We start from the raw sequence: 72089 nt of genomic DNA on the forward strand, positions 1-72089 counted from the left end.
AGACGCGGTTACACCTCTGGAAATGTGGAAAATCACATATGTGCATGGAGCCAACTGTTTTAGCTGCAAAACTCCACCACTTTCTGTGAAGGATCTTATCAACTCATCTAATGAGCTTTCCCTTTGACCTCTGTCAAACAAAGTTCATTGTCATTTTAGGTTAAACCTTTCTATCTAGTAAGTGTTGACCCGTCATATCGTGGACTCCAAGGTACCGTGAGAGAGTCTTCAATTTTAGGATAGGCCCCTCCCACATTGGTCTATGACACCCCTATCATCTTATGAAGCAATCCAACAAACTGGACCAGCAAATGGATAGCCCAATTTTATGGTGCATCTCCTCATTGCCAATTCAGCCCATGTTCGTGCTAATGACGGAAGGCCTTTAGAGAATTCATCATATATGAAATTCTCTATTACTTGCACTTATATTAACTAGAGGGAACTAATTACCCTATATCTGATTTAGGTCAAACCAAAATGGCTCCCAATGACTTTGATAAAGTTAGATTCAAATGGGCCTAAAACGGGCTAGGGTTCCAGACGGTTCCTCTTGGGAGGAAGCTGATCAGGGGCCCATTGAAAAGGGAGATCATCCAATGATCTGTGGACACCATGGCAATGATGTGCATTCAGCCATGGTGTGCGCAGAGAGCCACATACAAATAAACATGGGCCAAATACTTTTGGCCCATTTGCGAATCACATTCAACACATCACATACATTCACATCCATAAATTGATCCAATCAATTAAATAACTTGTAAAGATCCTAATTAATTTAAGTTAATACACAATCAGCCCATTAAGCCCATGCACTTTCCAATAATTACATCTAGGTAAGTGGGCTAAACTACAAAATGAAGTTCAGCCCATATAGCAGTTATGTTGTAAACTGGGTTGATCTTGCTTTAACTTAGCAAAAATTAGGTCTTACAAGGGAGGGTCGAATTGTATCATGTAATGGGCCATCAAACCCTTGGCCCATAACCGAATTTAGGCCACTTAAAACATGACCCATGGGGCTGATATCAGACCCCATCGAACCATGGGTTCGGTCCAACCAGTTTGGACCAAATTAGGTCAATTTGGCCTACAATTTGGTGTCCAAAATGTGTTACAATTTTCAAGATTTTGATTTGAATTAATTATCAGCCGAAATTGACATTTAATCACATCAATAAAACACACAACACAGGGCTGCAAGTTTGATGGTACAAATTTGATCCGGACGAACTAAAAACCTGCAAAAAAAGGGTTAATCGCAGATTGCAAATTTCTTTTCTGCAAAATTTCTTCTTCTCCTCCGTGCACTCCAACAAGTCTTCCAATGTAAAAAAAAATAGAAAAACCTAATTTTCTATTAATTACATCAAATCAAATCCTATACATTTTGTCTAAAATTAAAAATATATATATTTACAGACCAAATTGAATAGAAAAAAATGCAGAGTGCGCAAATCTTGGTGCCTTTAAAGAATTCAATCTCTCATCACACAAACAGCCCAAGAATTCAAGAAATAATGGTAGAACAATTATAAAATTATTGTAGAATAATAAAGATTTAAATTCAGATCAAAATGCCCAAATCTAATAACCAAATTCTCAAAAAACTCCTATTTGCACAAATCGGGTAGAACAATTCTACTGATTTGCTTCTTGTTCCAGATCTGGTTTATTTTGGTTCAAGATTGAACCGGGCTCTATTACCACTGAAGGGAAGGAAGGTCTATCATATGGATTGCTGAACCATGCAGGGTGGTTGGGCGAAATTTCAAAAAAATTTTTTCTCCCTTTTGGAAATTGTATTCCTAGTTTTAGAAAAACTGCATTTTTCAATGGTTGTTCTTGAACCAAACTTGAACAAATCTAAAACCAAAAGAAAGAGATAAATACTTGATACGGAATCCACACAAGTAGCTCCCAAAGTATGTGTTCACGCCCAAAGAGAGTACCAAAACCCGCTTCTACTGAAGATGGCGTAGCTTGAGATGAACCAGTTTCAACAATGCAGACCTTTAGCAAGAACTGCAACCCAATAGCTTGGATCAAGCAAGGGAGGTGAGCACGAAATTAGATCTAATTTTTTTTTGCAAAAATCAGAATCGGAACTGATCTCTATCAGTTCAAGAATGGAGATCGAATTAGGGTTAGGGTGACAAGAGCAGAAGGAGAGAGGGAGAACTGAGAGTAGTGTGTAAACTTGGAGCAGTTCGCCCTCCTCCTATTTTATAGATCTTAAAGAGGTGATCTCCTAATCTAATTAGGAGTTTTCTAATACAAATCTTTATTTGGATTTGGACTCTTTAAGTGGATAAGACTTATCCTCTTATCCTTATCTGCTGATCCAAACCCATATCAATACCCAAATCCGCCCATACTGATTAATCCAGTTAATCTTTGGGCTTTAGGCTCATTAAGCAGGTGGCTCACGTCCCTTTATTAATTGCTGGCTAACTTGGCGCTCCTTTTATGGCATGGGACCCTAACATTGACCTCACAAAAGCCATATGGGTCTAGCCTAGCTTCTATGACAAAGCCTGACCGAATTCACTACTAAGTGGTCCTTGAGTCCAAGCATCTTATGAAGGCCCAAGGACTATGGTCTTAAGTGAGATTAGCCCATCAAGTATAAAAGCCCTAAATGGTGTTACACTTAACCTCTCAGCCCTTAATGATCAAACACTACCCGACAAGAGAGGACCTCTTCCTTGGATGCAAGGTACAAATGTCGCACTCTCTGCTCAGATGGATCCCGAAAATTAAAACATTTTGCAAACATTTTTCATAAAACATAATGTATGTATTATCCTATAAATATATTTTACAAAAACAAACCTCGAACAAGTTTGAAATCGACTACCAGCAGTTTTGGTTTCCACCAAAGAGAATAAAGTCCCTTTCATTCACTTTGTCCGACAAAGGGGTTGATCCTGTCACTATGATCACCTACTCGAGTGAATTCTCAAACTGCCCCAACATACCTAGGTTTTGACCCCCTCTAAGTATCTCACTGATTGGCATATCAAATACAACCTAATCCGACACCTAGTGCAGTACCATAATCGAGTCTAGGGGTTAGGTGTAACTTTCTAGTTTTGCCCACCAGTCTCCAAGGTCCAGGGCATAACTGGAAAATGGTTTGGGTTCAGTGTTCAAATAAACACACAGTACATGTGCTTCGGGTCTAACCCTGGCAGCTGAGACAAGATACCCCAACCTACTTGGCATCACATTAGTTTTAGCCTTGGCAGGATAAACTTCCAAAGTATATCCAACGGCTGAGAACATTTTAAACTAGCATGAGTCTCACAAGTGTCCAGTTTAAGGATAATTACATAGAAACACACCTAATATAACATGAATCAATTATGTACTTTTATTCATTTACAATATGTTTATGTACATCAATCTGATTGAAGCTAAGGGCATACATTGTCTAACACCCACACCACATGTTCACACATCTCAACCGTGTCCGCCCACGTCCGAAGGTGAACAGGCACAGAGATAGGTTGATCCAAATATTGAGACCTGCGGCACGGACACTGTGATGAACCGTGAGTCAACCCATCTCAGTCTGTGTATACAATGATCCACCCAATGTGCACTAGTTTAGGACGCACGCAATGCTCCCACACCACATGTTCACCCCTGTCGAGTCGCGTCCGCACATGTCCGAGGCTGAACAAGCCCAGAGATGGGCCGATGTGGTCATTTAGACCTCCGGCACAGACAGTGTGACAAGCCATGAGTCAATCCATCTCGGCTGATGCAAGGAAAGGTCCAACCAATGTGCACTAGGATGCGATGAAAACAATACTCCCACACCACACATTCACACATATCAGCCACGTCCACCCACGTCCGAAGGTGAGCGGGCCCGGAGATAGGCTGATCTGGTCATTGAGGCCTCCGACCCATGCGATCGAGCCATGAGTAAATCCATCTCGATCTAATCATACAATGACCCACCCAATGTGCACTAGGATGGGGCGCACACAATTTTCCCACACCACACGTTCACCCCTTTCACCCCTATCAGCTTGCGTTTAAGGCTGAACAGGTCTGAAGATTGTATGATATGGTCATTGAGACCTCTAACATAGACACTGCGACAAGTGGTGAGTCAATCCATCTCAATTGGAGTAAGGAAAGGTCCACCCAAGATGCACTAGGATGCAACACAAACAGTGCCCCCACACCACACACCTTCACACATTTCAGCTACATTCGCCCACATCCGAAGGTGAGTGGGCCCAGAGATCTACTGATCTAGTTATTGAGACTTCTGGCACAGACATTGTGATGAAACATGAGTCAAACCATCTCGGTTTGTACATACAATGATCCACACAATGTGCACTAGGCTAGGACGCACATAGTGCTTCCACACCACACATTCACCCCTTGTAGCCGTGTCCGTCCGCGTTCGAAGGTGAACGGGCTTGGAGATTGGTTGATCTAGTCATTGAGATCTTCGACACGGACACTGCAACAAGTTGTGACTCAATACATCTCGATTGGTGCAAGGAAAGGTCCAACCAATGTGCACTAGGATGCGGTGCAAACAGTGCTCCGACACCCCACGTTCACACATCTTAGTCGTGTCCGCCCACGTCCGAAGGTGAACGGACCTAGATACAAGCTAATCTGGTCATTGGGACCTCTGGCGCAGACATTGCGATGAGCCGTGAGTCAATCCATCTCGATCTAGGCATACAATGATCCACCCAATGTGCACTAGGCTAGGATGCACATAGTTCCCCCACGCTACACGTTCACCCCTTTCATCCGCGTTCACCCACGTCCAATTCTGAATGGACCCGAAGATTGGTTGATATGGTCATTGAGACCTCCCACACAGACATTACAATAAGCCATAAGTCAATCCATCTTGGTTGGTGCAATGAAAGGTCCAACCAATGTGCAATAGGCTGCGAGGAAAATAGTGCTCCCACACCACACATTCAAAACTCTCAGTCACATCCGCCCACGCCCAAAGGTGAATGGGCCCGGAGATAGGCTGATTCGGTCATTGAGACCTCCAATACGAACATTGTGATAAGTCGTGAATCAATCCATCTTGGTCTATGCATTCAATGGTCCACCCAATGTGCACTAGGCTAGGACACACAGTGCTCCCATACCACACATTCACCCCTCTCAACCGTGTATGCCCGCGTCCGAGGCTTAACGAGCCCAGATATTGGTTGGTCCAGTCATTGAGACATCCGACATATACACTACGACGAGCCATGAGTCAATCCATCTCAGTTGATGCAAGGAATAAACCACCCAATGTAGACTAAACTAGGTTGGGATGCATAGAGTGCTCCCACAACACACATTCACATCTCTTAGTCATGTTCACCCATGTCCGAAGGTGAATGGGCCCGGAGATAGGATGATCCGGTCATTAAAGCCTCTGGCATGAACACTACGACAAGTCGTGAATCAATCCATCTCGGTCTGTGCATACAATGATCCACCCAATGTTCACTAGGTTGGGATGCACATAATGCTCCCACACCATACATTCACCACTTTCAGCCGTGTCCACCTACGTCCAATTTTGAATGCGTACTTCTTTTGCTTGAAATGGTAAATGGAATGACTCACGTCTGGCATGGAAAATCCGACCACCCATGGGTCATTCCATATCGGTTGGTGCAACCAATGATCCAACACCCAATGCAAACTAGGCTGGGCTGGGACGCACAAAGTGTTTGCACACCACTGGGTGAGACCATCGAGCCACGTTTGCCCGCGTCCAATGTTGACCGCGTACTCTGTTGGCTTGAGACGATACATAGGTCATCCAACACTAACAATGTGATGAGTCGTAAATCATTCCATATTGGTTGGTACAAGCAATGATGGTACAAGCTATGATACACCCAATGTAGACTACGCTAGGCCACACACAATGCTAACACAATACATGTTCACTCCTTTCATCTACATCCGCCCGAAATCGAGGCTGAACGGGCCTGGAGTTGGCCTCAGTCGTTCATTGGGACCTCCAACATGGAAATTGAGACGAGCAGTGGACAAGCAAGAAACTAGTAAAGGAAAATAACGGATGAGGCCGATGGTACCGTGGACAAAGCTATTTGTTTGGCACTTGAACCGTATTGAAAAGGGTACTAAGCGTATATGATTTATATTGGGCGATGGTTGGAAATCTTATAGAAAGTAACACTTTGTTTGCTTCTACAATGCAATGAAGTACACATACTCTATGTTCCTTTGATGACATATTAATCACCCATCTACACTATCTTATAGGTTAGTGTGTGGTGCGACCACACACTACTGAGATAAATTGGGATCAATCCCATTGTTTGAAATCAGGCAATTAATACGTGAACATAGTCTACAACATTCTTTACCCTAGTGTGCGTGGATACCAATTCAGCTAGATAGATCAACATCATCCTGCATGCATTGTTTGATAGGGTGACATTGTCGACCCTCGTTTGTTGAGGTCCGAGTTTTTCCAGACCCGGGGTCGGCACGAGTCAATCAGCAGGACATCTGGAAGTAACGCTTCAATGAAACTAAGACACATTAATTCTGTCAATTTCAATGGATTTGAAAAAATGTTGAACTCAATTTCAATAAACACGATTAATGCTTCTTCAGTTGATTGCCATTATGACAATACAAAATACATTGGATCCAAATATTAAAATTTGTTCGAACGTAAGGTTCACCAAGGATAGCCGTTACATGACCACTCACTTCTAGCTCTTAAGTATGTACGAAAATAGAAATACAACAACACATGAGATAATTATAAACTTAAATCAATAGTATTTCTTGAGATGCCACAATAGACCCCATCTGTCTACGATAATCAAACACCCCACTCTCCAGCTCAAGAAGGTGGTCGCCAATATTCCCTCCAAGTGTCATCGGCGAAGTAGCTTCCTCATCTAGTCCAATGGGAGTTGCCCAACAAAAATAGTTGCAACCACCTTCCATGTGTGCCTCTATCTGAGGATGGTTCGACTACCTAGGAAATGCGAGGTTGCCCTGTTCACATCGGGAGCATAAAAGATCAATAGACTCAATACGAGTGTTAAACCTTCAAGTATCCATCCAATGTATTTAGTACTACCTTAAGATTGCTAGGGCAAGTGTAGAATATCCCATTGGGATTACATGGAGTTTCAAAGACGCAGATAATACATTTCCTCTGGCACTTGCAATACTTAATCTCATACTTAAGATAGTTGTGTTGACTGAGAACTCATGACTCTTCAATAAAAAACGTATTAATATGCTAATAGACATATACAAATAAAAAATAAAAATAAAAAAAAAAACACCCTCCATCACCATGTAGGCTACAATACATTATCAAACAAAGGAATATTACGCAAGATTTCCGACAAAAGAAGAAAAAACAAAAAAAAATCCAACTTCGTTCATATAAAATAGCAGGCAACAACTATTCTTCATAATCCGAAAAAAAAAAAAACTATTCTAATTCTTTTTTTTTTTTTATAGATACAACTATTCTAACTCTTAAATTGACATGTAAAGATAACCAAAGGGCTAGAACGACCGATAACCTGTCGGAAACGCTACTAAAATTGCCGTTGATCGGAAAAACTTGAGAAGGACATTCATTCGATCGGAGGCTAGAACAAAAAGTAAAAAGAGAGGAGAGAGAAAAATTAAAGATTTACGTTTACCGCAAAATGTTAGTTGAGGGGTATTTTGGATATTTTCTAACAAAGGTGAAAATCATAGGGTAGAAGGGGCATTTTGGGTATTTCATAATAATGTAAAAGGATTAGGGTGACGTGGATGTGGGCCAATGGAGTAGACGGGGATTTGGAATTGAAAAGAATAAAAATGCATATTTTTTAAATAAGTACAGTGGTTTTGGAGGTAAATTTAAATGCCTAGGTCTGAGCGGTAAATTCCCCTTTATTTTAATTAATGAGTAAATGCAATTATATTAAATGGGTATAAAATTATAATTAAATACAAATAGATATAGATATGGATATAGATATAGATATAAATAGAGTTAATAACACCATGTTTGGTTTACTGCTATATCCACATTCTTTCAATTCTTAATCATTCTAGGCAAGAATGAATAATATAAAGAGCGTTTTGTTGCAAAATTCTTACCATCGGTCTCATTCATTTTAGAATGAAAAATGGGTCCATAACACAAATTGTGTAGCACAAAAAAATAGTTGTGCCCCATATTACTTATTTTCATTCTTCAGAAACTCTATGCTAATGATCATAAAGTGTTGGTCTAGGTCTCAAAAACCGCCAACATAATTTTTACTTGAAGATGGCGAATGATTTGTTGTAAAAACTTGTGTCAATGGAAATTGATCACCGGCTATTTGAGTTAATGAAGATTGGCTATTTGAGTTATTTACTTCAATTTTAAAGTAATAAAATTAAGAAAAAAATTTAAAAAAAAATGATAAAATTGTTCATTGATGACCGACTAAAGAAAAAATCAAAATCCAACTTGATAGTTGGTCAACCATAGATTCCATTTATGATCCACAAATATAAACAAATTCATATAGTTGCGTATATCAAAGAGATGTAATTTAATTAAAAGATGTTCCAATGAAATTTGTTGTTGTATGACAGTATGTATAGATATCATTTCAACATCAACAACACACAAACACGCGTTATTCCTAGTTCTAATGACTTCCGCTGGAGTGAGAACCACGATGTTCTAAAGCCTCACCTAGATTTTTGAGTGCTTTGTCATACGATACAAACCCCATGAACCAAAATTCATGGCCATCAACAGTCAAAATCTGGATGTATTTGTCAGATGGGTTCAATCTATTTGAAGAAGGATTCACTGCCATCAATTGAATAAGCGTCACTACCACCTAGATTTTCAAGAAAGAAAAGTCAGAAGGCCAAAGACATTTGCTTACCAAACGAGAACTTCAAGAAATTCCAAAAACAAGATCAATGAGAAACTTGGGTAAGAATATTATGATACAATTTGACAAAACGCCTGTCAAAGTATTGGCAGCAAACTAAAATGCTTATCCCAACACTTTATAGCCAATTGGAAGCTATAATACACCACATAATCTTGTAAACTCATTATCCAGTTAATTAAATCATTATTATGTTTATGCCCTTTATCCATTATCACGCAGAATTGCAGACAAAGTCCATGGTTTAGTTGTATGCTTCCAAAAATTGCGCACTAGTCTTTTGATCAAGGTACAAAATACAATGCACAAACCACTGAAACCTTTGGACTTGCCTTTGGGGTCGAAAAGCACAGATCAATAAACAGGGATGCATTAGGGGATACATGCACAATGGGCATCGCAAAATGTTTCAGTACGGCAACTTAGGATACGTATTTTGATACACAAATAAACAGGGATACATTAGAGGAACTCTTAGAAACCTACAGATCAATAACATTAAATTTAACACTATTATAAACAAGATACAAACCTATATCTATCATGTTGAAGGGCTTGAAGAGCAAGGCGTAGACACAAAAAAGGACATGGGTTTTATAATAAAAAAAAAGTAAGAAATAATTGAAACAGAACAGAATAATGACAAAACAGAATTCATATATCCAACCCCATATAGTTGGGATAAGGCTTGCATGATGATGATGATGAAGTGTGAATTATTGGGATACACTTAAGAAATGCTGGGAGATGGTAGAAGAGTTAACAAAAGTAAATTTAGTGTACACTTAAAAATACTAATTTTAATGATTTAAGTATATAAATAATTTTTAATAAATCACATTAATATTAGTGGTTAATTAATTATTTTCATTTTTCTAATTTTTTGGTTGATGTGGTGCTTGACAAGAAAAATACATTTGAAAGGTGATCGAAAAGTTAAAATTTAAAATCATCAATATTTTTATGTCTTATAATGTAGTCTACATGTAAAGATTCTTACTTGTCAAGCAAACTGCCCAGGTTCAAATAATATTAATATGCTTATCAGTAGGAACTAGATATTAATGGGTATCATCGTCAGCATCATTCTATTCTTATGTTATAGAGAATAGAATGTGTATCATCTATTGTTATGTTATAAACCACTTCTTGCTACTTAGACCGATGTCATTTTTGGTCTACCCCTGGCACTTTTAGCCCCTTCAACTTGGAACAAATCACTTCTTCTTATGGGTGCTGTAGGTGATCTCCTTTGAATGACTTCATTTTTTACCCTAAACTTTTTAGCTTTTGCACTTGAGTATCATATGCATTTTTTCCACAATCATTTTTTGAACACATTGTTTCTTGACTGCCCAACATTCTGCTTCACACAATAACTAACCTTACAACACTCTGCTTCATATAGTAACAAACCTTCTCAATCCCTCCCATGTTAGTAGGGATGAGTAAATGGGTAGGTTGTACCGGGAACTGAATGGCACTGAGATTGAACCAGCCTTGAACTAACCCTACCCAATCTGTTACTGGATAGGGTTTAGGTCCAAATTCTTGGAACCAATATCCACCTAGACTAATTCCAGGGTCTAGGAACTTTCCCTTTCTGAATTGGCCTCGATTAGCCTTGGTCAAACCAGTCTTGCAACTGAACTTGCCTTAGAATAAATTCCAAAGTACTTTAAGGATGTGAAGAATTGAACCCAAGCACTCATGTTTACAAAGACCATGGTCTCACTTGACCACTTAGCCACTTAAGTGAACTGAAAGTCTTTAATTGAATATTTGAATGTGTATAATAAGTAATGTAAAATATAATATCTACTAAATTTAAATTATAATGATAAATTTAGAACTATATATATTGAAAATCTAGTTTAAACATTTTATAACTATGATTTCTAATCAATAATAATAGTAATATTAACATTAATACAATTTGTGATTATGTAATTATGCCACATTTACAATTCCTAATTTAAAAAACACAGCTTAACATATAGTACTGTATTAAATTCAACAACATATATACCAATCTAATTTTATTCTTAATATTATGAAAAGTTATTTTTTTAAAGAATAGGTTCCTTTTTTTTCTGGGTAAAGGAAGAATAGGTTCAATGGGTAGACATTGGAACCAACCTTGGAACTACTAAGGCCAAAACCATCCAACCAATCTGAATGCGATTCAATTTTTTGGACTGTAATAAAAAAGTTGATATAATATAAATAACATATTATATTATAATTATATGTTATATAAATAATATATAGAATATACATATATAATATATAAATAATATATAATATAAGAGATTTCATAATTAATGGATCAGATCGAGTCATGGAAGATCAGATTGGGGTATATTCGAATTCAATCCATTAAATAAATGGATCAACTTTTCCGATTTGATCTGATTTGTTAGGATCAAGGGAGATATCCGAATCCGACTCTTACTGGATTGAATTCAGATTCAAATCGGATATGATCTGACTTATTTGCAGCCCTACATGGAACCAATCATCACAAGGTAGGTTAAGTAGGTTCTGGTTACAAAATCGTAAAACCCGTATAGGGTAGGTTTTAGGTTTTGCCTTGGAACCAAACCAACCTGCCTTGTTAATGATTAACAAACCAAGGTACCAAAAAAGGAACACATTAAGTTATCTCTTTGTCTCCAATCCTGAGTGTACATTTTATTTACATTCCTATTATTCATAAAGTTATATAGCATATATTCAGTTTTAATCCTACTTATTTTAAAATCTCTTGTTTCTAAAGATATTTGTTCGTAAGCTTAGTTTTGCATTTAATCCTTCATTAGGCTAGCAAAGGGCAGAAACAAACTAACAAACAACCTGGACTACATGAGAAATATCAGATCAAATTAAATAAATGAGAGATCACACTAATTATTGATATAGTGTTGCATATAGAAGTAAAGAACTCTCAAACTTACAATTTGACTTACAATTTATCATCAGTAATATTTGTCAATTTAACCAGATTTGAAGCATATTTCAATAAATGAGTATTAGTTCAATTTCTTATTATGAAACCTTAGTGTTGCCTCCTTTCTTACCATGGTGAATCCCAATGAGGACACCCCCCCCCCTATGCTGAGCTTTGTTTCACTATAAAATAAAAGAAATAAAAGGATTTATGAAAAATCAAGAGAAAGAGAGTTTTTTGGGAGTAGAAGAAGAGAAGAAGATGGAAGAAGAGGGAAGAGAAGGCCAATAATAGATCTGGCCACCCCTCCCACTATCTTTTATATTAAAAGAATAAATTGTGTACAATCCCCAATATGCTCTCAATAGGGCAGTTACTTAAACAACTTCGAAACGTAACTTAAAAAACACAAAGCCCATGGGCCGAATGCCTAATAACTTCTAATAAATATAAGAAACTAAAAATACAGCAATTTCTCAACACTGCCTCTCGAGTTGGGAATAGTGTTCAAGCTTATTTTTTGCAACTCCTATGGGGAAGACATCAGCTAGCTGTAAATCAGATAAAACACATGGCAAGCAAATTTTCCCTAATGTCACCCTTCCTCTTAAAGTGTATGTCTAACTCAATATGCTTCATCCTATCATGTTGAATTGGATTATGGGTAATGTTGATTGCAACTTGATTATCACAATACAACATCATAAGTTCATTTGCAACAATTCCAATCTCACCCAATAAGAACCGAATCCAAAGGAGTTTTGAGACACCATGAGCCATTGATCTATACTCGGTTTCTACAATTGACTGGGCCACAACTGACCATTTTTTTTTACTTTTCTAAGAAACAATGTTTCCTCCAACAAAGGTGTAGAATCCAGATGTAGACCTCCTATCATCTAAGCATCCTACCTAGTCTACATCTGTATAGGCTTCTAGCTTCATACGTCCATGATCAGTAAAGAGTATTCCTCTACCTAGATGTTTCTTCAAGTAGGCAAGAATTCTATTAATAGTTGTCCAATGCTGAACCCAAGGAGCATGCATGTACTAACTTACAACACTAACAACATAAGATATATTTGGACTAGACCTGTTCACGGGTCGGGCCGAGCCGGGCTCGGGCCAGGCTTTGCAAGCCCAAGCCCAAAGCCTGACCTGTACATAAAATGTCTTACTTTCAGTGTACTTTTATAAACTAATATTATATTAAATTAGTAATAATTTAATAAATTAATAAACTAATTTGTATTTCCTAATAATAAATTAATATTTATTAATAATTTAAGAAACAAATATTATATATATTTATTATATATAACATAAATACTTTTTATTATATGTAATAGTATCGGGCTGAGATCGGGCCTGAGTCGGGCTTATTTGAGAAAGCCCGAGCCCAGCCCAAAAAATGACCAGGCCTAGTATGTAAAGCCCGAGCCCAAACCCATGAGCCTAAAGTTTTGTCCAAGCCCAAAAAATAACGAGTCGGGCTGGGTCGGGCCATTGGACTACCCAGCCCATGAACAGGTCTAATTTGGACGTGTCATGCACAAGTATAACAAGTGGCCCACCAATCTCCAATACCTTCCTACATCCCTCATTAATGCACCATCTAAAGAATTAATGCTATGGTTCTAGTCAATAAGTGTATTAGTTGGTTTGACTCCCAATTTTCCAATATCCTATAACAAGTCAAACACATTTTCTAATGAAGATCCCATGTTTGGACTTTGCCACCTTAATACCTAGAAAATACTTAAATTCTTTTTTTTTTTTTTTGATCAGCAACACAAAATTAAATTCTCCAATGTACTTAATCTCAAACTCCTATTGTAGGTCTTTAATCTCAATCAAGTCACTCCCTGTAACTACAATATCATCAACATATACTATTAGCACTAACACAAGTGAACCCCTTAACTTCACAGAGTGTATGATCTGACTGAATCTTTGTGCATCCAAAGCAAGTCAATGCTTCCCTGAACTTATCAAACCATTCTCTAGGTGATTACTTCAATCCATATAAAGACTTCTTTAATCTCAAACTCCTATTGTAGGTCTTTAATCTCAATCAAGTCACTCCCTGTAACTACAATATCATCAACATATACTATTAGCACTAACACAAGTGAACCCCTTAACTTCACAGAATGTATGATCTGACTGAATCTTTGTGCATCCAAAGCAAGTCAATGCTTCCCTAAACTTATCAAACCATTCTCTAGGTGATTACTTCAATCCATATAAAGACTTCTTTAATCTACACACCTTTCCTCCACCTATATCATCATAAAACCCAACTGGAAGGTCCATGTACACCTCCTACAAATCTCCATTGAGGAATGCATTATTTACATCAAGCTTAAAGAATGTTCAGGAATAGGTGGCTGCTACGGACAAGAGAACCTGAACAAAGGTCTCCAAATACTCTATCCTACAAGCCTATGTATACTACCACCAGCCTTGTACTTCACATTAAACACCCACCTACATTCCATTGTCGTCTTGTGAGTAGGCAAATCAACTACCATGTCTAATTTTTAATTAGGGCCTCCATTTCTTCTTGCATAACTTTCCTCTACTCGGTAGTTTCCTATGATTTTCTCATTTATAATCATCAGTTTATGTTGTTTTTTTTAGTTGTTTTTATGTTATGAATAATAGCCATCCATTTAAGGGTATTTTAGTCTTTGTAATCAATCCTTTTTATGAGTATATAAGATAATGAGTGGGGTGGCCAGATCATTATTGGCTTCTTCCCATCTCTTCTTTGAGTTCGCATCTCTGCCCCACCGCCTGTCGCCCCACAAATGCACCACACAATGTGTGACTGCCAGATGCCCAGTTGCACGCGGTGGGGCGTCCCCACGTGCGGAGCTAATGGGACAGCCGTTAGCTCGTCCCATTAGCCCCAAAATGAGCTCAAACTTCCTTTCTCCCATACAACGTTTTAAAAAACAATCCGGAAAAGGAACCGTTTTGGCCACCAATTTCCAGGTCGACAGTTCGATCGTCCGATTTGAACGGACGGCCTGTTTTTGACAAATAAATTTAAAAAATAATTTAAAATAAAAAAAGTCAAAACCGTTGAACGGGTCAATGGTTCGACCGCCCGAGTCAACAGATTGTTGACTTTTTCAACGGTTTTAGGCCAAATACTGGGTTTGGGGTAAAACGGAACCGGTTGCCTGGACAGTTCCCAGGCCGAACGGTCCGACCATCCAAGTCAACGGTGGTTCGAAAACCTTGCTCCCATATTCTCGTCCCCTCAACCTCAAATCGTGTCTAACCCCGTTCTACTCTCCTCCGCCCAAGCTCGGATCCAACTCCATCTTCGGCACCGACGATTGCTCCAGCCAGTTCACTGTCACCAGGTACGCTCCAAACCTCGTATTTTGTTTTGATATTTGATTTTTTTCATTTCAAAACAGAGAAACCCTCGTTCAATATTTTGCTTTTCATTTCAAACCAAAGAAACTTTTTTCCCCTCTTCCAACTCCCTCTCCAGCACTGGCAATCGCTCTGGCCAGTTCACCGTCACCAGGTACACTCTAAATCAGAGAAACAAGGCTCTCCCCTGATTTGAAATGAAGAAACTAAATATCAAAACAAAATACGAGGGTTGGAGACTGGTGACGGTGAACTGGCCGGAGTGATTGCCGGTGCCAAAGAGGGAGTTGGAAGAGGGGAAAAAAGTTTCTCTGGTTTGAAATGAAAAACAAAATATCGAACGAGGGTTTCACTGATTTGAAATGAAAAAAATCAAATATCAAAACAAAATACGAGGGTTGAAGCATACTTGGTGACAGTGAACTAGCCGGAGAAATTGTTGGTGTCGAAGATGGAGTTGGATCCGAGCTCGGGCGGAGGAGAGTAAAACGGGGGTCAAACACGATTTGAGGCAAGGTTTTCAAACCGTCATTGACCCAGACGGTCAAACTGTTTGGCTCGGGAACCGTCCAGGCAGTCGGTTCTGTTTGACCCTAAACCCGGTATTTGGCAAAAAACCGTTGAAAAAGTCAACCCGTTGACTCGGGCGGTCGAATCGTCGACCCGTTCAACGGTTTTGATTTTTTTATTTTTAATTATTTTTTTATTTTTTTAATTTATTTGTCAGAACAGGCCGACTGTTCGAACTGGACAGTCGAACCATCAACCCAAAAACCGGTGGCCAAAATGGTTCCATTTCCGGGTCATTTTTTAAAACGTTGTATGAGAGAAAGGAAAATTGGGCTCGTTTTGGGGCTAACGGGACGAGCTAACAACCGTCCCATTAGCCCCGCACGTGGGAACGCCCCACTGCATGTGACTGGACATGTGGCAGTCGCACGTTGTGTGGGGTGTTTGTGGCGTGACAGGCGGTGGGGCGGAGATGCGAACTCCTCTTCTTTTCTTCTCACTAAGATCTCTCTCTTTCTGTCTTCATTCTCTCTATTATCAAATCAGATTATTGCCTTTTCTTTTCTACTTGGTACAAGAGTAGTTTTTTGGGATTTTTTTAGTCTTCCATCATGCAGCCCTAAATCAGACGACTGCATGGTAAATTAGAGGTTCAACCGGGATCAAACCGGTAGTCAAACCATGATAACGTGGCATATATGTATATATACTACGGGTTATATAAATACTATATATAATATATTTTACAACTTTTAATGTACTTAAATATGGTGGATGGATGGCAAATTCCTTAATTTTTAAAGCAAATGACGGGTCCAAGTCTCATAATTTGAATTTGCATTTTTCATTAAAATACGTGTAATAAAGTAATGGTAATTAAGTAATATATAAAAATAAGAGGTCATGGGTTCAAGTCTTCTTAAACTCATTTTAAAATTTCAAGTATTTAATGGCCCAAGAAGTTTCATGAAATCGGCACCAGTTCACCAGTTTCCAGTTATTGGGGTGTGACCGAACCAATCAGTGCCACGGGTCGTGGTTCAACCGGTCTGACCGACCACTCTGGTCCAATTTTCTAAACACTAATGGTAAGATTTTTTTTCTGAATTTCTGAAAATTTGTCAAAAACCTATAAAAAATATTTAAGCATAACAAAAATATAAGAAAAATGATTTTGCACCGACTTTCAACTTATAGACACAATAAGTAGGTAATATAAGTGATAATTACACTACTTTAGTACCATAGCAATAGTCATAATTCAATTGATCCTATGGTATAATTAAGGACCATTTTTCTTTGGTTATCCTTATCCACAAGATTTTTAAAGGAAAAACAACCACAATGTTCTCTAGTTTCTATTGCTTCAATTGTTAAAATCATACATGCATCATAAAAAATATTAAAATAAGAGACTACTAGGTTGCATAGAGACTACACATAGATACTACACATAAGATCCTAGCATGAAAAATAACAGGCTACACATTTCAGTACAATAGTGAGACATTACAAATAAACATTATATGCAATTAAAGAAATTAAGTTTTGAAGTCTAAACTAAGATATCATGATTCAAGTACACATTTTAATTTTAAAATCTAAAGAAATTATATTTTCAAGTCTAAAATTTAAATACACATTAGGTGTCTTGTTTTCATGGAAAAAAAGAATACAAAAACAAGGAAAATGAAGGTAAAAAAGAAATTGGGGCAAAGTCCCTGTATTCAAGTGTGCAAATAGACACTAAATGAAAGGAAAAAAAATGCGTCTTACATAAAACATAGGAAAGTGATAGAGCATAGCCCTTGTTTTGTCAATAACAATGGAAAAAATGGGGAGGGTCTGATTTGCATCAAGAGAATAAGATGAGGTAAATATGAGCACAAAGCCCCTACTTTTGTATCAAAAACAATGAAAAAATGGGAAAGATACCTTATTTTACATTAAAAATGAGGGGAAATAGTAGGATTGAGCCTTGTTTTTGTGTCAAAAAAACGAGGAAAACCTACATTTTGCATCAAAACAAGAAGGGAGAAACTAGTTGGGTGGAGCCCTTGATTTTTGTGTTAAAAACAATGGAGAAAAATGGTATTTACATCAAAAACGAGAGGTTTTTTTTTGAAAAAAAAAAGTATAGAGGGAAACGAAGGATGGAACCTAGGGGTTAAACAAATCGAATTCAAATTGAATCAGACAATATCTGAATTCGATTTGATATCTGACGAATATTGAAAATTAATTTTCTAATTCGATTAAATATCCAAATATTCGATTCAAAATTGACCAATTAATTATTTTAGGAATTAATAAATATATAAAATAAATATTTTATTTATATAAATTATATAAAAAATTTAAATATTTTATATATTATATATAAAAAATTAAATAATCGGTCAAATTCAGATATATTTATTGAATCCAATCAAATCATATCCCAATTCGAATCCACCTAGCTATTCGGTATAAATAGGATATCCAAATTTGACCAATTAGATATTTGAATTCAATTTGATTATGTCGAATCTCGAATTCAAAATCGGATTTTCGAATACCATTGACGCCCCTAATTGAGCCCCTATTTTTGGCATCTAAAGAAGAATGGAAAATAATAGGGTTGAGGTGTCTTTTTGTGTAAAATAAAAACAGATAGAAAAAAAATGGTCAGAGCACCAATTCTTGCATTAAAATAATAGGATTTGAATTGCAAATCGTACAATTTTAACAACATTGATCTCTACATCCATGGCTTATTTCCAATATGGTCTGAATAGCTTGCCTATAAGAAGAACAAGAGTTATATGTTGAGCAAAGAACAACAGAAAAGAAGTAATGGTTTAAAGGAAAACCATAGCACTCTAGGGATGAAAAATACAAGTAGAATAGCGCAAAGGAACAGAAGAGGTGAGAACTAGAAATATCGAGAAGAAGAGTATCACATACAAACATAGGAGAAGGTTGTGATCAAATTCTAGAGTTGGAAGGAGGGTAGGTGCTATAGCATGTAACCTTTTACGTTGATAAACAAGCAAATCCCCCTTGGCAGGAGAATCAGAGGTATCCTATGAATTAAAACTCTACAAATAGAAACAAAAGTAGTCAACTAAGCAATACTAACAAAGAAAGAAATATGCTCAAGAAATACAGCACTAAGGGAAATATGTATGTGATGAGCAGGATCATAGCACAAGAATCCCCCATGATCATGACTATATCCCACAAAAGTGCACAAAGCAGATTGAGCCAACAGAGTAGTACATTCAAGTGGGGGAGATGAACAAATTAAGGACAACCAAAGACATGAGTATTAGAGAAACCAGGAAGATAACCAAACAATTTTTGAAAGAGAGAAACATTGTTAAGAACACTAGGGGAAAGGAGATTGATCAAAAACATAGCTATACTAGCAGTCTCTACCGAAAAAGAAGCCGGAGCATGAAAATCCTGTAACATGGTCCACATGATGCTCATAATATGGTCATTCTAGCACTGCAACTCTATTCTATTGAGGTATACTTGGACATCTTTGTTGAGATTCTATTCCATTGTTCCCCATCAAGGAATTCTCCCCCTAAATTCGAGTGGAGAATACTAGTGATCTGAAGCAAACTCAGACCATTGCATGAAACAACTTGAATGTTGGAAACACTTCCATCTTCTATCTAAGAAAACATATTCAAGTACACTTCTTTCCAAGCCGAGAATTAGCAAGTGATGTCCAGACATCACTGAAATAAGCTCAATTGAATGTTTTAGCCACATATCTGAAATAATCTCTTTTATGTATGAAGGTTTTGATTTAATAGCAACAACAACAACAACAATAATAATAATAATTCTAGAAGCATAACTCTATTTGTAAACATTGAATACAATGTGTGCTATATGGCCAACATGGGGAGGGGATTAAACACATTCTGTATCCAAAATCCTCAGCCAATGTCTGGTTCAGATTGGCCACCTAATCCTTCCATTTTCAGAAATAGCTTAGAATATAAAGGGAAGAATCTAATTGATTAACTATAGAACTTTGTAATGATGATGAAAGATAAAATATGAAAAAGGATTCTATGATAAACAGATTGTAATTGCATGGACAAAAAAGAATACCTTGTAATACATCCATTCCTGTCCTGAAGCAGTATAATGACAAAGAGGACTGTCACTGCAGAAGGCGACTCTTTTTGTGGATATATAGAGTGTTCCAATCACAGGTCCTGAGGAAGTTGAAAGATAACAAGAATATGCCTTAAGGACTTTCTCATCAGGCAAAATCCCAAACATCTGGTGAAAAACTTTATCACGTCCCCCTTCTGAAAGAACCTTCGTCCCTTGAGCAAGTCGTGTCATGGCTGCATCAGTGACACTAGGGCTGGTTTTAACTATCATACAAGACATGCACAGCGATTAGAATTTACCTTCAGTGTAGATTAAATAAATCAGAAGTTGCAATTCAATGACTGTGAGTCATAGATCAATGACCTTATCTTGTCAAGATTATCCCAAGTGGGTAAGTTGCTTTCCCACCTAGAGGGAAAAGATTCTAAAATTTAATGAAACAAAAATGCTCATTAAACAAGTGCTAAAATGTAAAGACAAAAAGATAAAAGCATTACTTGGGAAACACTAACGGCACAAGTGATTTACCTAAAAGCATTACTTGGGAAACACTAACGGCATAAGTGATTTACCTAAAAGCATTACTTGGGAAACACTAACGGCATAAGTGATTTACCTAAAAGCATTACTTGGGAAACACTAACGGCATAAGTGATTTACCTAAAAGGCTAAAAATGAATGGGGCGGAAAAGTACCTTTCAAAAATATGAACAAGAAAAACTGTATCGGTTGCTTAGAAAATTTAATCTCCAATTTCTTTACCATAAAACAGAAAAAGGCAAATTCTTCCATGTGGATCAATCACATTGTGAAGATATATCTTGATGTACATTATTAGAGTAGTCCTTGTTGTACAGTATCATAGTTCTTATTATTTTATTTGTTCTTTTTATCTTTCAGCCCTGTAAGGGCATTCTTGTAACCGTACATACTTTTTATCTCTTTAATATAAAAGAGGCTCTTTGGGGTGGGGGTCGACTATTCTGGACACCCCTATATCTGTTTTCTCCTAGATCTGAATTCAGTTCACATGGTATCAGAGCAGGTTGCTCTTTGATCTTCCTTCTCTCTGATCCGTCTTGCCCTCGTGATCTATTGAAAACCTACATTTCTGTCAAGTGGCCGTGGACTGTTTTGATCTATCCAGGAACTCCTCTTCTGTTTTCTCCACACCCAAAGAGAGAGATTTTATTGGATCTCTCTCGTTTGATCTCCGTTTGCAGCAAGAATTGAAAGGAGTTGTCGCCCAACCCTTCTCAACAGATTCTAAAATTTTCATGGAGATCCGTGAAATTTTGAGAGAGATCTGGACTCTTCTTCTTGGCCGCTGCACCCAGACTTTCCTTTTCTGGACTGTGTGTTCAGCCTCTCTTCATTTTGGATCTTGAACAATCTCCGGTGAAAGTAAGGGGTTTCTATCTCAGTTTTTTTACTCTCTTGGATTGATTACAGCCTATTTCTCGTCTTTGGATCAAGTTTTGCTTCAGATTAATTTCTTTAAACTTCAGTCAAACCCTATTTGTGCTTTTTTCTTGCTGAAATGGCTTTAGATAGAGGTGATATCATCCCTATAAAGATGAATGAACAGAACTATGGGATGTGGAAGTTTCACTTTGACTTTTATGTTGAGGGAAAGGGTTTAGAAGGATATCTGAATGGAACAGTCACCAAACCAGCTGAGACCGAGGCCAAAGCTTTACAACAACGGAAGTTGGACAATGGTAAACTTGTTTCTTGGATTCTGAGTTCTATTGACTATCATATATCTGTTCCCACGAGGAGAATGAAAACAGCACATGAGATGTATATGTACCTAGAAAAGGTTTATCAACAATCCAATGTATCTAAGCAATATCAGATAGAATCAGAAATATTCTCTTACAGCCAAGGAGATAGGAGGATACAGGAGTATTATTCTGGTTTTCTTGATTTATGGGCTGAATATGAGATTGTTAACATTGAACCCTCAGATCCAGTGGAGTGTGTAAAATATCTTCAGAAGCACTTTGAGAAGAGAAAGGTGACTCAGTTCTTGATGAGACTCAAACCTGAATACGAGATAATCAGGTCCAACATTCTAAGTAGGGGAACACTTCCAGATATGGATTCTGTTTTAGGGGAACTTCTGAGAAAAGAGACTAGACTTCTCACTGCAGCCGGGTTTGATGGGAAGATGGCTGAAGTTGGGGCTGAAATGGCCTTTGTTGCTCATGGGGGTAAGAAGCCAACCTCCAAAGACCTCTCCAAAACCCAGTGCTATGAGTGTAAGGGTTTTGGACATATAGCATCTCATTGTAAGAAGAAGAATGTGTGTACCTATTGCAAGCAACATAATCACATCATTCGAGACTGTCCAGTCCGACCAGCTAAGGGCTCTTAGAAAAAGACTCAGCACCGGGCCTATCAGGCAACAGATAGACCAGCAACAGACACTGTATCTACCAAGGGTGAGTCCTCAATGAAAGGTGAATCAACAAGTGTCATGGATGAAGAAAGGGTTCGGCAACTGGTATCTTCTGCTATTTCTTCTGCTTTCTCTGCTATTGACTTGTCTGGTAAGTTCTCTGCATAATGTTCTTCCCCTTCACATGCTTGGATTATAGATTCAGGTGCCACCAACCATATGACAGGAGCCTACCTCAACCACCCAATCCCTTCCACTAAAACTCACCATAAACATATTATTACTGCTAATGGTGAAAAGTTAGACATCATTGGAAGTGATGATCTGTCTCGTCAACTGTCACCAACTAGATCCTTTCCTCTTTCCAAAACCCTCTTAGTACCCAACCTTACTACTAATCTTAATTTTGTTGGTCAACTTGTTGATGAAGGAAATGTTCTCACTTTTTCTCATGATGGTTGCTTGATTCAGGACCGGTACACTAGGAAGGTGAAAGGGAAGGGGCGTAGGCTAGGCCGTCTATTTGCACTGGAGTTCGATAAGTCTCAACTGGGGGCATCCTCAACTTTACTTAGTTCTTCTTTGTCTGATTCTATGTTGACTTATAGAAATAATATTTGGGATTTATGGCATAAACGATTGGGTCATCCATATTCCCAAAAATTAAAACTTTTGTTTGACTCTGGTTTGATTAAGAATAAAATTCCCCCTGTTGATACTTTTGATGTTTCTTGCACTACGTGTTGTTTGAGTAAAAGTCATGTTTTACCATTTCTTCATAAATCTGAACATGCCACTAAACCTTTTGAGATAATACATAGTGATGTTTGGTCAGCTTCTATTACTTCACGATTGGGGTACAGATATTCCGTATTATTTATAGATGATAGTACTAGATATACTTGGATTTATTTTCTACGACACAAATCAGAAGTCTTTGGTGCATTTAAATCGTTTCATACTATGGTGCAAAATCGACTCAAGTGCAGTGACTATCCTCCGCTCAGATTCAGGGGGAGAATATAGAGATGGAGACTTCCTGGCATATTTGAGGAGTCATGGAATTCAGTCTCAGCGCAGCTGCCCAGAAACTCCACAACAGAATGGTGTAGAAGAACGGAAGAACAAACACATTCTCAGTGTTGTGCGGACATTACTATAGGAGTCTCATACTCCAACTTCGTTTTGGGTAGAAGCAAAACACATTCCCAGAAACTCCACATTTTCAGTGTTCTAGGCAACACCTCTCCCTTCCAAAAACTTTTTGGTTATCCCCCAGATTTCTCTAGCCTTCATGTTTTTGGATGTCTTTGTTTTGTCCATCTTCTTGTTCGTGGACGATCTAAATTAACTGCTCAGTCTTCCATCATCTGTATTCGGATTTCTCGCAATGTTGTGTTTCTTGAACATATCTCCTTCTTTGTTGGGGTTGCTAGATTGTCTGCTCCTTCCACTACTACTTCCTCAACCAAGAGAGGTCTTCTTGTCTTCACCCACAAGCGGCTACGTGTCCCGGCTCCTGCACCTACAACCCCCCTTCTACCCGATCCAGAGCATTCATCTCAGATATCCTCTATAAGTGATACCTTGACCCAAGATCCTCCTATTTCAGATAGTAGTTCAGTTATTCCACTTCGCCGTTCTACCCGTATCTCTAGACCTCCTAACCGCTATGGTTTTCCTTCAAACCATAGTTCCTTTTCTGTTGTATTTTCTTCCACAGATATCCCTAGATCTTTTCAGCAACCCATTAGAAGTCCTCAGTGGAAAGAAGCTATGGATGGCTCTCTTGATTGATATAAGGCCCGGTTAGTTGCCCAAGGATACAGTCAGGATATGGGATTGATTATGAAGAAACATTTGCCCCGGTCCCTAAGATCACCACAGTTTGGACTCTTATGGCCATTTCTGTTGTTTATTCCTAGACTATTTATCAATTCGATGTGAAGAATGTGTTCATGGCGAATTAAAGGAGACAATCTACATGAAACCTCCACCTAGATATTGCAATGATCCTTCACGTGTCTGTCACCTAAAGAAGTCTTTATATGGCCTGAAGCAAGCACCTAGGGCTTGGTTTGAGCGCTTCCAAGATGTTTTTGTTGCAGCTGGTATAATCAGAGTTCCTCTGACTACTCCCTCTTTGTTAAGAGAAGACCCCAGGGTATTACTATTCTTCTATTATATGTTGATGACATGCTCCTAACGGGGGATGACTATGATGGCATTTGTGAGCTGAAGTCCTTACTTCATAACTCATTTCATATGAAGGACCTGGGTCCTCTCATTTACTTCTTGGGTTTGGAGGTTCATCGTAGCAGTCGAGGGTATTTTATTTGTCAACAAAAATACGCCTCTGATCTCATCAAACTATCTGGAATCACTGATGAGAAACATGTTGATACCCCCCTGGAGCTGAATGTCAAGCTATCCAAATCCAAAGGCCTCATCCTTCCTGATGCCACCCTGTACCATCAGCTTGTTGGCTCTTTGATCTATCTTTTATGACCAGGTCTGATATCTCACATGCTATTCAGGTCGTTAGTCAATTTGTCTCTGCCCCAAGACAACCTCACATGACTGCAGTTCGCTGGATCAACCGTTATGTTCGAGACAACCTCTCGGGGACTGTTTCTCTCTTCCTCATCATCCATACAGTTGAGGGTTTATGTTGATGCTGATTGGACTGGTTGCCCTGACACTCGCCGATCCACTACTGGGTGGTGTGTCTTCATAGGTGACTCTCTCATCTATTGGAAGTGCAAGAAACAGCAAACTGTCTCTAAGTCTTCCACTGAAGCCGAGTATAGAGCTATGTCTTCTGCATGTAGCGAGATTGTTTGGCTAAAGTCACTTTTCATTGATCTTGGGATTTCTCTTCCTACTCCTATCCCTCTATATGCCGAAAACACCAGTGCTATCAAGGTCGCGTCTAATCCAGTCTTTCATGAGAGGACTAAACATATCGAGGTGGATTGTTACTTTATTAGAGACCTCCTTGTTGCAAGCTCTATATTTGTTCCTCATGTTGCCACTCACATGCAGATTGCCAACATCTTCACCAAGGCCATAACTAAGAGTCAACATCTCATTCTTATGGGCAAACTGATGCTAATGTCTACGCATCAGTTTGAGGGGGAGTGTGAAGATAATATCTTGATGTACATTATTAGAGTAGTCCTTGTTGTATAGTATCATAGTTCTTATTTATTTAGTTGTTCTTTTTATCTTTCAGCCATGTAAGGGCATTCTTGTAACTGTACATACTTTTTATCTCTTTAATATAAAAGAGGCTCTTTGGGGTGGGGGTCGACTATTCTAGACACCCCTAGATCTGTTTTCTCCTAGATCTGAATTCAGTTCACACACATCATTGTCCAAATCAGCCAAGTAGGGGAAACTTTGGATTGTGCACATGTTTAATCCTCTAATCAACATCAGGCCTACTCTCAGACCCTATATTGGTGGTTTTCCAACAAGCATTCTTTGACCTTGCCAACTCTATGCCCAAAATGTACTTAAGAGTTAAGACTACCCAAGTCCTTTATCTCAAATGTAGATGCTAAAGTCCTTCAAGCTTTTGGCCTTTGTAAGACAATTGCTAGTCAAGACAATGTCATCTACATATACAACAAGCATTGGGGTAAAATTCATATCATGCTTCTCAAATCGTACAACTTGCATGCTATTGTCCAAATCCAAACTTCTTTGAAGTTTTACTAAATCTATCAAAACACATTTAAGGTGATTGTCTGACCCCATAGATAGCCTTCTTTAACAGGTACACCTTCCTTGAATGTCCAAGAGTTGTAAACTCTAGAGCAGGTAACATACACCTCTCTTTAGAGACATCATGTAAAAAAGCATCATTGACATCTAACTAGTAGCCAAGATCATTTTCCTGCTAGTAAAACAAGTACCCAAATGAATCATCAGGGCAGTCGATGCAAAGGTTTTTATATAATATGTCGGCAAATTAAGAAAGACAAGATTTGCGGCAAATTAAGAAAGATATGATTTGATTTGAATAAATTTAGGAAAGACTAGATTTGAATAAATTTAGGAAAGTCATATCCTAGGATTAAAGGAAAGATTTAGTCAATCCCTGATTGAGAGAAATTCTAGGGGTTTTGTCTTTCCTATCTTTTCTTATTTAAGGTGTATGCTCAATATGTTTTCATCATCAATAAAGAAAATCTTCTTCTTTTCTCCCTCTATATTTCGCAACATGATATCAGAGCTTTAGGGTTCGATCATAAACTTTAAAGCCGCCATGGTTGGCTCAGGTTCAGCATCTTCGGATGCTACCAGTTGTGTGACGTATTCGGAGGGAGGTATTCAGCCAGCTGCTATTTCTCTTTCTAAGAATTCCCTTCAGATTACCATTCACAAATTGAATGGAAAAAATTATCTTGAGTGGTCTCAGTCCGTGCGGTTGGTGATTGACGGCAAAGGGAAACTCGGCTATTTGAATGGCGAAGTGAAACCGCCAACCACTGATGATCCAAAGTACAGGCAGTGGCGTTCTGAAAATTCTATGGTTACCGCCTGGTTGATTAACTCTATGGATCCTGTGGTTGGAAAACCATTCATGTTTCTGCCGACGGCTCGCGATGTGTGGGAAGCTATTAGGGAAACCTATTCAGATTTGGACAATCATTCACAACTGTTCGAACTGAATACCCGAATGTGGAAGATGCAGCAAGGTGAACGTGAAGTAACAGCTTATTATAATGAGATGATGGCTGTTTGGCAAGAGTTGGATTTATTTGAAGAAGAAGAATGGGAAAGTCCCAGTGACAGTGCTCGATACAAAAAGAAGAAAGAAAGAGGTCGGGTTTTTGTCTTCTTGGCTGGTTTGAACAAAGAACTTGATGAGGTTCAGGGACGTATCTTAGGACGAAAGCCCTTACCTACTATAAGAGAGGTTTTTTCAGAAGTGTGTAGAGAAGAAGCACGGCAGCAAGTGATGTTGAAGAATGTTAGTGAAACAAAAACAGAGAATGAAGGGTCCGCTCTTATGGCCCGAGGTACAGACTTAGACGGAGAGAAACGAGGAAGAAAGCAGAGGCCTTGGTGTGATCATTGTAAAAAGCCATGGCATACTCAGGAAACCTGCTGGAAGCTGCACGGGAAACCAACGGGTTGGAAGAAAAAATCAGGCAGTGACAACAAGTCAGGGGGAGATGTCCGCGCACTTCAAGTAAGCAACTCGAATCCAGGGCAGCAATCATCCTCAGAGTCTCTTCCTTTCACAAAGGAACAAATAGAGCACTTATATAAAATGTTTCAATCTCAATCGTTAAGAAATTCTAACCCATCCTGCTCTCTAGCTCAGTCAGGTAATTTTTTCACTGTAGCCATTGCTTGTACCAAATCTAATGGCTCCTAGATACTAGATTCAGGTGCCACGGATCATATGACTGGCACTTCGCAATTCTTTTCTTCATATACACCCTGTGCAGGGAATCAAAAGGTTAAGATTGCAGATGGTTCATTTGCTACTGTTGCTAGGAAAAGAACTGTATCTATTTCTCCTTCTCTAAACCTCAAAGATGTTCTGCATGTTCCTAACCTATCATACAATCTCTTATCAGTCAGCAAACTAACCCTTGATCATAATTGTCGAGTTAATTTTTGGTCTTCTTGTTGTGAATTCCAGGATTTAACCTCGGGGAAGATGATTGGGGGTGCTAAACAAGATGGTGCCTCTTTAATAAAGAATCTACCTTTGGAAGGCAAGACCAACAAACTTGTTTCAGCTCTATCTCTGTTTCTAGCGACAGTGAAATTTTGTTATGGCATTATCGATTAGAACATCCTAGCTTTCAATATTTAAACCATCTATTTCCCAAGTTATTCATGAATAAAAATCATTCAGTTTTCAAGTGTGAATCTTGTGAACTAGCAAAACATCATCGTGCTGTTTTTCAGTCTCAACCATATAAAAAATCAAAACCATTTACCATGATTCATAGTGATGTTTGGGGCCCTTCTAGAGTAACAACTCTTTCTGGAAAACGTTGGTTCATTACTTTTATTGATGATCATACTAGGGTAACTTGGGTTTTCCTTTTAAAAGAGAAATTTGATGTTGAAACTGTGCTCAAAAATTTCTATAACATGGTTCAAACACAATTTCAGACTCAGATTAAAATTTTTCGAAGTGATAATGGAAATGAATTTTTTAACAATGTGTTAGGGAATTTTTTTGCTGAGAAAGGAATTGTACACCAAAGTTCATGTAATAATACACCTCAACAAAATGGGCTGACTGAAAGGAAAAACAAACATCTCCTTAAAGTTGTTAGAGCCCTAAGTTTTCAAATTAAGGTTCCTAAGTATCTTTGGGGAGAAGTCGTTTTAACAACCACTTATTTGATTAACAGACTGCCTACACGAATTTTGGATTTCAAAACACCCATACAGGTTTTCATTGACTGTTTTCCAAACTCTCAGCTAGTGACAAACATTCCCTTAAAAGTGTGGCCTTTGTTCATAACCATGATCCTAAACGTTCAAAACTTGATCCAAAAGCACATAAATGTATTTTTGTAGGCTATCCCACTAATCAGAGAGGTTACAAATGCTTTGATCCAGTTTTGAAAAGGATGTTTGTGACTATGGATGTCACATTCTTTGAAGGAACCTCGTACTACAGCAACTCCCATCTTCAGGGGGAGAGCAACACTAGTGAAGATGGTTTTTTAGATGGTTCTGATTTAATGTTTGAATTTGTCCATAATGATGTTCCTCACAACTAATCACCAAAAGAAAGTGAGGCAGAAAATGCAAAATTAGTGGAAACAAATGAATTAAATATTGAAAATGAACAACCTTTGGTGATGTCGTCTCAAAATGAAAAAGCTGAAACAACAGAGATGTGTGCGAAACAGTATAAAGGCCTTGTATATTCAAGGGAATATCTAGCACAGAAAAAGAGAGGCACTATTCCGTAGCATCAACAAGAATCTGATCTAAGGTTGGATCATGAAATTCATGATAATTCTCCAAAAATCCCTGAAAATATTCCTCCAGGTAATTCTAATTCTTCCAGTCAGCTTGATCTTCCCATTGCTCTTAGGAAAGGTGTTAGGTCTTGTACAAAACATCCTCTGTCAAATTTTGTATCCTACAAAAATATTTCACCTTCATATTGTGCCTTTATTTTACAAGTGTCTAGTGTATCCATTCCTAACAGTATCCAGGAGGCTCTAAATGTTCCTGAGTGGAAAGAAGTTGTTTTTTGAGGAGATGAGAGCTTTGGAAAAGAATGCTACTTGGGAGAAAGTGGACCTGCTGGATGGAAAGACAGTTGTTGGTTGTAAATGGGTGTTCACTCTGAAGTACAACTCAGATGGATCCTTGGAGAGATACAAGGCTCGCCTAGTAGCTAAAGGCTTTACTCAGACATATGGAGTAGACTACTCTGAGACCTTTTCTCCAGTGGCGAAGCTAAATACAGTTCGAGTACTCTTATCTATTGCAACTAATCTTGACTGGCCACTGAATCAGCTGGATGTGAAGAATGCCTTTTTGAATGGAGACTTGGAAGAAGTATATATGGAGCCTCCACCTAGTTTCACTGAGAAGTTGGAACTAAGGTATGCAAGCTAAAAAACACTCTATATGGACTTAAACAGTCTCTCAGAGCCTGGTTTGAAAGATTCACAAGGTTCGTTAAAAGTCATGGATATAGTCAAGGACAATCTGATCATACTCTTTTCACAAAAAGATCCACCAAAGACAAGGTTTTGGTTATGATTGTCTATGTTGATGACATAATCTTGACTGGAGATGATATTGAAGAGATGAACAGACTAAAGCAGAGCTTAGCCAAGGAATTCGAGATAAAAGACTTAGGCCAACTAAGGTACTTTCTTGGAATGGAAGTGGCAAGATCAAAGAAGGGCATTGTGGTTTCGCAATGAAAATATATTTTAGATCTCTTGAAAGAAACTGGAATGAGTGGATGCAAACCTTCAGACACTCCGATAGAAGTTAATACTAAACTTGGAGAAGTTAAAGATGGGGTTCCAATAGATACAGAAAGATACCAAAGGCTGGTAGGAAGATTGATTTACTTGTCACATACACGTCCTGATATTGCCTTCGCTGTGAGTATGGTGAATCAATTTATGCACTCCCCGTACGAAGAACATCTTGAAGCTGTGTATCGAATTCCTAAGTACCTAAAAGGCACACCAGGAAAATGACTCTTCTTCAAGAAAAATGAGAAGAGAGGGGTTGAGGTGTATACAGATGCGGACTGGGCAAGCTCGATCATTGATAGAAGATCAACTTTGGGGTACTACACATTTCTTTGGGACAATTTAGTTACTTGGAGAAGCAAGAAGCAAAGTGTAGTTGCTAGAAGTAGTGTTGAGGCTGAATTCAGATCAATGGCTCAAGGAGTGTGTGAGGTTCTTTGGCTAAAGAGGGTGCTAGCAGATCTTAAGATACCAGTGAGCTTTCTGATGAAACTATATTGTGATAACAAGGCAACTATCAGCATTGCTCATAATCCGGTTCTACATGACAGGACTAAACATGTTGAGATTGACAGACACTTTATAAAGGAGAAGCTTGAAGAATAATCTGCACTCCGTTTGTACCAACCACGCAGCAAGTTGCAGATGTTTTGACTAAGGGCTTGTTGAGACAGCCATTTGAACTTCAAGTTAGCAAGTTGGGCATGATAGATATCTTTGCACCAACTTGAGGGGGAGTGTCGGCAAATTAAGAAAGACAGGATTTGTGGCAAATTAGGAAAGATATGATTTGATTTGAATAAGTTTAGGAAAGTCATATCCTAGGATTAAGGGAAAGATTTAGTCAATCCCTGATTGAGAAAAACTCTAGGGGTTTTGTCTTTCCTATCTTTTCTTATTTAAGGTGTGTGCTCAATATGTTTTCATCATCAATAAAGAAAATCTTCCACTTTTCTCCCTCTATATTTCGCAACATAATAAATACCATGTCATGGTAAAATCTTTTGTAACCAGATCTTGCCATATATTCTCCATGGACTTCTTGCTTTTAATGGTAAATGTAGCAGTACATGAGTTATGCTATATGAGGGCATATTTATCTATTTAAACCTCTTTTGTAACTCTCATAAGTAATAGAAAGAGTGGGTGTGGAAAAACTTTTCTTACTCTTTTATTCTTTCTCCTTCAATTGTCCTTTTTCTTTCTTTCTTTGTCACACACAACACATCACTTGCAAGTTGGTATCAAAGCAGATTAGATTTGGAGTGTTGGACAGGCATTCTTAATAAACTAAGCAACCAAGGAGATTGCTATCATCATCAACCACACAGATGATTCCAGCAGCTATACGGACAAAGTGAACCCATGTTTGGAGAACCCTAGATTCTGAAAGAGAAAGAATTAAGGAAAATTTTTATATAAGGTTCATGGAGATCAGAATACAGTATATATCTTTTCAAGAAGTTTTGTGAAAACCTTCAGAATAAATCAGATTTGGAGTTATAGATCGGTTCGCTCAATTGGGTATTTTTGGGATGATTTTCTACATTGTTTAGTGTGTAACATAATTTGGAACAATCTGGAATTGATCTGAGAATTTTTTTAGGTAGCAAATTTTTTTTTTGATAAATGAGAATAGTTCTATTAATTCAAATAACAACAATACAGTCAGTCTAAGAGGAGGCACGAGGTGTTACCACCCCCTAGGACTGAACCATAACCACTGAACATACACCAGCCTGAAGCACAATTATAAAGTGGCCCAAAACAGATCTCCCCTTGACACCCCTTGCTTGGCCAGAGAATCAGCCATTGCATTTGCTAATCTGCTGACCCACTGAAACCTGACTGACATATTTCTTGTCAGCCATTTAACTTTCTTTAACAAATCCCTGTAGCCCCAACAAGCTGTTTCTGGACTTGTCAACCAGCCCACTATTACCTTGGAATTCCCTTCTACTATCAAATTATTCACTCCAAGATAACTAGCCATCTGTATACCTTGTACCAATGCTAGTATCTCTGCCGTTACAGAATCACCAACACCCACTGGTCCTGAAAATAAAGACAACATGTTATTGTCCTTGTCTCTCAGGATCCCTCCTATTCCGGATGGCCCTGAGTTACCTTGGCAGCTACCATCAAATTTCAATTTTACCACTCCATCCGGTGGGGATTTCCATTCAGCTTGTGATTTGTTCTTCGTGGAGATTGTAGAAGCCACTGTTGCCCAGTTTCTCCTAAGTCGTCAAAGGAGTAATTTGCCAACAAGTGTGAAGATTTCAGCCACGAGACTGTCCTTGTCAATATGCATTCCTTAATTTCAGCAAGACTCTTTCCTTTTCTTGAAATGATCTAGCATTTCTCTCCTCCCATAACATCCACAAGGTAGCAGCTCTAAGACATTTCCACATTAGCTTCCCTCTTTTTGTCAATCTCCCAAAGGCAGCCGGAGCGAACAGCAACTTTACTTTGGAAGGCAAGTTCCACCTGCACCCAAATAGTTCCAAATAATGGCAGCAAAAGAGCATGTTATCAGCAAATGGTTACAATCCTCACCCTTCACTTTACACATAAAGCACCAATTTAGGGACAAACACAAGTAGGGTTTCTTCTTTTGCAAGTTTTCCATCGTATTGATCTTACCCAAATAGGCTTCCCAACAGAACACTGCTATTTTAGGAGGAATTGGCCTTGACCAGACCTCTTTAACAGGGAAAACCTGAGAGGAAGGGTTGGAACAAAGGGCTTTAAAGAAAGAAGCACAAGTGAAGGAGCCAACCAGGGTTAGAGACCAAACCCTTTTATCTGGGTTAGGGGGTCCAGGCACATCCAGTCTAGAAGCAACAAGACCCGTTTATTGGTTTTCTGGTTAAACCAACCGGTCAGCCAGTTCTGACCGGTTTTTCATGAATTATGGTTCTTGTTAGTGGTGTTAGTGAAGGGGTATTTTGGTCTTTGCACTTGTTGAGAATGTTGATGTGTACTATTACATTAGTTCGAGTGCCTCTTACTTAAATAAGGGCACTTAAGTCTTTTCCAATAAGTTAATAATATAATAACAGGTATGGCCGAATCTAGGGATAACTTTTTCTCTAATTCGAACCAGACCTTCTCTCTTTTCTCTCTTCTTCTTTCCTCTCCTACTTCTACTTCTTGCTGTTCACTTTACTTTACAGTCAACGAACAAGACAGAATTCTAGGGCAGGTCAAACTTCAACATGGTATCAGAGCCACATTGAACAAATCAGACTTGCTAGAATTCCGTCTTCTGTGCATTCGAACTAGGATTTCTCTTGGATTTCTCAGCTGTGAGTTGGAGACTGGGAAAAGGGCTGAAAAGCAGTGATCGCCCTCTTCCCTTGGAGGTTCCTATGCCTCCGATTGTGTCGTTGGTGATTGGTTGTTGTGGTTTCTAAACCCTAATTAGGGCTCGTACGTGTGGTGCAGTGGTGTCTCAGTCCTTCGTGTGGTTGGCCTTCAGGCGATGAGGTAAAGTTTTTTTTATGCATATTTTCTGTTATGGAATACATGAGAGGTGTAGTACAGTTCGTATGATGGGTTTTCAGATTGCAGTATGCTAGAGTTTATGCTAGGGTTTATTCTGGTTTGTGTGTGATTCGAAGGGCAATAGTGTCTACTTAATGGTGAAACTTCCGGTAGCTGTGGATTAGGGTTTGTGGTGTTACAAGTGTGGTTTTCAGCATTTAATATTGCTGAAATTAGTGTGCAGACTTCGGTGAGTAGGGTTTGTGGTGTTGCAGTTCTCAGCATTTATTACTGTTGAAATCAGTGTGCAGATTTTGGTGAAGTGTGCAGTGTGTAGTGTGCAGTGTGTAGTGCTCAGAATTCAGTGATAAGGGAGTTCGGCAATGGCAGATAACAGTGATAGTAAACCTAGTGTCATGATATCTACTGACTACCTGAATGTCCAAATGACCTCCATTAAACTGAATGGAGAGAACTATGTCCCTTGGGACAAGTTTGTAGAGGTTTTTCTAAGGCGAAGAAGAAAGTGAAGCACATAAGAGAGGAGAAACCCCCCGCTAATTCTCAGGAGTATGAAGACTGGGAACAGGAAGATGCACAGATCATCACATGGTTGTGGAACAGTATGGAACCCAGAATTAGTGTGAACTTCATGTTTCTTGACACAGCCAAAGAGGTGTGGGATCATGCTAAGAAACTGTATTCAGCTCAGGATAATACCACTAGGGTATATCAACTGTATCAGGAATACTTCAATCTGCAACAGGGAAATCAGAGCCTTGAGGAGTACTATGCCAGTGTGAGAAATATCCGTAATGAGTTAAACGTCTATCATCCTCTCACTTCTGATGTCAAAGTTCAACAGCAACAGTGAGAGCAGCTTGATGTGACACGGTTTCTGGTGGGGCTGAAGTCTGAGTATGAACCAGTACGAGCCCAGATACTAGGGGGATCTGCTCTTCCATCTTTAGAGGAGGTGTTTGCTCGTCTTCGGAGGGCTTCCATTGGATCTATGGATTCTAATGTCTCAGATAAATCAGCATCTGCAGTATCGAGAGGTCGAGGGGGCAGAAGTGGGGCTTGTGGAGCCCAGCCTGGCAGGAGTGGTAGTGGTGGACCTACACATATCCGTGGTGGTGGTCGTACTGGAAGCAGAGATTCAGGGGGAGCTCGTGGTAGAGGACGTGGCTCGGGTCCACGAAAGTGTACTCATTGTGGTTTGGATGGACATACTATTAACTACTGCTATGACTTACATGGTCCTCCCTCGACGTGGGCCAACCATGCCATGACTAGTGACACCAGTTTCAGCTCTAGACAGGAGAACCGGTCAGCTGACCCGATGCCTTCTACTCCCTTAGATGGTCCAGGCAAGGAGATGGTGAGTGTTCCTCGGGATGAGTATGAAAGGTTTGTTCAATCCAAGTCGCAGCAGAACACAGCTACCTTTGCACACTCAGGTATGGCTTGTTTGGCATCCACACCCAACCCTTGGATTATTGACTCTGGAGCCTCCGATCACATGACGGGAACTCCAGGTGTGTTTTCATCTCTCACCCATTGCTCAACATCACAATCTGTTACCCTTGCTAATGGCTCCACATCATCTATCTGTGGTGTTGGTAATGTTGACCTAGACCCTGTATCCCTATCCTCTGTTTTATTTGTACCTAAGCTTCCATTTAATCTTATGTCTGTTAGTAAGCTGACCAAGTCCCTTAAGTGCTCCATCACATTTTACCCCTCTATGTGTGTTTTTCAGGATTTCAAGACGGGGATGAAGATTGGTGGAGGGCATGAAGCCGGTGGACTGTATTATCTTGATGGTGGTGGAAGAACGTCAACGGCCCTTCAATCATCCATTTCTCCTCTCTAGTGGCATTGTAGATTTGGTCATCCTTCGTTGAAAGTGTTGCAGTCCTTAGTCCCTTCATTGAGTCAACTTTCTGTTTTAGATTGTGAGTCATGTCAATTTGGGAAACACCATCGTGTTCCCTTTCGTTCTAGGGTCGATAACCGTGTGTCGAGTCTTTTTTCTTTAATTCATTCAGATGTTTGGGGTCCTTATAAAGTGATGTCATATAATGGATACAGATATTTTGTTATTTTTGTTGATGACTGTTCAAGAATGACGTGGTTCTATTTAATGAAAGAAAGAAGTGAATTATTTGCCATCTTCCAGAAATTTTATGCTGAGATCCGCAATCAATTTGGCGTTCACATCAAAATTTTCCGTTCTGATAATGGTCGTGAATACTTGTCTTCATCTTTTCAAGAATACTTGGACCAACATGGCATTATACACCAAACTTCCTGTGCCTACACTCCGCAACAAAATGAGGTTGCTGAGAAAAAGAACCGACATCTTGTAGAAACGGACATGCTCCCTCATGCACCACATGAATGTCCCCAAAACCTTTTGGAGCAATGCAATGCTCACCTCTTGTTTCTTAATTAATCGGATGCCCACGTCTATTCTTGATGGTCGTTCTCCTTTTAGTGTCTTATTCCCCAACATGTCTCCGTTTCCGCTTCCTCCTCGGGTATTTGGGTGTGTCTGCTTCGTTCATAATCTGGGTCCCGGGACTGACAAGTTAGATGCACGTTCCCTGAAGTGTATCTTCCTTGACTATTCCCAAACTCAGAAAGGGTACAAGTGTTATCATCCCAGTTCTCGTCGTTCCTTGGTATGTGCTGATGTTACATTCTTCGAGTCTACTCCGTTCTTCGTGGGGTCCGGTGATGCTGCTTCCTCCACATCACCACCTCCTCTTCCTCTTCCTCTTCCTGCGGCTGATCCACCTCCTCTGGTTCCAGTCATGCCTACGTCCTTGCCTCCGATGCCATCGTCTGTTGACCGTCCACCCATCCGTCACGTGTATACACATCGCCCGCGTGTACCGGCTGCAGCTCCTCCGGCTTCATCACCGTCGACAGATCCAGCTCCAGCTCTGACACCAGCTTCCGACCTAGATCTTCCTATTGCCTTCCGGAAAGGTAAACGTACCTGCACCCTTCACCCTATTTCCAATTTTGTTTCACTTACTCACCTCTCTGCCTCCCATCGCCAGTTCATCTCTTTGTTATCCTCCGTGGTTGTTCCTAAGGATGTCCAGGAAGCCCTTACCTCTCCAGAGTGGTGCCGTGCTATGGAAGAAGAGCTCTCTGCTCTGCATCATAATCACACTTGGGACCTCACCGCTCTTCCTCCTGGGAAGCAGGCTGTCGGTTGTAAGTGGGTGTATAGTGTTAAGTACTTACCAGATGGTCGTGTTGAGCGCCTGAAGGCGCGGCTGGTTGCCAAAGGGTACTCCCAAACCTATGGCATTGACTACACAGAGACATTCTCCCCGGTTGCTAAGATATGGTCAGTTCGTGTCGTCATCTCCCTTGCAGCTATGTATGATTGGCCTCTACATCAGCTAGATATCAAAAATGCCTTTTTGCATGGTGATTTGCTCGAGGAGGTCGACATGGAGCAACCACCAGGGTTTGTTGCTCAGGGGGAGGATGGTAAGGTATGCAGACTTAAGAAGGCTATATATGGACTTAAACAGTCCCCTCGAGCATGGTTTGGTAGGTTCAGTGAGGTGGTCAAGAAGTTTGGTATGAAACAGTGCCAAGTTGATCATTTTGTCTTCAAACTTGACTCTTCGGCAAGCAAAATAATATTGGTGGTGTATGTGGATGATATCGTTGTGACTAGGAATGATAAAATGGGCATTGACAGATTGAAGGCATTCCTACAGGAACACTTTCAGACAAAGGACCTTGGCAAGTTGAAATACTTTTTGGGCATAGAGGTAGCACGATCTAAGCATGGCATTAATTTGTGTCGGAGGAAATATGTGCTTGATTTACTGGAAGAAACAGGGTTGTTGGGTACTAAACTGACTGAGACACCTATGGAAACAAATACGAGGCTGAGCAGTGATATAGGTGAAGTATTTGAAGACCCTGGCAGATACCAACGACTTGTAGGCAAACTAAACTATCTAACCATTACTCGGCCAGATATTTCATTTGCAGTTAGTGTGGTGAGTCAATTCATGCAGAAACCTTTGGTCCCACATTGGAATGCAGTGCTAAGGATTGTGAGGTATCTGAAAGGAGCTCCTGGTCGTGGTTTGCTGTATAGGAGTGGTGGAAAACTGGTAGTAGAAGGGTACACTGATGCTGATTGGGCAGGTTCTATGTCTGATAGACGATCTACCACAGGCTATTGCACCTTTCTGGGGGGTAACCTGGTAACGTGGAAAAGTAAGAAGCAACTAGTGGCAAGAAGCAGTGCAGAAACAGAATATAGGGCCATGGCACATACTGCTTGTGAATTAGTGTGGCTAAGGAACCTTCTACACGAGACAGGATATGACATCAGTACTCCAATGAAGCTCTATTGTGACAATCAGGCAGCGGTTCATATCTCTTCCAATCCGGTGTTTCATGAAAGAACCAAGCACATCGAAGTTGACTGTCATTTTGTGTGAGAGAAGGTGCTGAATGGAGTGATAGAAACTGCATATGTTACTACGGGAAACCAGTGGGCAGACTTGTTTACAAAAGGTTTGAGTCGGGGGAGAGTGGACTACATATGTAACAAGCTGGGATTATATGATATATACTCACCAGCTTGAGGGGGAGTGTTAGTGGTGTTAGTGAAGGGGTATTTTGGTCTTTGCACTTGTTGAGAATGTTGATGTGTACTGTTATGTTAGTTCGAGTGCCTCTTACTTAAATAAGGGCACTTAAGTCTTTTCCAATAAGTTAATAATATAATAACAGGTCTGGCCGAATCTAGGGATAACTTTTTCTCTAATTCGAACCAGACCTCTCTTTTCTCTCTTCTTCTTTCCTCTCCTACTTCTACTTCTTGCTGTTCACTTTACTTTACAATCAACGAACAAGACAGAATTCTAGGGCAGGTCGAACTTCAATAGTTCTTAACATATGACCATACTGGCCAATGCCTAGGTCATGGTTCAACCAGTCCGGTCCGGTTTTCTGAACAATGGGCAATTGCTTTTGTACTGTTAGGCCGACTATGCATTCCCCATTCACAAAGGTTGTGATTCAAAAAATGATGACTGAGATGATCTTTCAGCCTTGATGGGAGTGACCTGCGTGATTGTTGATTTGTAACTTTCTTTTGGCTTCTGATTCCATTGTTCCCTTTGCCATTTGTTCTCTTAATATGTTTTTTTTATCAGTATTTGCTCCCTTTGCCACATTCTCTTTTCTACTTCTTCCCTTTGCCATGGTTGGGGAAGGTGTTTCTGATGGGCCCAGCTTTCTTATTACTAACATACATCTTGATAGAACAAACTACTGGACTGGTCTCAATCCATGAAGATTTATGTTAGCAGAAAAGGGAAGTTAAGATATACAACAGGGACAATGAAAAGGTTAAAAAAATTTATTAGTTGAATCAAAAGATTTTTATTTTAGATAGAGGAGCAGTGTCTTCCTTAATATTTATTACACTGAGTGGAATATGGGAAGAATTAAGATCACTACTAGTCCTTCCCATGGAATGATGAGAATAATGCAAAGATGTGCATGGCCCATCTAGAGCAGAATCATGTGCTTAAGTTTATAGATGGTCATGTCCCTAAATTTTAGATAATAAAGATGCAGACATAGTTCTCAAGGTAATGCCTAGGTAGGCACCTAGGTGACAAGGCATCCATGGAGGGTCACTTTGCTTAAGCACCTACCTATTTTGTACATGGCACTATGAAATATTTTTGTATTATTTATTTCTTAGGATTATGATAATAAAATAGATGAGGCCCTATCACCTAAAAGCGCATCTTCGACCATATGGCTTTGCCTTTTATGATGAAAGATTTTATAGCTTAGCTGATGAATAGATCAGCCAACTATGGGGGTAAATTCTTGTTTTTGAAAAGGTAAACAAATTGGTGATCCATGTAGCAAAGTCGCTACATCAATGTGTGAGGGATGACATCGAAGTAAGGAAAATGTATTAAAGTTGATGTTAGGAGGATAGGGAAGATGGAAGAATGAATGCAGGTGCTGGAATCGAGCTTAGTAGGAAGGTTTGTTGGAGTGGATTTGGAAGTGGAGAAGGTAGAGGTATGGGCGACGATCAAGTGGGGAAAGGAGAAGCTGATGGGAGTAGGAAACTGAACGGGGGTTTGTTTTTGTTCATGTTCCACAGCAAGGAGGCGGCAGAGCTAACTTTGAGGCAAGAGTCACCAAAGGAGAGAGAGCTTGACCTCTGGCTAGATTGGTGGTTTCTAGCGGCTGGTGCACTGTCTGCCCAAAGAAGGAGGAGGGTTGTGTGGATAAACGTAGTCGGTATCCCTCTACACGCTTGGAGTATAGCCACTTTTGAGATGATAGGAAGCTATTGCAGGGAGTTCATGCAGTTCGATGACAAGAACAGGTCGTAGGATAAGTTGGAAATGGTGAGGTTGCTAGTAGGTGAGACATCCCAAGCCAATGCAATCTTGAGGTTCGCAGGTGAGACCTATGACCTGAGATAATTAGTAGAAGGGGAGAATTTCACTTTCCCAAGTTTGATGAGAAAGGGTAAGGCATCAGACGGGACGAAGGAACCGAGGAAGGGGAAGCCTAACCAAAAGGAGCAAGGGAATGAGGCAAGGGAGAGGGAGACGAGCCATCACCATCAGAACAAGGAAGGAGATAGAGGGAGGGGATCTAACAAAGGGCAAAGTGGGTATTTCAAAAGATGTAAGGATAAAAGGGCACGTGGCAAAAGAGATGGAGAGAAAGTCCAGTGATGATGTAAACCGAAAAAGACATTTGGAAGAGAAGAAATTAAGAAGGAAAAGGGGGGAAGGAATTAATAAGTGGGGCCCATAGAAAGACGAAGAACTCCAGGGAGTCCTGCTCGTGGATTTTGGAGTATTAAAAAGGAGAGGCACAATTGGAAATAAAAAGACTAAAGGTGAGAGGAATAAGAAACCGGAGAGGATAAGAGGAAGGGAGGAGTGGCTTTGGGTCATAATGAAATCTGCAAAAGATGGGAAGTCAACAACAGTGCTAAGAGAAAGGAATAGGAGGAAAAGAGAAACCAAACATCCAACCCAATCCACCGAACCAGAAATATCAAAGGAGACTCCAAAATAGGGGAACTAGCCATAGTGTATTGATCACCCAGAGGTTGTGAGTGTAGACCAAGCGGAGCAAGTGTTGATTCTGCATTATTCCTACGGGGGTAGTGGGCGAAGGTTCTGGAAGGAGGAAGGAAGAGGTAGAGAAAGGTAGGGAAAGTGTGGGGAAGAGGAAGCAGTAGGGAGAGATAGAAGGAAAGAGTGGGCAAAAGAAGGTCTACAACAAAAGGAAGACATCGAGGCTAGGCTAGGAGATAGAAGGGGTGCAAAAGAATTTGAGTGCAAGAAAGGGGGATCCAGAGGAAGGAGTAATAGAGCAAAACATTCAAGGAGAAACATAGGAAGGGACCGAGAGGGGAAGTTGTGTGATAGATAAAAAAGGGGAGTTGAATTTAAATAAGTTAGTCGACAAAGAAGTTGCAGTAGGAAAGTCACTCGGCCTCTTTTTTTGGGGAGAAGAGGGATCTGCTAAACTAGCCTTCAAAAAAATCGAGAAAAAACAAACAGGAAGTGAAAGCCAAGAAGTCAAAAGAAGTGAAAAGGAAAGAGTTGGGATGAAGAAGGGGGAGAGGAGGAACACAATGTAGAAGAAAACTGAAGGATGTAGTGTGGAGGTGCCGAGAAGATAAAAGGGAGGAGGATGAAGTTATTAAGTTGGAACGTTAGGGGTCTAAGGGAGGGGAATAGGAGGTCTTTGGTGAGAAAGGTTCAAAATTTCGATACGATACGCCTTGTATCGGGCGTATCGTATCATATCGTCAGGGTCCCGATACAACTGTGGTTTTAAGTACCAATATGCCTCTGTCGATACACGGGCATATTGATACTTTGAACCTTGGTGAGCAATCTGATTAGGAAACAGAGGCCTAAAGCTGTATTCCTGCAGGAGACGAAATTAGAAGATTTTGGCATAGGAATAATGCATGAAATCTGAGGAAGGGGAAGCAGAGATTAGCTGGAGTTGAATGCAGAGGGGCTGACAGGGGGTTTGGTCATTTTGTTGGATTCGAGTGTTTTTAGGAAATTAGGGGTCTTGCACGGGAAGTTTTTGGTGCCAGTCTACTTACAAGAGGTGGAAGGGGAATGGGCTTGGGGAGCGACAAATGTGTATGGGACAAATGAGGAGGGGGAGAAATGGAGTTTTGGGAGGAGTTAGAGTAGGGTTCAACAAAGTTGGGAGGGCCCATGGTGCTTGGGAGGAAAATTTTAATGTTGTCAAAAGGAGAAGTGAGATGAAATGGGAGAGGGAGAGGAGAATTAGTGTGGGAATGAGGAAGTTCGAGGATTTTATCAATGACCATGAGCTGTCTGACCTTCCCTTGAGTGATGGAAAGTTCACATGGTCAAATGGTCAATATTCAGCGATCCTAAGAAGGCTGGATAGATTTCTTCTTTCCGGGGATTAGAGGGAGCACGTGAGAGATCTAGTGCAGGAACCTTTACAGAAGTATTTATCAGACCACAAACCAATTCTATTAAGAAAATAAACAGAGATATCAGATCTGAGGCCTTTTAGATTTGAAAATGTTTGGTTACTTCAACACAGCCTTCTTCCATGAAGAAGGCTGAAGACAGGATTGAAGAAGGAATCTGATTACTAGAATTCAGGTAGGGGAGAAAGAGGCTGAAAACAGGGATGAAATTCAAAGACTAGTGGTGGACTTTTACAATAAGTTGTATACAGGGAGACAATGGGGATGGATTTCTCTGGGAGATGTTGAATCAAGAAAACTGAGAGAGCATCCGAATGATTGGAAAAGGAAATTGAGGGGGGTGAAGTTAAGGAGGACTTGAAGAGGATGAATGGAGATAAAGCTCCGGGACCTGATGGGTGAAGTTAAGGCCTTGAAGAGGATCAATGGAGATAAATCTCCGGGACCTGATGGGTTTAATTTTAATTTCATAAAGCAATGCTGGCATTTCTTGGAAGATGATTTCATGGAAATAATCAAGGGATTTTGTGCAAACAAAAATATGGAAATGAGAGTTAATTCAACCTTTATTGCACTATTACAGACGGAGGCAGGGACTGTTAACATAAACAAAATTTGTTTAATAAGTGGCCCTTGTAAACTCTTGGCCAAAGTCCTATCAAGTAGACTGAAGGAAGTGCTTCATGAGGTAATAGGTGAAACCCAAATGGCTTTTGTGGGAGGGAGACAAATCGTGGAGGTGTGATGGTGGCAAGTGAGTGTAATGACTCGAGGATATGAAGTGGGAGACCCGGTTTGGTGTGCAAACTAGATATTAAAAAGCTTATGATCATGTGGAGTGGGGACTTTTGGAGGAAGTCCAAAGGCTTATGGGATTTGGGGAAAATGGAGGGGTTGGATATACGGTAGTATCTCATCTGTCTCTTTTTCATTGCTTCTCAACGGGGTGTCTACAGAGTTCTTTCAAGCTTCTAGGGGGCTGAGATAAGGGCATCCACTTTCCCCACTACTGTTTGTGTTGGTAATAGAAGTCCTAAATTTATTATTGAAAATAGGAGTTCAGCAGGGTTGGTTGGAAGGCTTTCATGCAGGATCAGAAGGACCATATATATCCCATCTGCAATTTGTGGACAACACTCTTATCTTCTTAGATGCATATGTAGATCAGGTGCTGAATGTAAGGGCGCTGTTAGCTAACTTTGAGTTGCTAACAGGCCTGAAAGTAAATCATCTGGAGAAAAGTAATCAGATAGTAATTAGAGAGATCAGCCAAGAAGACATGGCACAGTTTGCAGCAGTTCTGGAGTGCAGGATACGGGTGCTTCCATTCTCTTATCTGGGTCTCCCAGTTGGAGCCAAATTTGGTTCAGTTAGCACGTGGAAACCCCTCATTGAGAGAGTGGAGATGAGATTGGAAAAGTGGAAGGCAAGATACCTCTCACTAGGAGGTAGAATTACACTTATCCGAAGTGTGTGGTCAAGTCTTCCCACCTATTACCCTCTCCTTGCTGAAAGTACCAGCAGAAATAGCCAACAAGATAGAGTACCTTCAAAGGGACTTCCCATGAGAAGGGGGCAAAGGGGCCTAAGATGCTTCACCTAGTGAAGTGGGATAAGGTTTGCAGGCCAAAAGCAATGGGGGGGGGGGCTGGGTTGAGAAGGGTGAAGACCATTAACAAAACCTTGTTAGGTAAATGGCTTTGGAGATTTGGGTTGGAGAAGGAGAGGGAATCATTGTGGAAAACAGTGGTGGTGGGGAAATATGGAGTGGTAAGATTTGGGTGGGAGTAGAGGGAGGTTTCAAACTCATATGGAGTAAGTCTTTGAAAGGGTATAATGAGTTTTATAACCAAGACTTCAAGAATTTTATAAGATTCAATGTAGGAGATGGGTCTAGAGTAAGGTTCTGGGAAGATGATTGGTGTGGGGCAGGGAAGTTATGTGACATCTGTCCAAGACTTACAAGCTGGAGCCCCAAGTTTAGAAGGCCTCTGCTTGATCGAGAGGTGGAGAGTGTATACTGCTGTTGAACAAGTTAGAGAAAACAAAAATCTGTTCAGCTAATCAGGATGGTCTGTGGTGGAAAGAATGCAGGAATGGAAAGTTTTCAGTGAAATCTTTCTACTTGGGTCTCATCAAAGAACACGTGGCAAGTGATCAAGTGGGATGTGTGGGAATCCAGTCCCTCCGAGATTTAAGGGCTTTGCTTGGTCGATTGTGTAGAATAGTATTCTCATATCAGAACACTTGAAGAGCAGAGGATTCATCATGGCTAGCTACTGTTACATGTGTAAGTTGGAGAAAGAATCTGCTTTCCACTTGTTCTTGTCCTTCAAATGGGCAGACTTTATATGGAGATACTACTCCTTCCTTTTTGGAGTTCCCACTTTCCAGCCTTCCTCAACAGCAGAAATTTTCTCTTCTTGGCCAAGGTTCAGAGGAAGCAAGAAAGCCAGAATTGTTTGGAGCTGCATACCATTTGCAGTGTGCTGGACTGTGTGGTGTGAGAGGAATAGAAGGCTCTTTGAGGATAAAGAAAAGAGTCTTGAAGCTGTGGTTGCAATAGTCAGAAAAGTCGTCACAGAATGGGTTCTCTCCATTAAAGAATTTGAGCAAACAAGAAGTTCAGACTTCACAGAAAATTTCTATCTTCTTGAGATCCAAGCTTGTAACGCAAATCTTTTTAATTTGGACTGATATACTAGTGTGTCACCTTGAAGGTCCTTGACACCTGATCTGATTGTACTTGTTTTCCTTTTAATAAAATCTTTTTATCCTTATTCTTCAAAAAAATTGATAATAAAATAGGCATTATTAAATGAAATTAATAATTTGTAGGTTTATATACTATCTTTTTCTATTACCATTTTTTTTTTGTTCAATCAACAAACGTGTTGGTGAATGTTTTCTTGAACCCTCAAAGAGTTTGAAACCTGCACTGATAAGCAAGAACTTAAAACTTTGTCCAATAAATGCATTCCATCCTAACCAGTATGCTTTTTTATTTTTTTTCTTTTTTCCTTTTCTTCTCATGAATATGCTGGTTTTCATGTTTTAATATAAAGTTTGTACTTTTTATGAAGGTTATAGATAATTACTATTGAAAGATGGTTTCTGGTCACTATGGAACTCGAGGAATCACCCTAGGAGTCATGGTTTTTATTTAAAAAATAATAATAATCCTTCACCTACGCAACAATGTGCCCTCCTATCACCTAGCCTCTCCTTGGTACCTTGAAATCTATGGATGTAGATTTTGGGAGGAAAAGAAACTCCTATTAATGAGGCTTATTCTTTGGTGTAGTGCTCATAATGCATTTTCTTCTAGTAAGACAACTACTAAGAAAAGCGATTAAAGAGAGGATCACAAATGCACATACTTCTAGACAGTTTAAGACAAGGCAAAAGAACTACAAGTTGCATGGTTTTTCTCCATGTTTTAAGAAGTGAAACAATGGAACAATGTCAGTGGTTAATCAGTAAAAGGCCCAAAGCTAGTATGGCTAGAAGTACTGCTCCTAGTACCGGTTCTCTAAAGTTCCTTGTACATGATAAGGAAGAGATGACCAGGTACAATAGATTGGTTTCTAAGTTGGAGTTACAGAGGAGTAATGCTATTGCTTCTACATCTTTTGCCAGTCAAGCAAGCATGCTTCTACTAATCATGCAAATCTCATATCATCTAATTCTACATCGATTATTGATTCTAGAGCGTCCAGTCATATGACTACCACACACAGCTTCCCTGTTTTCCACCTACAATGTCCTTTCAATTAGAGACAATGTTAAAATTGCTGATAGATCCTTGTCTATCATTTAATTTTCTTAATTTGCTTGTGTCTACACTTCCTAGCCTTCAATGTCAGATGTATGAAATATCCAAACATTGTAGAACACTTTTCCCCTAGTCATAAAAGAAATGATTCATTGTTTTTTAATGTTCATTCAAATTTTTGCAGTCCTGTTCCAATCTTGCACTAGGTAGTTTGCAATATTTCATTACAATTTTTAATAACTATATATAGTTTACATGGATATATCTAATAAAGATGAGGGTTATCCAGTAGTTTTATCATATGGATCTTACTTAGTTTGATAAAAAAATAAAAGTGTATCGTACTCATAATGGAGAGGGAGTATTTTGTGAGTACTCGTAATAATTTTTGGGTAAGTTAAAGCATTTTTCAGAACAAGCAACTCAAGACGATAAAAAAGAAGCTTATTATTTGGTATGCAAATGCCAGATAAGGTTTTGGGTGATGTTGTTTCCATGTAGCTTTCTCGATTATTGATTTCCATTACATGTCCTCTAATTTAAGACCATCTTTAATCATGTGTATGGTGACCAGACTCCTCTCAACATTCCCTTAAGATTCTATGGATGCACATGCTGTCAACCTACCAGTTTGAAGAGAGAAGAGCAAGAGTTTCAGGAGTGTCTAATCTGAATACTCGACCCCCAGAGGACCCCTTGGAGGGCTAAAAGATAAAAAGGAGAAAATACAAAAGGGCCCTTAGAGGGGCCGAAAAGGAAATACAAGAATAAGAAAACAACAAGACTATGTACAATAGGGATTATAGTAATAAAATACATCAAGTAGACTCACAGTTCACACTCCCCCTCAATGCTAGGACATAAGCTGTAGAGACTGAGAAGATCTAGCCGCAGGGCTATTTTTGTACTTTTACTTTTCTTTGTGGTATAACTATTCTTTGTACTCTCTTTCTTTTGTACACTAAGGGCAAATTTGTCCTTTTACCTTTTTAATATAAATATATCTTTTAAGGTGTCGACTAACACATTGTGTCACACCCACCAAATCTGTTGTCTCTTTCTTTCTCTCTTTCTGAACTTTCGACTTGACTCTGACATGGTATCAGAGCAGGTCACGGCCTGATCTACACATAACATCTCGTTGAACATCTCAGTTACTACTGGTTCAAGAACTCTCTAACAGTATTTGAGAAGTTCTTAAGTGTCCTTTAATCTTCTTCCTAGATCGGCTACAGATCTAAACTTTATAGATCTTTTTTTTGGACTGCTGCACCATCAAATTCACATTTCTTCTTAGATCTCCTTGTAGAGACATCAAATCAGTCTTAAATCTTAGATCCGGTGTCGCCCAAAGCAAATCTACTAAATCCCTTTGGTTTGGTTTGGATAGGTTTTGATTTTGAGGGGTTTTGATCCACTATTCCATTCGGCAGAACATTATAATTACCTTTTTGGAACATCAGCTGAAAGGTATTCTCTTTTTCTTCCTCTAGTTTGAATCTTTTTGATTTTCTGGAAGCGTGTGTTGTTGCCTTTTGTCTTCCAATGGCATCAGAAAGGATGGAGGTTCTTTCTATTAAGTTCAATGGTACGAACTACGCATTATGGAAGTTTAACTTTCAATTCCATGTCAAAGCTAAGAGTCTTTGGGGATATCTGGATGGCTCAGTATCTAAACCTGATGACTCTGATGTTAAGGGACTGAAGCAGTGGAAGATTGACATCGCAAAAATCACATCATGGATTCTAGGTTCAGTCGAAATTGATATTGCTATTCCTATGAGAGGGTACAGGACAACCTATGAGATGTACCAGTATCTCGAGAAAGTTTATTAGCAATTGAACACCTCTAGACATTATCAGATAGAAGTTGATATCTTCTAATACCATCAGGGAGATAGAAAGGTCCAGGAATACTATGTCGGATTCATCAACCTTTGGACAGAATATGAGTTAGTTCACATGGGAAAGGATCCTTCAGACTGTTGTATGAAGTACATGAACACTTTGATAGGAGAAAAATTATGCATTTCCCAATGCATCTAAGGCCTGAGTTTAAAGTTGTCAAATCTAATATCCTGAGTCGAGGAACACTTCTTGACTTAGATACCATCCTTGGAGAGATTTTGAGAGCAGAAACCAAATTGCCTACACAGACTACACTGGATGGAAGGAAAGATTTCAACATTGATGTTGTCTTCCTGGCAACTAAACCAAAAGGGAAGGACTTTTCTAAGGTACAATGTTATGAATGTAAGGAGTATGGGCACATTGTCTCCCATTGTAAGAAGAACACATGCACATATTGCAAACAGGTCGGCCATATTAATACTGAATGTCCTACCCAGCCTTAGAAAGGTAGTGGATCAAATCAGAAGAAAGGAAGCTACAAGGCCTATCAGACTATTGTAGATGGTTCAGATGCCTCCTCCTCTATTACTTCTGTAGCTAGCCAAAACTACACCTCTGGCGGCATGTCTGAAGAACGGATTCAACATCTCATGTCGCCGGTCATCTCTTCAGCCTCTCTACTATTGGTCTGTCTAGTAAGTCATTAACCTATTGCCCTTCACCGAACTACCTCTGGTATATTGACTCAGGAGCCTCTAACCATATGACAAGGGCCACTCTTGATCAGTATCCCAAACCCCATCTTCCTAATAAACATATTATCGCTGCAAACGATGAAAAATTGGATACAATTGGCTGTAAAAATTTGTATTTATCTACTTCTAAGTCATCTTCGTTTCATTTATCAAAACTTTATTTGTACCTAAGCTTACCACTAATTTGATTTCTGTTGGCCAACTTGTAAAGGAAGGTAACAATGTCTCATTCACTTCTGATGGTTGCTTAATACAAGACCAAAAAACTGGGGAGGTAAAGGAGAAGGGGCGTAGACTGTGAAGACTATTTTCTTTGGAATTTGAGAAGAATAAGACTGCACCTACTTCTACTTCGTGTTTGCTTTCTACTACTTCTAGCTTTGAATCTTATAATTGTAATAATGATTGGCATTTGTGGCATAAAAGCCTTGGCCATCCATTTTCTAAGAAACTTGACCAGTTATTTGCTTCTGGTAATTTACCTATTTCTATTGTTTCCTTTAAGAATGTGAATAAAGATTGCATCACTTGTGGTTTATGTAAGAGTCATATTTTACCTTTTCCTTCTCACTCTGAGCATGCAACAGTTCATTTTTATTTAATACATAGTGATGTCTGGTCGTCTCCAATTGTCTCATGGTTGGGATATAAGTACTTTGTAACATTTATTGATGACTGCACCTATTTCACTTGGGTTTATTTTCTTCGAAAGAAATCTGAAGTGTACACTGTATCTAAACACTTTCACACGTATGTTACTACCCAATTTGATGCTCGAATATGTGTGCTACGATCGGATTCAGAGGGAGAGTATATTGATGGGGATTTCCAAAATTATTTAAAACGACATGGAATTCAACCCCAAAAATCCTGTCCAGGCACCCCACAACAAAACGGGGTAGCAAAAAGGAAGAATTGGCATATCTTGAGTGTAGTCAGAACACTTCAATAGGATTACCATGTACCCTCTTGGTTTTGGGTGGAGGCAACCAGCACTGCTATGTATCTCATAAATCATCTTCCGTCGTCTGTTTTGAATAACTCTTCTCCTTTTCAATCTCTCTTTCACAAACCCCCAGACCTATCCATGCTCAGGGTTTTTGGTTGTGCTTGTTTTCTCCACCTTCCACCTCATGAACGCACAAAGTTAACTACACAAGCAGCTTTGTATGCCTTTATGGGGTACAATTCTAAACATAAGGGGATCCTTTGTTGTGATCCTTCAGTTCATCACATTAAAATCTCTCGCAATGTAGTTTTTCTTGAAAGTGCATCCTTTTTTGAACATATTGTAAAATTCCCAGCGCCTTCCATTTCCTTGTTGCACAGTTTTGATTCTATAGGTACCTCAGATATTCCTTTGTCACCTCCGCAACAAATTCAAACCTACTTCAGGAAGCAACGGCCATCTTCAGTCTCAATGCCCCCCTCTGCTCCGCCACCAGTTGTTGATCTGGTCACTCCAACTGCCTTAATAAGTGTACCTAACCTTCCCCCTGAACCTACTGCTCCTACTTTACGTCGTTCCTCTAGAATTTCTCGCTCACCTAACCGTTATGGTTTTTCACCAAACCATAGCTCCTTTTCCGCTGTTTTATCTACCACAAACATTCCCAGATCTTACCAACAGGATGTAGTAGACCCACACTGGAAAGATCCCATGGATTCTGAGATTCGAGCCCTTCTTGAGAATGACACCTGGGACCTGGTCAAAGCTCCACCTGAGACATCTCTCATAGGAAGTCGATGGATCTACTTTGTGAAACTAAAATCTGATGGAAGCCTAGAAAGATACAAAGCTAGGTTGGTTGCACAAGGCTACAAACAAGAATATGGGATAGACTATGAGGAGACCTTTGCTCCTGTAGCTAAAATGACCACTTTACGACTTCTGATGGCTGTATCTGCAACAAAACAGTGGACAATCCATTAGATGGATGTCAAGAATGCTTTTCTCCATGGGGAGTTGAAAGAGATAATCTATATGAAGCCCCCTCCTAGATATTGTACAAACCCGCAGCTTGTTTGTCATTTGAAGAAGTCACTTTATGTCCTTAAGCAAGCTCCTAGGGCATGGTTTGAGAAGTTCAGATTTGTCATCACTTATGCTAGCTTTATACAAAATTCTTCTGATTATCTTTTATTCATCTTAAGGTGGAAGCAGGGAGTAACAATTATACTCCTCCATGTCGATGATATTCTCATTACAGGGGATGATACAGAAGGAATTGCTAGGCTACAACAATTACTCGGTGAGTCCTTTAAGATGAAAGACTTGGGACCCTTGACATATTTCTTGGGACTTGAAGTGAGCAGAAACTCTCGTGGCTACTTTGTCAACCAACAAAAGTATGTAGCTGATCTCATTAAACTGGCAAATCTTAGTGATTCTAAGATTGTGGACACCCCTCTAGAACTGAATTTGAGACTTAGAAAAGATGATGGTTCTCTTCTTGAAGATCCTACCCTTTATCGTCAACTAGTGAGCAGTTTGATCTATCTCACCATGACTCGGCCGGATATATCTTATGTAGTTCAGATAGTAAGTCAGTTTGTGTCTTCCCCAAGACAACTTCATTTATCTACAGTTCATCGGATCATTAGATATGTGTGAGGCACCCTGTCACACAAGATATTTTTCTCTTCCTCATCCTCTATTAACCTTATGGCTTATGCGGATGTTGATTGGGTCGAATGCCCTGACACCCAACGGTCCACTACTAGCTGGTGTGTATTCTTAGGCAACTCTCTTATCTCGTGGAAGTGCAAGAAACAAGCTACTATGTCCAAATCTTCCACTGAAGCTGAATACAGGGCTATGTCTTCCATGTGTAGTGAGATCATATGGCTCCGAGCTCTTCTATTTGAAATACTTCATGAACCACCATCGTTTGTTCCTCTCTATGCAAACAATGCTAGTGCAATTAAAATTGCTTCCAACCCTGTCTTCCATGAGGGCACCAAACACATAGAAGTTGATTGCCACTTCATCTGCGATCACCTTCTTGAGGGTATCATATCTCTTCCTCATGTCTCCTCTACGCCCCAACTAGCAGGCTTGTTGACTAAAGCAATGACTCAGGCTCGGCATCTATTTCTCATGGACAAACTGATGCTTATTCCTAGGAATCAGTTTGAGGGGAAGTGTAGAGATTGCGAGAAGATCTAGACATAGGGCTATTTTTGTACTTTTACTTTTCTTTGTTGTATAACTATTCTTTGTACTCTCTTTCTTTTGTACACTAAGGGTAGATTTGTCCTTTTACCTTTTTAATATAAATATATCTTTTAGGGTGTCGACTGACTGTGTCACACCCACCAAATTTGTTGTCTCTTTCTCTCTTTCTGAACTTTCGACATCAGTTTGCCCACAAGAAACAAATGTCTAGATCTTGTCATGGGCTTCGTAAATATATCTGCAATCTGCAAGTCTGAAGCTATATGAGGAAGAGAGATGGAGCCAACAAGAAACAAGTCTATAATAAAGTGGCAGTCCACTTCAATATGCATAGTCCTCTCATTGAACACTGAATTAAATGCAATCTTGATGGCACTAGTGTTATCAAAATAGAAAGGAAGGAATAGGGATGGGAAGGTGGAGACCAAGACCAGCAAGTTGAGACTGGAGCCAAACTATCTCACTACAGGTAGAAGACATAGCCCTATATTTGGCCTTTGTAGATGACTTAGAAATTGTCTATTGCTTCTTGCATTTCCAATAAATGAGAGAATCTCCCATAAAAACACACCACCCTGAAGTAGATCGTTTGGTGTCAGGGTAGCCTACCCAATCTGCATCAGCATAGGCCCTCAATTGAATAGGAAATGAGGGAGGAAATAATAGTCTCTAAGATAAAGTGCCACGAACATAACAAATAATCTGATGTACAGCAGTCATGTGAGGTTGATGAGGGGCTGAAACAAATTGACTAACAACATGAACCGCATGGGAGATGTCTAGATGGATCATGGTGAGATAAATGAGAGAACCAACAAGTTGCCAATATTGATTAGCATCAGGAAGCAAGTTTCCATCTGTCATAGACAACTTAACATTGAGCTCCAAAGGTGTGCCAACCTGTTTGGAGTCCGTAATACTAGCAAGTTTAATAAGATCATAAGCATATTTTTGCTGACAAACAAAGTAGCCTCGATTACTATGTTGAACTTCCAGTCCTAAAAAATAAGTAAGAGAACCCAAGTCTTTCATATGAAATGAATTATGAAGAAGAGATTTGAGCTCTTGGATTCCATCCTCATCATCTCCAGTCAATAACATATCATCAGCATACAACAGAAGAATTGTGATTCCTTGAGATCTTTAACGAACAAAGAAAGAGTGATCTGAGGTACTCTATTATATCCATCAATAACAACATCCCAAAATTTCTCAAACCATGCCCAGGGAACATGTTTGAGGTCATATAGGGACTTCTTTAACCGACAAAGAAGGGAGGGATCACAACTATATCCAGGAGGAAGTTTCATGTGCATTATCTCCTTTAGTTCACCATGAAGAAAGGCATTCTTCACATCTAGTTGATAAATAGACCATGAACGCACAGCAGAAAGAGACAAGAGAATACGGACTGTAGTAATCTTGGCAACTAGAGCGAATGTCTCTTCATAGTCAATGCCATATTCCTGGGTGTAACCCTAAGCAGCAAGACGAGCCTTGTACTGATCTAATGAACCATCAAACTTCAGCTTAACAAAGTAGACCCAAATCACCCAACGACTTCCAATGACAAAAGTATCTGAAGGGGGAACCACTAGATCCCAAGTTTCATTCTCATGTAAGGCATGAATTTCTACATCCATAGCTTCTCTCCAATGAGGACTGGTAATTAGGGTGCTCACAGGGTATTTTTTCAAACCGAACCAATCCGATCGGTTTTTTAAATATCCATAGCTTCACTGTCTGTTCTCCTCACAGGTTTGGATGCATTTTCTCAAATCAATGGGTAACAGTTGGGTTATGCCTAGGTCGGTTAAGGAGCATCTCTGCAGCTGGAAAACAAAAGGCCTAAGTAAGAAAGGGAATTTGATGTGGAAGACAATCCCTGCTGCTGTCTAGTGGTCCATTTGGGCAGAAAGGAATAGTAGAACTTTTTGTAATAGAGCTAAAAGTCCTGATGATGTAATTTACAGAGCAGTGGGCAAGTTGATTTCTTGGATTTCTAATTCTGAGGAGTTCAGAAATCTAAACTTGTCATATTTATTTCAGTCTTGCTCCTGGTGGAGGTTGTAATTCTGGCTGTTTTCAGACTGCCTTCCTGGGTCTGATTTCAGTCTGTAATTGAGTTTGGTTTGAATAAATTTACATTACCTTTTACAAAAAAAAAAATTGAAGTTTTAATTTTTCAAGTTTTCATTTACATTAAAAGCTCTCTAATAGTCTTCAAGGATTTGTAACAATGCAGTTATTTTTAATGTTATGGGTGCCTTGTATCCTTTGACTATACCTACATGGTTAATCCATCTATACATTCTTCTTATATAAAGACTAGTTGAGTGGAAATGCATGTGCAAGAAAAGAGAGAAGTGAGCAGAGTGAGGAGAGGGAAACAAATGGACTAAAACTTTGGGAGGGTTATGTATCCCCATGAAGACAAAAAAAGGGATGGGTGTTGTTTTGATATGAAGCCATGGCACGTAATAGCATGTGCTTTAACTGTTATATAAATAATGGACAAAAAAAGATAGGAAGTCACTTTTTTGTATGCATCACAAAAAAAAAATGATGTATTAACTTTATATATAGAATGCATAGTCCTTTTTTCTAGTTCCATACTTTTTTCTCATTTTAATTCATACTTTTCTAGTCCTCATGCCTCCATCTTTTAAAATATTGTAAATGGATAAAATGTTTATGGTTGACGGAGATCTAAACAAATAAGAATGCTTTTATTGGATATACAAAGATTGTTGTGGGAACAGAATCAATGATCAGTAAATATTTTTTAGTCTATGGAAGAACAAAAACAAAAAGAGGGGCCAATAGATAGCGCTAGACCGCTAGAGTAAAGGTACATGGGCAAATGAGGAAAACTAGGACTTGCCTACACCTCACTTGAGGCACTCAATTATTTTTCATTATATTTCAAAAGTTACTTGACTTGGTTCAAAGTACCAAAAACACTTCAGATCTGTCATTATATGCTTCCTTGAATGCTTTTCAGCCTTTACACCAAAGATATGTAATTCTAGGTTGTTGAAGTCTTTTCTGGTATGGTATCAACCAAATAGAGAGTGATGCTGCAATAAGATATCATTTGAGCACTCATAAATTAATAATGGATATGACATTGAACAGAACAAAATGGTAAAACAGGATTCCCTAGAGTTAAAAAAAAGCTTAGACAACGACAATGATGATGATGAAGCAAAAGAAAGAAAAACAATAACAAAAGATTAACATCTAAAGGAAGGAATATGGTTTTACATATGAGGAGATGCCTGGGCAAGAAAACTTACGATGTTGCCAGACATTTTCTGCATAACCTTCTGCTTTTTTAGTGCAATCTTCTAGCTTTTTACCCCACCGACCCAAGACATTGAGAACCAACTCCTTATGTCCTGAAACAAATAAGCTAGGGAAGAATATCAAGAAGATTAAAATACATTGAATGATTTAGAAAAAAATTATTCATGGCTAGTTGACTACTTACTCTTTGAAGAGGATTCAGGAGCGGGGGTTGTTTGGACATATGGATTGCTGACCTGAGGGTGAGCATTGCAACTGACAGTACCAGCCTGAATAGGAGGGGCAGAGGGGGTCGCATCACCAGCAACCCAAGTAGCAGCCTGTTGATTGACGGGATGAGCTTGAGGTGCAACGGGCGTGCCCATGACCCAGGTGACCCCCTTTCCATTCCCTTCTTGATTTGAATTTGAAGCACCTCCTTTGCCCTTGTTATTCTGGTCATTCACGTTGTAATGGTAAGGATCCATGGAATCGATTCTCTTGCAATCTGCTTAAGGGTTTGTTGTTTATTTTGTGTCTGTGGGAGAAAAATTATTTGGTTATCAACGTTAAGGCTTTACCAACTTAGCATGTCTTCATGAACAACAACGATGAATTTTTTTCTTAAACCAATCCGGTTTCCGAAACATGAGATTATAACAAAGATACCCAAAAAACAACCTAGCCCCACCTGAGCAAAATTCAATGCTCATTGTCCGACCGAAAAATAAAATATAATTAAACAAAGAAAAAACGAACGAAACCCATTGGAGATATTACCTACCAGACTAAAACCCTAAAACGAGAAGAGAAAAGAAAAATGTGATCAAATATAGATTCCAAATATAAAGGCGTGAAAGCAATCAAGAATCAGAGCATAACTAACAGAATCGTTGCAGATATCTATAAGAATGGATAAAAATCAGATTAAAAAAGGAATATGAAGAGACATTCGACGAAGGGCGGAAGCTGCATACAAGAGAGAGAGAGAGAGAGACGAAGATGAAGAGATACATACCTCGGTGTAGCTGCAGAGGGAGACCGTCGTTCGAGGGGCCGGTAATATTAAACGCAGAAATGAGCTGGTAGTTATGTTTTAGGATTCTCTTCAAGCGTGCCAATAGGCGGGAGGAGCGTAGACGGGTCGGTTGGATTTGATACCAGGTCCGAATCAGATTGCTTCTGGATCGGATTGTACTGTAGATGGTAGATGGGACGGGATCTCCTGAAGACTCCGCTTCATGACTTAAAATTCATAAACTATTCTCGCGCGGCTGGATTCTTTATCAGACGAAGAGATTAATAAAAGCAAAAGATAGAGTTCAGTCTACCTCAAAAGACACTTGTTGTTTTTTCGGTTTTATTTATCAACACTCCCATCTATATAATGAGATCGAATTATAAAATTTCAAGTATCATTATCATGTCTTGGTATATCTTTTTTTTTATTCATTTATCAAAAAAATATAATATTTAAATAAAAGGAATTGAATGAGGTGAAAAGTAGTAATTCAATTTACAAATTAAACCTTACAATTAAATAAGGACTAAATTTAAAAATCAGCATTTTAGTTATTGTTTTAAAAATTGGATCAGACTAGACGATCGAACCATTTGGCCAGAGAACTAGTCATGTCACTAGTTATGTTTTGGCCCTGAACCGCTATTTTACAAAAAAAAAAAAAAAAAAAAACCATTGAAATGGTCAAAGAACCATTGACCAAACGGTTTAACTGTTAAAATGTTTGACCCAGTCAACGGTTCTCAAGTTGCATTCAAACTAATTCCAAATTTTTTATTTATTTTGAAATTGAAATTAGAAAATAAAAAAAATGAAAAAGAAACTTTCAAACCTCATAAACTTGTTCGATTATTTTCAATGGCCATAATTAGTTGGTGTTTTTAATTTTTCCATTTTGATTTTGAGTTTTCTCATTTAAGTGATTCTTTTTAAGTTGTAACAACAAAAAAAAAATGCAACTCCAATGAAGAAATTGAAAAATTGATGTAAGAAATAAGAGATTAAATGTCGATCTTATATTAAAATTGGAGATACAATAATGAAGCAAACAATTTGAAATTTAAGAAAGATTTAGAGAGATGAAAGAGATGTACGAAGTAGGCAAACTGTGTTGTAGCGGCAATGATGATGAGAATGGAGATAGCCAGTGGTAGCAGTTCCTCCTCCTCCTTCTTCATCTTCTTCTCAAGGCAAAACAATTATGCAACAACAATCAATGAATATGGTGACAACCACCTCCACTAATGCTTCTCTTCTTCTTCTTCTTCTTCTTCTTCTTCCTCTTCTTCTCAAGGCAAAACAATTATGCAACAACAATCAATGAACATGGTGACAACCACCTCCACTAATGCTTCTCTTCTTCTTCTTCTTCTTCTTTCTCGCTTCTCAATTTTAACTAGCTACCTCATTCTCAAAGTTTCACATTCCTCTCTCATTATAATGTATATATATACATATATATATATATATATATATATATTACTTTAACCTCATCCTAATCTAACAATCAAAATAAAAAGTTACATTATATTTTACATCTTACCAATTTAACCCACTCAAATTGGACATATGAATTGTTGACTTGGAAACCAGAAGCCAAAGCAATTCCATTTTTTGGTCGGTTTTTAAAACATTGATTTTAATCAAAAGAAAGTTCCACAATCTTATTCATATCTTTTATAGTAGTGCAAATATAGAATTATAAATATGTTCAATTTTGTCTATAATTTTTTTTTGTATTTTTGTGTATACAAATAATTCTGATATGTCACACATACTTTTTGTTTAATATGATAAATAAATGATATTATACATGTCCTTCAATGCTTTTCTTGCAAAGTTTATGTATTTTTTCATTTTTCTATTTTTCTATTTATTATTTTTATTATTTATTTATGACATTAAAGATTTAAAGGTTAACACATTTAACCCAAAATTATAGTTCATTTTTGCTAAGTTCTAAATTATGTATTTTATTTTCATTATCAATAAAAATAATTCTCGTTTATTATACTTATTTTTTTAATTCGATTAATTAAAATATAAGAAATGTGTCTAATTTTTTCTACATTTTTTGTAAGCTTATATATTTATTTATATTTTAAAAATTGTATTACCTAACTATGATTTCATAGGTTGATCAGACTCATATGGTTGAATTTCTTAGCCACCACTTTGATAAAGAATGGTTTTGTTTTTAAGTCATTTTTAAAATATATGAGTTTATATTGTTAAAAATATTAATATAGATTAAATAATTTAGAGGTATTTAAGCTTTGAAATCACAAAAATAGGTAATAACTCTCAAAAATGCTTTTAATAGATATTAAAAATATAATAATATTTTCAATTATTAATGTACTAATAATAAAGACATTATTTCACTTATATCAATTAATAATTCTAGAAAATAACATTTCGAAAATTGATATTTATTAATAATAATTTTAAAATCTTAATCTATATTTATTATATATTTATATATACTAAAATTTATATTTGTTGTATTTTTGTGCTAAATATATTTTCAATAATTATGTATAAATATATTTTTGTTTTGTTATTTAATAGAAAATTTTCAATAATTATTGAAGATTAAACTATTAGTTTAACTAAAATTAGGAGTGTTCACAGGTTGGTTTGGTTTAGTTGTAGGTTATTTGCCAACCAAATTGACCTGGCTAGGTTGGAGAGTTGGTCACCCGAATCCAACCAACCGTTAGTGAAAACTAGCCAAGTTGGGTTGTATTGGTTTGGGTCAATTTTCAGTTTGGTTGGTTGATTTAAAAGATATACACTTAAAAAAATAAATTTAAAAATTACATTGGTATTATTAAAAATTTTAAATTTATAATATAAAATATTTTAGACTAAGGAATATGGGAATTTTCTATTTTTTCCATCTTAAAAATTATACATACATACATATAAATAAATACATTGAATAGTTGGAAGGCAACTAATTTGTCTCAAGTTGGTAAATTGGTTTTATTGAAATATGTTCTTCAAGTTGTGCCCAATCATGTGATGTCCATGATTCAATTGCATGCATATGTAAATAGATAGATTGATTCTATCTAGTAGGATTTTTGGTGAAATTCCCAGAAAAAAATGAAAAAAGTTTTAAATGGTGTAGCTAGGACTAGGGGTGTTAATCAACCGGTTTTGGTTTGGATCCAATCTGATCCAAACCTTATTAAATCGGATTTGGAATGTCCATTATAATTATTGGATTGGGCCAATCCAAAATAAATTGGTCCATATTCTTATTGGTTTGAATTGGACTTAAACCAAATTTCCAATAATCGGATCACGAGGCCAAACCCTTGCCCACTTTGAAATCAATCAAAACTGAAGACATCATAAAATCACTTTTATGAAAGTACTTTTACAAAAGCACTTTTACAAAAGCACTTTTGTAAAAGTAGTTTTATGAAAAATATTTTTACGAAAGCACTTTTATAAAAATACATTTACAAAAGTACTTTTATAAAAATACTTTTACAAAGGTACTTTTATGAAAGCACTTTTATAGAAGTAGTTTTACAAAAGTACTTTTACATGAAAGCACTTTAGTGAAATCACTTTTACAAAAAACTTTTGCGGAAGTACTTTTACAAAAGCACTTTTATGGTACATTTATAAAAGCACTTTTATGGAAGCATTTTTATAAAAGCACTTTTATGAATGAACTTTTACAAAAGTACTTTTATGAAATCACTTTTATAAAAACACTTCTACAAAAGTATTTTTATAAAAGTACTTTTACAAAAGCACTTTTATGAAAGTACTTTTATAAAAGCATTTTTATGGAAGTACTTTTACAAAAGAATTTTTATGGAAGTACTTTTCTAAAAGTGCTTTTACAAAAGCACTTTTATGAAGTACATTCAATAAAATGCTTTTTTAAAAGCACTTTTATGAAAATACTTTTATCAAAGTATTTTTATAAAAGTGCTTTTTTAATGCCAAAAATGCTTTTATATGATTTTTGATATTTAATTCAATTTGGATTGGATCCAATCCAATCCACTTACATTTTAATGGATTGGATTGGATTTGGTTTGTATTGGATTTGAACTGGATTGCATTCAGCCCATTTGTAAGTAGACTCACATTGGACTGGATCGGGTTGGACCAAATCCAGTCCAATTGACACCTATAGCTGGGACACCTTGTGCTCCCCAAGGGCCAAGGTTGAGGGTGGGCTACGTCTTAAAAAGGCACCTAAGTTGAACAAAGCTTTCCAATTGAAGTTAGCCCAGCTGTTTTTAAATTGAGAGTCAACCTTGTGAATTAAGTTACTGAAGGCTAAATATTTACAAAATAATGATCTTTTTCCCTTTTCGTATTAAAACTGGTGCATCTCTGATCTAGAAGTCTATTTGTTCATCTTTAAAGGATCTTTACCTGATTTTAGGGGCTGGAGTTAAGTTAGACTTTAATATGAATGTTTAGAATGTCCCTTGGCTTCAATTAGGAGACTCCTTTACAACCTCTATAGGTCCTTCAACAAATTCTTGTAAAGATTTTTTCCTTCTAATATTTAGTAGATAATAATAATAATAACAATAATAATAATAATAATAATAATTGATGAGGGTGGATTTGGCCCTCCAGTGAAATTGTGACACCTGGCACCTCATGCAAACCAAGTGCAGCCTCTTGACGACTAGGCAGCTCAGGCAGCTCGGCATAGGCAGCTCGGTACAGCTCGGGTAGCTCGGCATAGGCAGCTCGCCACATGCAGCTGGCCACTCTGCAGGCAGCCTGGCGTCTTACGAAGAGCTCGCCACTTAGGGGCAGCTTGGCACTTACAGGCAGCTCGGCACTTAGGGGCAGCTCGGCGTATCGCAAGAAGATCTCCTGCCTGACAACTGTACCTGACAAATTCAGAGACCTGCGCCCACGTCTCTCGCTAGGCGGCGTCGTGCCTGCCAATCCTGAGAGTTGTCCCTTGACTGGCAGAGCCGTACTCCGTAGCAGCCGCCTGCACCCGCCACCTCAGCTCTGAGAGTAACGGCTGCGGTAGAGAGACAGAGGCGGTTACGCCTGACTTGAAAGAGGCTGTTACGCCTGATTTGATAGGACACCACTATATAAGGACTCCGACCCCCAAAGACAAGGGGGAGAGAATGAAAAAATGGAGGTAATCCTTGCTCTCTAGCTCTCTCATTTCTCTCGAAGCTCCCTACAATCAGAATGCTAACTTAGGCATTGGAGAATCCCCATCGGGAAAATACCCCCAGGTCCTCTAATTCAGTTCTCGTAGATCCCCCAGCTCCCGCCGCCTACAAAGGAGAGGAGATCACCTCATGCAGAGGGCAGTCAGGTTGCGCTACACCAGGGAGCTCCACCATTCCCTGAGTTACAGGCCGCCTAGGAGCAAGTCAAATGACGAATCCACCAAGGTAGTTCACCATCAGGGAGCTCGTCACCAAGTAGCTCTCCACCAGGGAGCTCGTCACCAGGTAGCTTTCCACCAGGGAGCTCATCACCAAGTATTTCACCACCAGGGAGCTCGTCACCAAGTAGCTCTCCACCAGGGAGCTCGTCACCAAGTAGCTCTCCACCAGGGAGCTCGTCACCAGGTAGCTCTCCACTAGGGAGCTCGTCACCAGGTAGCTCACCACCAAGGGGTTCGCCACCAAGTAGCTCATCACCAGGCAGTTTGCCACTAGGGAGCTCCACCATCCTCTGAGTCACAGGCCACCTGGGAGCAAGTCAAGTGACGAGGTACTTAGCCAAAAAATTGGTACATCTGAAAAAATTGGTACGTGACCAGAAAAGGTTACATCAATTGGCGCCGTCTGTGGGAACACGCTACAAAAAGCTAAGTTCTCATCCTACAAAAGCTAAGTTCTCATCTTACAAAAGCTAAGTCCTCTTATCCCAGAAAGCTAAGTCCTCACTTTTTAGAAATTGAAGCTCTTGCTCTATAGTTTACATTTTTTATGAACTCAAAACCATGCAGGGAGCTAACAGACTAAGTAACTTTACCTTCAATTCGGATAAAGCCTCATCAGTCCTCTTTGCAAGGTCCCCCCTACAAAGATGAGCTCTTCGTGGCTTCCGCGGGAGTTGGCGACCAACAGACTACATAGGCGCCCTTACCGGTCGAGCCTTCCAAGACTCCCATGTGAGCTGGCGACCTAAAGTTAGTAGTGCTACCCCCGAAGGTCGTGCTCCTAGCTGATGCAGTGCAATCATAGCTCTAAGGCACCCACCTGGTCAGCTCGACACCTGGTCAGCTCGGCACCTAGTCAGCTCGGCACCTCGCAGGCAGCTCAGCACTTGGTCAGCTCGGCACCTCACAGGTAGCTCAGCGCTTGGTCAGTTCGGCACCTCACAGGCAAAGCCTATGGGCCACATTACTGCTTAAGACCCAGTCGCCTCTTCGGCATGGGCAATGTGAAAAAAGAGTGGACTACGAGTCACTCCCAAAAGCCTACGGGCCACATTACTACTTAAGACCTAGTCGCCTCTTCGGCACGGGCAAAGTCACGTACCAATTTTTTCAGATGTACCAATTTTTTGGCTAAGTACCTCGTCACTTGACCTGCTCCCAAGTGGCCTGTGACTCAGAGGATGGTGGAGCTCCCTAGTGGCAAACTGCCTGGTGATGAGCTACTTGGTGGCGAACTCCTTGGTGGGGAGCTACCTAGTGACGAGCTCCCTGGTGGAGAACTACCTGGTGACGAGCTCCCTGGTGGTGAAATACTTGGTGACGAGCTCCCTGGTGGAGAGCTACTTGGTGACGAGCTCCCTGGTGGTGAAATACTTGGTGATGAGCTCCCTGGTGGAAAGCTACCTGGTGACGAGCTCCCTGGTGGAGAGCTACTTGGTGACAAGCTCCCTGATGGTGAACTACCTTGGTGGACTCGTCATTTGACTTGCTCCTAGGCGGCCTGTAACTCAGGGAATGGTGGAGCTCCCTGGTGTAGCGCAACCCAACTGCCCTTTGCATGAGGTGATCTCCTCTCCTTTGTAGGCGGCGGGAGCTGGGGGATCTGCGAGAACTGAATTAGAGGACCCGGGGGTATTTTCCCGATGGGGATTCTCCGATGCCTAAGTTAGCATTCTGATTGTAGGGAGCTTCGAGAGAAATGAGAGAGCTAGAGAGCAAGGATTACCTCCATTTTTTCATTCTCTCCCCCTTGTCTTTGGGGGTCGGAGTCCTTATATAGTGGTGTCCTATCAAATCAGGCGTAACAGCCTCTTTCAAGTCAGGCGTAACCGCCTCTGTCTCTCTACCGCAGCCGTTACTCTCAGAGCTGAGGTGGCGGGTGCAGGCGGCTGCTACGGAGTACGGCTCTGCCAGTCAAGGGACAACTCTCAGGATTGGCAGGCACGACGCCGCCTAGCGAGAGACGTGGGCGCAGGTCTCCGAATTTGTCAGGTACAGTTGTCAGGCAGGAGATCTTCCTGCGATACGCCGAGCTGCCCCTAAGTGCCGAGCTGCCTGTAAGTGCCAAGCTGCCCCTAAGTGGCGAGCTCTTCGTAAGACGCCAGGCTGCCTGCGGAGTGGCCAGTTGCCTGTGGCGAGCTGCCTATGCCGAGCTGCCCGAGCTGTATCGAGCTGCCTATGCCGAGCTCCCCAGTCGTCAAGAGGCTGCACTTGGTTTGCATGAGGTGCCAGGTGTCACAATTTCACTGGAGGGCCAAATCCACCCTCATCAATAATAATAATAATAATAATAATAATAATAATAATAATAATAATAGTTGGGATGTAAATAAGGTCAAAGCTGTTTTTGGAGAAGCTTGGGGAGAAATTATTGTTAACACACATTTTTAGATCCATGGACTACTTGCCTTTTAAGGAATGTTTTCTCTACTATGGACTTCTTTGATAAGAAGGCTATTTTTTGGCTTTGGACTAAGTGTGGCTCTCCTATCTTTTAGAGTATGAAAGGCCTTATTGCAAAGACTTGGAAGCTACATGTCTTGCCTCAACACAAGCTTTTTCTTTGGAGAGTGGTTAGGAGCTTTGTATCTGTATTTACTATAATGAGAGACAAGGGTTTTTTGTTACTCAACAATGTGTGTTTTGTTCTTTTGTTGAGGAGACTATTTACCATCTATTTCCTGGATGTCCTTTTGCTAGAGCTGTTTGGAGTGCTTCTCATGGAGCCTCTGAGTGGAAATTGTGGTATCCATAGATGTTGTGGAAGATATTCTATCCCTACTCTCAAGTTTGCATTCTTTGGAGGATTGTGGAATTTTTCTTATACGGCTCAGTGTTACTTGTTATAACATTTGGTTAATTAGGAATTCTATCTTCTTTAAAGGACAATCCATGTTTACTGATCTCTTTATTATCATTTGCTACTCCCTGGTCCATTTTGACCAAGTTTTCTCTAAGACTGAGCCTAATCCTATGTCTATTTTTGCATTTAGCTTATATTGGTGCTTTCAAAAAATTCCATTTTTTTGTGATGGTGACTTGGTGAATAATTCTATTGGATCTTATGGGTGCATTGCTTTTAACATAACTAATCGTGAGTTCATCTTTGGTACAGGAGGAAAGTGCATAATTTCCTTTGGGGTGGTAGAGATAGAGCTTGTTTCTATTAAGAGGCCTATCTAGATTGCTGTAGAGTTGGGTCTCTCTTCAGTGGCTTTCTTGTCAGACTCTTTAAATTCCATTTCTATTCTCAATGGACTTTCTTCTTCTCTTCCTTAGTATCCTCTCTCTATTTTGGACGATATCCAATCTGTTCTATCCTTGTTCTCTTATTTTGCTTTTTATTTTGTTATATGAGCTTTGAATGGTATGGCACATGATCTAGCTTTTCATGCCAAACTGTTTTCTAAGGAGAGGCTATGGTTGTCTCCTTTTTTGGACCTTTTGTTGCATAACTCTTTTGTTGCTATTAATAGTTGATGCTTAGTTTCTAGAAAAAAAAATTGGTATCTCCAACTGTGTCTTAAATTATTGTATAAACTCCCAATAACATTCATTGAATCATATTCTTAACTATTATACCCCTATTTTTGAATTTGGTATCTTCAATTGTGAGGGCATAAAATGTAATTTAAACTACTACATTTCTCCTCATTCAATTCCTTCTTAATAAGTCTTATATTTAGGGTATTAACTCTCATTTCTCATTGACTCTTATATTAATTGACCATATTAAAAAAATAAGTGTGCCAAAGAACAATTGTTTTTATTGATGATAGATAAAAATTTAAAATAAACCCAAAATGGATTTGTTTTCCAATTTGGTAGCAAGTCAACAATTCAACCTTTTAGGTAAAACTAGTAAGTGGGCATGTGCCATGCACGTGGCAATTCTAGATGATGATAATTACAGTAATAATATATCCAAATTTTTCTATAAATTTTATGTATTTTTATTTTTTGCTTTTATATATTTTTTTTTGTTTTTTGTTATTAATCAAATGCAGATTATAAAATCCAAATCTGATTACATAAAAAATTTCAACCAAATATGTGATATTCAGATTGAATTGTGAAGTTTCAAATATCATTGATGGTCTATTTGCTTGGCTAGATTCTTCTTTTTGTAATGTTTTATCTTTTTGGTGTAATTTTTTGTTCATGTAAGATTTAAATAGAGGGAATTGAATGAAGTGGAAAGTAGTAGTTTAATTTGCAATTTAAACCTTACAATTAAATAGTGACTAAATTCAAAAATGAGTATTTTAGTCAAGGTTTTAAAAGCTAGACTAGACCAGAGGTCGAACCGTTTGGCCCAAGAACCAGTCAGGTCACCGGTTCCATTTTGGCTCTAAACTGCTACTCTACAAAAACTCATTGAAATGGTTAGAGAATCACTGACCCAGATGATTTAACCATTAAATGTAACCTGATTAATGATTATTAGGTTGCTTTCAAACTAATTCCAAATTTTTTATTTATTTTAAAATAGAAATTATAAAATAAAAAAAAATTGAATCAAAAAATTTCATATCATATAATCTTGTTCGATTATTCCCAATGGCCAAAATTAGTGAGGGCTTTTAGTTTTTCCATTTTGATTTTGAGTTTTCTCATTTTTGTGATTATTTTTAAGTTGTAACAAGAAAAAAAAAATGCAAATCTAATGAAGAAAACAAAAAATGATGTAAGAGATGAGAGGTTAAACACTAGTTTTATATTAAAATCTAAGATAAACCAACAAAGCAAATGATTTGGGATTTGAGAGAGATTTAGAGAGATGAGAGAGATGTAAGAAGGGGCAAACAATGTTGTAGTGGCTGTAATGATGAATATGGAGATAGCCATCGATGGCGGTTCCTTTTTCATCTTCTTCTTCTCTTTCTTTTTTCTCACTTCTCAACTTTAACCAACCACCTCCTTCTCAAAATCCCACACTCCCCTCTCATAATAATGTATATATGTAGTGGGTTTTAACCAAATCCTAACATAACGGTTAAAACAAAAAGATACATTATATTTTATACCTTATCAGTTTGACCCACTCAAATTGGATGGTTGAACTGTTGACTCGAAAATTGGAAGCCAAAGCGATTCCATTTTTGGGTCGGTTTTTAAAACCTTGATTTTAGTAAAAAAAAGTTCCAAAATCTTATTCATATTTTTAATGGTAGTGTAAATATATAACTATAGATATGTTCAATTTTTTTTTTATTTTGTATTTTTGTGTGTAAAAATAATTATGATATGCCACACTTACTTTTTGTTTAATATGATAAATACATGATATTATACATGTGCCTAAATGCTTTTTTTTTTGCAAAAATTATGTATTTCTTTCATTCTTGTATTTTTATATTTTACTAAATATATGTATGGCATTAAAGGTTAACACATTTAACCCAAAAGTTGAACTAACTATTATTATTTTTTATATTTCATTTTTTGTCACTTATTTCATTTTTATTATCAATAAAAATAATTATTGTTTATTGCATTTATTTTTTTAAATTTGATTAATAAAATTATCATAAATGTGTTTATGTTTTTCTTAATTTCTATGTTTATTTCTATTTTAAAAATTTTATTACCTAACTATGACTTCATAGGTTGATCAATTTAATTCGAATGGTTGAATTGCTTAGCCGTCAATTGGATAAAAAATGGTTTTGTTTTTTAGTTAGTTTTAAAATATATTGGTTTATATTGCTAAAAACATTGACATAGATCTAATTAGTAGCATTTATTAGTGAAAATAACTTAAAATATAGGATTTAGTAAGAGAAAATATAATTTAATACTTTAAATATAAGGCTTAATGAGAGGGGATTAAATGAGGTAGAAAGTAATAATTGAAGTTACATTTTCAACCCTTACAATTACATATGGATTAAATACACAAATATGGCCATTATAGTAGCCATTAAATCTAGCATTAAAGTTACAATAAAATGACTTTTATACCCTTTCTCAAACAAAGAAATAGAGGATAATTTTAGTCCAAAAATGTTTCACACTATATTCACACTTTTATATATAGTATAGATTGTAAACCCTTGATTTCATAATTAAATTTTAATAAAAAATTAAAAAGGATGAAAACGAACAAAAGTATAAAAATAAAAAAAATTATATAAGACATTTGGGCACATCTCTAATATCGTATATTTATCATATTAAACAAAAATAAGTGTGGTAAATAAGAATAAAATTATAGAAACTTTTGGAAACTTATTATTTACAATCATCATCATCATAAAAAATTGCAACGTGCAAAGCATGTGCACACTTACTAGTATTTATAAATAACTGCCATGAATTCAAGTCAGATTGGACCAATTCAGACTAATTATTACTAATTATTCATGAAATTCAAAAGCTATAACTTTTTAGAATACTATTATTCAAGAATGTTAATTAAGGGCATGTACATTAATTAAGCACAAGAGAAAAATGGGCAAAGAAACAAAGTTCCCCTTCTTCTCTAGGATTTCAGTCATTTCTATAAGGTCCCTAGAGTTCCTTGAGTTTCATCCTCTCTCTTTGGATCATTCACTCTATCATCTTTTGCGGTTATGGTTGATCTTCATTTAAGATTAAACTTAACATCTTTTATTCCCTCTTTCGATTTTCTTGTTCAAAGATTCTCCTTGTTTTTCTTGAAGAATTATCTTTGGTTTTTCCTTGAATCCCTAACATGGGTTTCTTTGTAAAACCCATCACCAATGTTCAAAGTATTGATACGATATGCCCCATATTTGGCGTATCGTATCATATATTTTCGGTTTCGAAACACCTATTTACATGTGTTTTGGGACCCCGCTTTTTTTAATAGAAAAAATATATAAAAAGCTATGTAAAAAACAAATTTTGAAAAAAAAAATAAAAAAACACAAGGCTTTTAGTATCGATACACCTTTGTCGATACACAAAGGTGTATCGATATTTTAAAGCTTGCTCGTCACCTTTTCTAGTCCCTTTTGCTTAACTCTCTTTAGAAGATTCCACCACCTCAACCCTCGCCTCACTTATGAGTTGTTCAAACAAGTAGCCTCACATGCAAGGCAAGTTAGCTTCCATTCAATTTAATTTTTCTTATTGCCATGACTAATGAGACCTCACCTCACATGTAAGTCATTTAAACAAGTAACCTCACTTGCAAGCCAAGCTTGTTTCCATTTGATTTAATTTGTCCCACCACTTTTGACTAATAAGGCCTTGCAATGGGCCACTTAGGAAATCTAGAATCTTTGTAGACTTTTTGCGATGTGTGAAGCTTGGACATGAACCCCATGAACTCCACATTGTAAGCTCCGAGAAGCTCATGGCAGGATAAAAAATATAGTGTCAGCACCCATTTGTCAAAGGAAATGGGCCCTTATTTTCAGCATAGAAAATTTGACTATTGCTTCAATAGCGACCGCATCCTCCTCCAAGGAAGACATTGAACTAAAAGATTTTGGATCCAAAGGATCGGGAGAGGGAAAGTGTTAGGCACCCCTCTCTCCAAGTTGTTGTAGCAACACCCTATAGGAACAATTTAGGCTTGAATTCTAACAAAACACCCATAAAAAGGGTTATTCAAAGCTCTTGAAATTAGGCGAAAGTGCTCTCAACTTTACCCAGAATTGATTCGAGGTGATGTTATCAGGTCTTAAGTACTAATTTCCCTAAGAACCTCGCCTCTCTACCTCTTTTTCTTAATCTGGAGGAAACTGAGAATGTAAGTTTCCCATGGTTTCAGGACTTCAAGCAACCCAAAACTAAATTGAAAACAAATATTGCAAATTCAAACTTAGAAAAACGGTGGAATAAGAGACTTACCACTCATGTGTAACCTTGATAAGAGTTTTCCAGTAGCTAGATAAGGTTCGAATAGAACTTGATGTTCCAATAAGGTTGTTAGCCTTCAAACCTCCACCCATGGACAAGTGGGCTTCTTTGGTTTGTCGCTATTTAAAAGCTTTGGTTGAACCTTTAAGGACCAAAGTTGAGAGGAACACACCTATTATCATGATTTTTAAAACCGACCCGGTGAGGGGTCCAGTAATCGGGTCGAACGGTCGGCCCGTTTTGACAAAAAAATAAAAGAATTGAAAAACGGTTAAAACTGTTTGAACAGTTCGAATGGTTAACCATCCAATTCAGCGGTTTGCTAACCAAAATTAACGGTTTTGGGGAAAAAAGTGGTTTTGGGGAAAAACGGAACCAGTCAGGTGACCAATTCTCTATTTTTCCGGTTAGACCGTCCGGTCCGGTTCAGTTTTGAAACCATGCCTACTATCCTCCCTTTAATAGGTAAAATAAAATCCTAATTCTATTTACATGAGAGTGTGTGTAATTGTGAGTGTTCAAGCACACAAGAGAAATGAATAGAAAAGCAACAAAGAACAATGGGAGAATGCAACCACATGTTCAAGTTTGTAAGCAATTCTACAAGTTTATAGGTGGCCACATTTGGGGATCTAATAGAAGATTAGTTCTTTTGAAACTTGTTTAACTAAAACAAAAGAAAGGAAAGAGTAGAACAAGAAATAAATACGATTTACTCTTACCCAAAGGCAAGGCTAATCACATTCAATTATAGAGAAAGAGAAAACTACAAATTTTGAGAGATTACCAAAGGAAAAGAGGGGAGAAAAAACCAAAAAAAAAAACAAAAAAGGAAAAAAGGAAATAAAAAAACCCAACTTGGTGTGATGGAAGGTATTATGCAATACTAGGGTGCGAGAAAGGTAGATGGGTGTGATTTAGGTGCGGTGAAGGCATTTTGAGATGAGATGTTGATGTTTTGAGGTGCGATGATTAGGTTTTAAGGTGTGATGATTATGGTTTTGAAGTGTGATGGAGGCTTTCCAAGGTGTGATGGAGGCTTTTTAAGGTGCGATGGAGGCTTTCTGAGGTGCAACATTGGACTTCTGGGCTATGATGGACATAAAGGAAGATGCAATTTCGAACTTCTAGGATGCGATGGGATTGAAAGGAGCTGTGATTTTGATGGAGGCATGGTTCTAGGGGAGACTTTAAGTGCAAATTTGGAAAAAAAATGCGGTTTTAGGTGAGACTCTAATTGCAATTTTGATAAAGATGTGGTTCTGGGTGCAATTTCATGTGCGATTTTGGTAAAGGTGCAGCTTTGGGTACAATTTTAGGTGCAATAGAGGTAAGGTGTGTTGGTAGGAAGGTCTGGAAGGCAATTTTCAACATGCAAGGGAGGTCTATCACTTTGAAACATGATTTCAAACTGAGTTTGGTAGATTTATTATACCTAGCTTTTTTGAGATTTGACTTCAAATTACAATTTGACAACCTTTGAACTTTTCAAATCTTAAAAGTGCAAAACAAAAAGGCACAATAGGGCTTAAACAACACTCGATAAGCATCCTTATTACCTCCCTAGTGGAGTCACCAGGTATAACCTCTAGGAAGCTCATGGCCGAGTCAAAAAGATGGACTCACCACCCATTTTTCAGAGGAAATGGGCTCTCATTTTCAACATAGAAAATTTGACTTTATTGCTTTGATTGCAACCCCATCCTTTACCAAGGAAGGTAATTGAACCGAAAAAATTTGGATCTCAAGGATTAGGATAGGGAAGGTGTTAGGCACCCTTCTCTCCAACTTTGCCCAAAATTGATTTGAGGTGATGTTATCGGGTCTTAAGTCCTGATTTCCCTATGACCGTTGCCTTTCTACCTCTTTTTTCTCAATTTGGAGGAAATTGGAAATGCAAGCTTCCCAAGGTTTTGGGATTTCAAGCAACCCATGACTAAACTAAAAACAGAGATTACAAATTCAAACTTAGAAAAACAGTGAAATGAGAGAATTACCTCTCATGTGTAACCTTGAGAAGAGTTTTTTAGTGGTTAGAAAATGTTCAAATGGACCTTGGAACTAGCTGTTGAGTTGGGGTGAATGTTACAAGTTTTAAATCTTCAGTCTAAAAAACAAGGGAAGCGTATTTGAGGCTTGATCTTCAAGGGCTTTGGGATTTTACGTAAAATGGAGGCATTGCAAATGTTAGGAAATGCACTTTATTCTTCCCTCTCCAAGCTTGAATTAAACCTTTATTTATAGAGGAAAAGGGAGGGAAATGGGTCTGAAACTCATCCAACTATAGTGCTTGGGATTCAACAGAGCTCTTTCACTAAAATAGGCAAAGTTTTTGGGAGGAAAATGCCTACAATTGACCCTTCCTTCTTTGTGCAACATTTTCCTCGAGTTTGGATAGATTTCTATGATCTTTGTGTGTCCAATGAGATCTTGGGGGAGTGCTAGATGTTGTAGTCCTCTATTTGGGTTTGATAGTGGCAAGAAACATAAATTTGAGTCATGTGCACATGTGGTATTATCTTTTCTTAGTTTCAAGTGGAGGGTATCTTTGGGTTTGGGGGATTTTTAGGTCTATTAGGCCCAATTTATTAGTCCATGTGTTTGAACATGTGAAGAATGAGTCTGACATCAGCAATCA

The 72089-nt window shown here is 38.6% G+C and overlaps 1 protein-coding gene across 3 annotated transcripts; it reads right to left on the bottom strand.

Moving 5' to 3' along the window:
* Positions 1-6687: 6687 nt before the first annotated feature.
* On the bottom strand, positions 6688-56419 carry LOC104589568 (GEM-like protein 1). 3 transcript variants are annotated; one of them, XM_088903888.1, is made up of 6 exons: positions 56209-56419; positions 55396-55728; positions 55202-55303; positions 19918-20189; positions 8744-8894; positions 6688-7041 (listed from the first exon to the last, which is right to left on the bottom strand). In XM_088903888.1, the coding sequence occupies exons 2-6, from the start codon at positions 55676-55678 to the stop codon at positions 7022-7024; spliced, it is 828 nt and encodes a 275-aa protein (XP_088760014.1). In that variant the 5' UTR covers positions 55679-55728; positions 56209-56419; the 3' UTR covers positions 6688-7021. The 3 variants fall into 3 exon arrangements, with proteins under 3 accessions (XP_088760014.1, XP_010246219.1, XP_088760015.1); XM_010247917.3 differs by lacking the exon at positions 6688-7041 and having other exon boundaries at positions 8493-8894; positions 56209-56410; XM_088903889.1 differs by lacking the exon at positions 6688-7041 and having other exon boundaries at positions 8493-8894; positions 55396-55645; positions 56209-56407.
* Positions 56420-72089: the final 15670 nt, after the last annotated feature.

Source organism: Nelumbo nucifera, chromosome 4 (genome assembly GCF_055504915.1).
Source record: "Nelumbo nucifera cultivar China Antique chromosome 4, China Antique-T2T, whole genome shotgun sequence".
Taxonomy (NCBI): domain Eukaryota; kingdom Viridiplantae; phylum Streptophyta; class Magnoliopsida; order Proteales; family Nelumbonaceae; genus Nelumbo; species Nelumbo nucifera.

Bases quoted from the DNA above. Each gene is read 5' to 3' on its own strand.
- LOC104589568 (XM_010247917.3), bottom strand. From the start codon at position 55,678: ATGGATCCTTACCATTACAACGTGAATGACCAGAATAACAAGGGCAAA. The intron at 55,304-55,395 runs GTAAGTAGTCAA...TATTTGTTTCAG, and splicing joins TCCTGAATCCTCTTCAAAGA to GACATAAGGAGTTGGTTCTC. The intron at 20,190-55,201 runs GTAAGTTTTCTT...CTTGTATGATAG, and splicing joins AGAAAATGTCTGGCAACATC to TTAAAACCAGCCCTAGTGTC.